At 56.2% G+C, this 61,543-nt stretch overlaps 1 protein-coding gene across 1 annotated transcript; it reads right to left on the bottom strand.

Moving 5' to 3' along the window:
• Positions 1 to 2,803: 2,803 nt before the first annotated feature.
• WSCD1 (WSC domain containing 1) lies at positions 2,804 to 49,519 on the bottom strand. The gene is given in 10 exon segments (XM_074297709.1): positions 2,804 to 13,242; positions 15,611 to 15,811; positions 17,970 to 18,134; positions 19,774 to 19,933; positions 25,370 to 25,491; positions 28,148 to 28,332; positions 28,748 to 28,862; positions 37,895 to 37,929; positions 37,931 to 38,355; positions 49,254 to 49,519. Coding segments are annotated over 9 exon segments (1,644 nt in total). The 5' UTR covers positions 38,236 to 38,355; positions 49,254 to 49,519; the 3' UTR covers positions 2,804 to 12,886.
• Between the last annotated feature and the right edge of the window lie 12,024 nt (positions 49,520 to 61,543).

Raw genomic sequence — 61,543 nt, 5'->3', positions numbered from 1 at the left:
GATGTGAGAGATTATATCTGAAGGAAAGAAGAATAGTTTTAATAATTTAAAACTAGAGCTTGTCCACTCAATGCATTTATAAAAATATACAGGGATGAGAAGAACTGGTCCCGCCAGAGGTAACTTCTTTCTTCTCACTCTTCCTCCCTCCCTCCTTTCCTTACCCCTCCCTTCCTTCCTTCTTTCTTCCCTTCCTCCTTTCCTTTCTTCCTTCCTTTTTTCCTTTCCTCCTTCCTCCCTCCCTCCCTCCCTCCCTCCCTCCCTCCCTTCCTTCCTTCCTTCCTTCCTTCCTTCCTTCCTTCCTTCCTTCCTTCCTTCCTTCCTTCCTTCCTTCCTTCCTTCCTTCCTTCCTTCCTTCCTTCCTTCCTTCCTCCCTTCCTTCCTTCCTCCCTTCCTTCCTTCCTCCCTTTCTCCCTTCCTCCCTTCCTCCCTTCCTTCCTTCCTCCCTTCCTCCCTTCCTCCCTTCCTCCCTTCCTCCTCTTCCCTCTTCCCTCTTCCCTCTTCCCTCTTCACTCCTCCTTCATTCATCCTTTCCTTCCTTCAGGGTTGGATGACTCAGCAGCAGCTCACAAATGATGCAGTGGAGACTCAGATGGTGTCCAAGCAGCCAGCCAGCCTCAGAATTAGCATCCTGACAGACCCCGGGAGTCCTGGGGCGGACAATAGAGCAGAGCCTCCTCTCCTGCTGGGGCAGAGGAGGGGGATCCAGTCCCCCGGCCTGATGAATAAGGCTTCAAGAAAAATGAGTGTGCAGAAGAGTTTCCTCTGGAGGCCGGCAATGACAAAGCAGTAATGAATTACAATGTTTCTTGGTTATGTGTTAGAAAATTAGCAACAAGCTCGCGTTAATTGAAATTCAGTTCCTTGTGTACATCAATTCCCTGTGATCCTTCTGGGCCTCACAGCAGCGAGAGAGACACCGAGCCACAGATTAATCCAAACCTTGGCAGCGGCGGAGATAAATTAAGGTTGGAGAGCCCACATGGAGATGAATTACTGTTACAGTCTGTCTCTCTCACCCACGGTTAGTGCACAGCCAGGAAGCAGGGGAGAAAGGGTGTTGTCACCCGTGGGGATAAAGCGAGGCCCTGGGGCCCAGGACCCCACCAGTCTGCAGCCAGAAAGAGACACGCCAGGGCCGGGGACCCCACCAGTCTGTAGGCAGAGGAAACTACCCCAGGCTGGGGACCTCACCAGCCTGCAGTCATAGGGAATTACCCGGGGCCTGGGGACCCCTCCAGTCTGCAGTCACAGGGAATTACCCGGGGCCGGGGACCCCTCCAGCCTGCAGTCACAGGGAATTACCCGGGGCCTGGGGACCCCTCCAGCCTGCAGTCACAGGGAATTACCCGGGGCCTGGGGACCCCACCAGCCTGCAGTCACAGGGAATTACCCGGGGCCTGGGGACCCCACCAGTCTGCAGTCACAGGGAATTACCCGGGGCCTGGGGACCCCTCCAGCCTGCAGTCACAGGGAATTACCCGGGGCCTGGGGACCCCACCAGCCTGCAGTCACAGGGAATTACCCGGGGCCTGGGGACCCCTCCAGCCTGCAGTCACAGGGAATTACCCGGGGCCTGGGGACCCCTCCAGCCTGCAGTCACAGGGAATTACCCGGGGCCAGGGACCCCTCCAGCCTGCAGTCACAGGGAATTACCCGGGGCCGGGGACCCCTCCAGTCTGAAGCTGGAAGGAGCCACGCTAAGGCCGCCCTGGGCTTGGAGCATTCTGACGTGCTCGGGGTGGGAGCATCCAGCATCGCTTCGTGAGCTTCCTCAGTATGTCCCAAGGGTAGGGAGACTTATGAATTCCTTGCCAGAGATCTGTAGCAAAGGAGAGCGGGAAAGCTGACAGGACGGATTAGCGCAGAAATGAGAGCATGGGAGCGGGCCGCACCCTCAGGCTCGTGTTCAGAGGTCCTGGCACCTTCCCACTGGCACCCGTGGCACCCACTCCATCCATCCCTCCGTCCCGCGCTCTACAATCTGCTTCCCTTCTGCTCTCGACCTCCTGAGAGGTGCCAGATGGGATTCTCATCTCCCCAGACACTGGCGCAGCAAGGCCTTCGTGGACCCCACAAGGGCTACGAGCCCCGAGCCTCGGAGGGAGCCAGGGCCACCCTCTGCAGGTCCTGCTCCCTGGCCTCCAGCAAGGAAGAGAAGCCCCTAGTTGGGCTGAGGACAGGAAAGCAAACCAGAGCTGAGCCATGGGAGGAAGCGTCTCTGACGGGGCGGCTTCCGGGCCCCCAGAGGGCCCCACGCCTCTCCTCACTGGCTTCTTGTTGGGTCCTAGGGGAGAGAAGACTGAAGAGGAAAGAAAGGCTGGGGCGGCCGGGACGGGGGACCAGGAGGACGCCAGCAGCTCCGAGCCAGGGAGCGCCCCCTCCCTGAGCTGGGATACCAACGGCTCCCGAAGAGAGCGCGCTTCCTGAGGCCTCCTCAGGAACAAACGCCGTCCCGTCAGACCTGGCTGGCTCTGCGGGGAGGTGAGGGCCTGGCCCCAGCTGCCTCCCACCAGGAGGGGCACGCCCCGAGCTTGGGGTCTGACAGCCTCCCTCTGGGAAGAGACCATGAGGGCTGGTGAGCTCAGCTATGAGATCGGTCCTCCCTGCTCTGGGAAATCCTGAGCGTGCTCCCCGAAGCCTCAGTCCTCGGGCAGTGACCACAGCCCAGGCTTGGATGCTCTCTGGGGACCCGCCTTCACACCCTCAGCATCATTTGGCTCCCCCATCCTCTCCCTAACCCCCCCCCGTGTGGGGCTCCCCAGTGTCCCCGCCTCCTCATCCCGCTTCTTTTCAGGGTTGCCCCCCACACACTTCAGCATCGTCAGGAAGCCACCGGCTGCGTCTGATGGCCGAGGGGCAGACCACAACCATCGTCCAAGGGCTGCTTTTGAGCTGCTCCCCGGCCAGTCTGGCTGAAACCCCACACACTTCCTGCCCCCTCTGAGCTCAGCCAGCGTTTGCCCTAAGGCCCGCTGATCCCTGGGAGGTAGCGCTGATTGTTCCATGATAAAGCCAGATAAACTAAGGTTTAAAAGTCAGGGTCAGAAGTCATCCCGACTCAGGGACCCTTTCCACCTCATCATGCCCATTGGCCCAAGGGACACGACCGGGACACTTAAACCCTCCCCACGTGAGAATCCTTTCCTGAGGCAGAAACCAGTTTGGGGATCTACAGTTTCATGGATTTGGAGTTTGAGGGAGACGAGGGGTGTTAGGCTGGGGTTCCGGGAGAAGTGGAGTCACTTTCCTGAGAGAATTTGTGCATTTGAAAATGCCTTCACTAACCTTAATTAAATGCTCATAAAGTAGGGGAGGCTAGCCAAGGGGCTTCTAAAGAGCAGCCGCCATGATCCCAAGAGCAGAAACCACGAAACACGCTGACTCCAAGCCCGGAGCCTGAACCTCAGCCCATTCTATCCCACCGAAAGACACAGATGATCCCAGAGAGGAGAACTGAATGCCAGCCTTCCTCCAGGAGATCCGGCCCTGAAGGGCAAAGTTGCCCCAGAGGAGAAGGGACTGGGCATTAATGGAGTAGTGGATCTCAATGGAGCCTGGCAGCTAAATCAAGAGCCATCATCATGGAAGGTGACAGGAAGAGCCAGTGGGAATGAGGAGACATCAAGGCTGGTTTGATTTTCCAGCTCAATGGGATGTGAAATCGTCGCCTGGAAAGTTGTAAACAGATTGACTGCGCCAGGCGTCAGCCTGCCCACAGGACAAGAGACGCATCCCACTGGGCTTTCCTGGGCTTGGGAAGAGATGTAGAAACAGGAAGGCCCTCCCTCTGCCCTGCCAGGAGGCATCCCTTCCTCTTCCTTCTTTCCTTTCTTCCATTTTGGCAAAAGTGAACCCAGTGGGAGCAATTGGGGAAGACACTGGTGAAGACTAGGAGGGGTTCCGACTGAGGGATAGGGGAGAGATAATGGGGCAGCATCCCTCCGGCCTGGGTCGGGTCATTAGGTCTGGCCAGGTGATGTGAAGGAGCCCAGGAGGGGCAGCTGCCCTTTTTCCGAAAAGGGAACAAAAGAGCCTCTGGCTCTCTGGCTCCCGCTCCCTCTCCTCTGTCTCTGTCTGTCTCTACTCTCCCCTAAATTTCTATGAAAATCCCAGTCTCCTTTCTTCCTTCCCACCAATATCAATAAAGTTGGCAGCAGTGGAGGTGCCAGAGCCAGATTCAATTGGGCAGGGCTGAGAAAGAGGAGGACTGAGCCCTATCACCAAGACTGAAGCCAGAAGCCACAGTCGCTGAGGCAGGGGGAGGGAACAAATGGCTGCTGGATTGGTCTTGTCCCGATGTCACCGGACATCTCCGCTGACCTAGCTAGTGCTCTAGCCCAACAAAGACTGGCTCAGGAAAGAGCAGGACAACAGTTGAATTTAGTCCCCATATCTGTCCTCTCAAAATCTGGAGGAGGGAATTCAACCAGGCATTTTCCAATCAAATTCTGTGTGGACACAGTCCCTTGGGAAGGAGAAAGGTTTGGGAGCCATGCTTTTCTAGTTCTTTAAAAACCAAATGGGATGAACCAGGTTTTCCATCCATGTACCCATCCCTCCATCCACCTCTTCTATAGCCATCCTTTATCACTCATTCATTTGTTTGTAAAACGTTCATTGAGTGTCAGGTCTGCTTAAGCCCCATACTTGGTGCTATTTCTTATGAATATATTTGACGTTCTTTTCTGGGATGGCCAAACCTGACACCTGGAGCCCTGACTTTGGCAAAGGGAAATACGAAATCATGAAGTCCACATGAAAGCACTTTACTGGTCTGGTGGGGGAACGAGCTTTCTTCATCCCCTGGTCCAATGGACCAGAACAAGTCCACGTAAGCTGCAATGTGAAGATCCAGGAAAGGCTTAGGGGCTCACGATTGGGTTCCTGGTCCAAGCTCCACCGTGCCATCCTTGCCTATAGGGTCTGAACAAGAGCATGGCTCCTATGCTTCCTGGTACTTGTGCAGAAAGAGAGATCTGAGCCAGGGTGCTTTAGGTAGTCCCTTCTAGCTGTAGAGTCATGCTGCTTATGAATCTCAGTGGAAGGAGAGGGAGGAAATAGGGAGGTGGCTGCAGAAATCCAGAATAGAGAAGTTGCAAATGATATAAAAGGTGCAGAGAAGGAAAGTGAGATTAAAAGTGGAGTTCTCGGGGGTTCCTCCAGAGGGGAATGATGAAATAAATAGGTCTCCAAATTTTTTGCTGAGGCAATTGGGGTTACATGACTTGCCTAGGGTCGCACAACTACAAAGTATTACGTGTCTGAGGCTGGATTTGAACTCGGGTTATCTTGACTTCAGGAGCGATGCTCTATCCAATGTGCCATCTTGCTGCCCCTAGCTCCCCACTTCTTTGGACACAGCTCTATTCCTGACCTCGATGACGTAGAATGTGGTCCCTTCTCCATGTTGTGACAACAATGTATAAATCGCTGAGTCCCTCGAGGTTCTGGGGCTGGTTTAAGATGTCACAACAGATTTGGTTACACAAAATCAAAGACTCTCCAGGTCTTCTCTAGACCAAAATGTCATGGCTGAATACTGATCCGGAATGAATGTCTGTAAGGAGGGCAACCTCTGCACCTTCTTTTCCCAGAATACTCTCTCCATCTCTCTTACCTTTTTGTCCATCTTTCTTTCTCTCACTTTCCACATCCCTCCACACCCCCCTGTTGTTCATGCTAATTTGTCGTCCCAGAGTCCAGCACAGACACCCGGCTGAAGCGTCCCTACGAATGATCCCAAGCCCCTTTTCTCCTGCAGAATGGACCGGGGCTAGGGATGGGGAGGACACGTTCCATTCCTGACTGCGCTTCTGGAACACTGGCAAAGAAAGTTGCTCTATTTCTGGGTTTGGGGCCTGCCTGTACATGAGGCAGCAGTGAAAAGCTGAGTGAAGAGGGGACGCTTTTGCTCGGCATGGTTTACAGGGACCACAGGCTCCAGTGACCCTGGAATCAAAATACCCTGATTTTCAGTGGATCCCAAGTGGCAATGAGATATGTGGATGTCCTCATGGGAATACATGGGGATATTAATCTGTACACATGCGTACGCACACATAGAACTGCCCTGCTTAAGGGGAAAGAGCATGGGTTGCTGAGGAGGAGCAGCTCTGTCCCCTGAGGTCTGGGAGAATCAAAGGGCAGGCATTTCCTGCGTCACTGGGAGGTCCCGGGCCTCCCCCTTCTACCAGTCAGTGCCCCACTTTCCATTTTCACTTCTTTTGATGATGCAGATCAGAAGTGTTCCAAAACCTGCCAGGTGGGGAGCTGGGAAGAGCCCAGGCACAGCAGACAGGCGCCCATGGAGAAGAGGACCAGAAGGTTAATCCGGCTGGTTCTCGTGGGTCACTTGTAAGTGGTCTTGAGTAATTAACACAGAAGCAGCAAAAGGCATTTTTGGCTGCAAATGCTAATAAAACTGATGATGCATCCTCAAAATGAAGTGAATCTCACACTTGGGAAGCTTCCATCACTGCCAGAAGAGACCACTCGGATGAAATATTGGCTCGTCGGGCTCCAGTGTCGCTCTTCCTTCCCACTCCTCTGTCCGCATTGACTTTGTGGTCCACACTTCCTCATGGGCAGGTGCCGGCAGAGGCAACCCTGGTGAAGTGACTAGAGAGTCGAACTCGGGGGCGGGAGACCCAGGGTGCAAATCCCTTCTCTGATGCAGGTGGGCCACGTGGCTCTGGCAAGCTACCTAACTTCTTGCTTTCCCAGAGTGGACGAGTGCCAGGGATTCGCTCTCCAGGCATTCCCCATGCTGATCCAGTTGCAGTGCCAGGCTGTCCCCGCCAACTCCCACCCAAAATTGCGAGACTAAAAACCGACCCGGAACTCATGTCCACAAGCAGGGGAAGATATTTGGATGATTTTTTTCACAGGGTGTAGGAAAGGCTCAAGGATTACAATTTTATGAGAAATAAGCACAGGATGAACGGTGAACTCTTGAGAATAAAATTTTGAAGGCACCAAAAAGAACCCTTCCAGTGAGAAGGGAAGAGCACAGTCATTAGAAGGGACACATGGGGAGACACAGGGAGCTCGTCATCCAGATGGATTTGGAAAAACCTTGCCAAACAGTGGTAACAAAGGATGGATGCACACACAAGAACCATGTCCCAGACACTCAATGCCGGACGAGCCGAGGCTGATGTTTTTATTATGATTTTATTGTGGGTTTTTAAGCTATCTTGGGGAGAAAGCATCATCAAAGAGACAGGATGCTAGCTTGGGGTCAATGGAATGACAAAAGTGACAAAAGAAAGGGGAATTTCTATTTTGCGTCTGTCTTCTCTGCTACGGACAATGCCATTTGACTTAGCTGATGTTGATGTGGAGTTCTTAGGGCCGGCAATGTGCTTCATGAAAAAAGGAAAAGAGGCCGTGTGACAGGGTAGAATGGGCTGTACTTGAAGTCAGGAAGCCCTGGGATACTTCCTATTTCTGCAATTGTCAATCTCTGACTGGCCACTTCCCCATCTGCAAAATGGGGATATGAAGAACTTCCCCTTCACCAGATGATCGCGAAGCTCTAATGAGAGTGCACATAGAGCATTCAGATAACACTGGAGCTTTTTATAAAGATGACCTGCTGTTTTTGCTATTACAATAACTGAAAGGAATAATCATTGCCCTCAGGGAGGTCAAGTCACCTGTCCAGAAGAACTGGGTCCCTTGGTGCTAAAAGAACTAGCAAATGTGACTTCTGAGCCCTTGTCAGTGATATTCAAAAGATCTCAAGGATGGATGAGGTAGCCACAATGGAGGAGGACAAATGTCCTGGTCTTTGGGGGGGAAAAAAAGTCTTCACACCACAGGCCAGAGAGTCTGTCTTTAATTCTGGGCAAAATTCTTGAATGCATCACAAAAGAGATGGTCAGTGAATCTATCCAAAAAAGGAAACAAAAGTCCCAAAGAGCTACCCAGAAAAGATCAGGGCAGACTAGCTTTGTTCTGGCTTCCTCCCCGCCCTTACTCCCAGGATAACTGCTCAGTGGAGGAAGTATTTTCGATCTTATTTATTATATATTATTCTTCCGTTAAGTATGAGACGTAAGCTCTTTCCTCTCCCTGTGGCCCATACAGAAAGTCGGAAGCTAGACCACAATGCAGTTAGGTGAATTCAGAAGAGTTGCAATGAACCCTAATTCTCTCCAGGCCCCCCAAAATAGTCAAGAATGGCCTGACAAAAAGCCTAGGAGGAGGAAGCTATCAAAGGGGGGAGCTGTCCTTGGTCCTGAGCCATTCAAAATGTTCATGGCTGGTATGAAGGCACAGATGGCATTGATTTAATTTGCTGAGAGGTATAGCTAACACCCCAAATGGCAGAGTCGGGACTCTGACAGCTAGAATGTGGGCTGAATCTAATAGGATGAAATGTAATGGAAAGTTCTAAATTAGAATTTCAAATCCAGCAAAAGCAGCTCAGTGAGCTATGGCTGGGCAGAAGCTCATCTGAAAACAACCTGGGGATTTAACCAATTCAACAGCCATCATGTTGGACTTCTGGACAAGACACTGATGCCCGACATAGGTCAATGGTGCCATATGGAAATCAGGGAGAAGGAGAGCTTTCCCGGGCTGCTTTAAGGAGCCACTGAGCCTCACTGCAGCCAGGGTACCCAGCCCTGAGGAGGACACATTTGGGTGCCATAGACTGGAATGCATCTTAGGAAAGACATTGATGAAGTGAAGTACATTCACAGAAAGGTAGCCAGGAGGGAGAACTTTCAGACCAGGCCACTCACGGACTGGCTGAATGGACTGGGCACGTGTAGCCTGAAGAGGAAAAGGCTTGGGGGGAGCCTGATAGCTCTTTTCAAATACTTGAAGAGTTGCCATGTGAGAGAGCAAGAGAGTTGTATTTGTATGGTTTGGTCTTGGACAGCAGAGAACAGTGGGAGAAGTTGCAAAGATGTCCATTTAGTCTTGATTTGTAGAAACACCAAGGCTCAAAGAGATGGGCAGGCTTAGAATCTGGATGGACATTTGTTGGGCAGATTGTGGAAATTTCGACTTAGGTGTAACAGATTGAACTAGACGTCCACTGAGGCTCTTCTGGGAAATTTCAGAATCCCTGAATATAGGAGCTCAGAGGGACCTTGCAGGCCACCAAATCCAATCCATATTTTATCTCGGACTCCTCCAGTTTGGGAGCCTGGGATTGATTCATTAGTCTGTTTTGATACTTCTAGTAACAATTGAAATCATTGTTTATGGAAGATCTATTTTCAAGCTCTAAAGGACCCTCATACAGAAGAGTGATTTAGGTTGCCCCCTTTGGCCCCACAGCAGGGCCAGGAGCTGGCGGTGGACAATCCAAAGAGCTCCTTAGACTCTGAGCTGTAGAGGGGAGTGGGCTGCCTTGGACAGTCAGGGACGCCTTCCTCCTACTTGTTGGATTGCCACGTTTGGGATTCCTTTGGGTTTGATCTGGATTAGAGGCTGCCGGGGTCTCTCTCAGCTTTAAGCCCACGGTTCCGTGACCAGAACATGCTGGCTGTATGGCAGCACCATTGCCAAGGTTGCCTTATTTTCCTACTTGACTTGCCTTCTTCCCAAAGCTGAGGCCATGTTGACTCTCCGCCTAAGTTCACTTCCCAGAGCCCATGGTAGCTAGTGAACATCAGTCTTGGCTCTGACCAGGCTGCACGAAGCCCAACACGATCCCTACATCTTCCATGTAACGGTCCCATAGCTATTAAAACAGTTGGTTCCACTTTTAGGGAGTCATTCCACGTTGATCAAGTCCAGCTCTAAAAGTAGACTCGGTAGACAAGTAAGACATTTTCGAGTCAGTCCCAGAAAAGTCTTTGGCCACTTTGGTCGCTCGCTTTTGAACCGAGCCTTACCCTGTGCCCGTGCTCACAGAGGCAACAGCAAACCAGGCTGATTGAGCTGAAGGGTCTTTGGGATCTCTTTGCAGAATCTGTGCTACGAAGCACACATCAGCAAAAGCTGAAACTAGCTTCCTGCTTGTCCACAGGCTCCTTCGTCACGAGCCCTTCAAGGCAAGGGGACACGTGTTCGGTGAGAGCGTAGTTCTGAAGCCTCGGAGCCGTGTCTGCCCGCTCCCCCGACCCCTGGAAGGAGGGTGGGCAAGCCTTTCTCCCACTTAGCTCTTGCACAGGTAGGTTTCTGTTGCTCCCGCTTCCATCTCATTGGTCATTGGCCAGTAATCTTGCTTGGAGGATCCCAGAAAACTACACACGATTTGCATATAGTTGGAGAGCTCTGCTTCCTAGAAAGGCCCTTCCCTCCCTCATGAGTGCAAACATGGAAAGGGTGGCCCAGCATGGGCCAAAACATCGTGAGGGATGATGCTGACTCAACCTGCTTTAGGAAGTGCTTCAATCCAAAAGACGGCAGGGGGGAGCATGGAAAAGCCAAAGGCTCTCGCCGATTCCCAGGTAAGTCCAACCGATGGACGAGCACTTTCCAAAATGAGGGCATTCAGACCCAAAGTTCCCTCGCTAGGATCTGCCTGACGAGTGCAGGGATGGGGTCACTAAGGGCCCGCTGGGGGAGGGCACCGGGCAGCTCTTGTCGGGTCTAAGGAGGATTCCCAGAAACAGCCACCTCAAAGGGGCTCCCATGCTGAGCCACAAGGAGAGCCGGGTCTTCCTTCAGGCACTGACGTGCTTCACTTGGACAGCAAAGCGTGTGTAGCTGTGCGGCTCTAAACTAAGATCACAGGGTCAGGGCTTGGCTCTGGTGCTAAATGGCATGGATTAAACCACGGGATGTCCCTGATCCTCAGGTTCCTCATCTTTAAAACCTCCTGCATCGGGGTTGCGATAGGAGGGACGGGCTTTGGAAGCCTTCGCCCACTACAGGAAGGTGAGTTAGCACAGCGGTGAGCAATTCTCCTCGACCACGAAGGGCTTCCAAGGAAGGAGCGAGGGGGACAGAGCTGGGAGGCTCCACACCTCCGGAGCTCACACGCGGCGAGCGCAAATACTCGTAACTGCACGGGCGGACAAGGGGCTTTCTCTGGACGCTTCACCGAGTCCTGGGGATGTTCAGAGACACTTAGAGAAGTGAGGGAGCCCCCAGGCGCGGAGGGCCCCCCACACTTCCCCACGTTGCGGCCTGCAGCCCCTTGGCTGTCCAGGCCACTCTGGGGCCACCCTTTTACCTAGGAAACGCTCCTGGCACGGGCGGGGCGGAGCTCTAAGGAAATTGGAGAACAGGGTGTGCCCCCAGCCATTACGCTGGGGACCTGCTGGGCAGGGGCTGCCTTTCTTTGTACCCTCAGGCTGGTAAATGCCTGTTGCCTACTGCCCGACTCAGGCCGCTTCTCTTGACCATCACGGACCCTACCCAGGCCATCTTCTCATGGTCCCAGCACCCAGAGAACCAAAAAGAGCGGAGAGGGAGGATGGGGGAAGAGCGTCGAGCCGGACAGACAGACACACACCAAGGACAGACCAGAAAGGCCAGGCTATTACAGGAGACAGAAGAACAGATCCAACCACTCCATTTCCCCAAGAAACTGCAGCCAGGTGCAGAGGAAGCCCCTATCGGTGCCCCCTGAGGTGCTGACCTAACCCCCCTCCTCCCCACTCCCCAGTCCAGGCTTCCTCGGGAAGCCATGAGCCTCCCAATGGGGGTCTCCCAGCTGAAGCCCGGCCACAGCCCAGGGGTCCTTCAGCAGGCTCTCTTCACCCCTGTCGGAGCGAGGGCTGCTGGCCCAGCTGCTGGATCCTGCTTCCTCCCCTCTTTGTTCGTCCCCCGAGGCCCAGAGGGAGGCACCTTGGCCATAGCTTCTGGGGAGCCTGAGATGGAGACGGGGGACTTAGAGAGGGTCTCTGAGGCCTGGCCGGGGCGTCGGTTTTGGCAAGGGCGACTCGTAGATTATGACAATCCCGTTCTGCAGATGTGCCGCCTGGGAGGCTCTCTCCGGACCCAGCAGCCCCTGGCAGTCCCTGCAGCTGCTCGGGGTCCTCAGCCTTTCAGAGGACTCCCCCAAAGCCGGTTTGGCTCAGTTTGTGCCCTCGTGTCCAGCCTCCAGCCTGTGGCACTGCCAGAGTCAGGGAGTGTCCCGGGAGCCTCCCAGAGTCAAAGAAAACTGCCTTCCCTGGCCGACCCCAGCAAGGCACTGGGGCTGTAAACCTGTGGGGCTGCTGAGAGCCAGTGTGGGAGAGAGTGTGGGAGAGTGAGTGTGAGTGTGTGTGTGAGTGTGTGTGAGTATGTGTGAGTGTGAGTGTGTGTGTGTGTGTGAGTGTGAGTGTGTGTATGTGTGTGTGAGTACATGTGTGGGAGAGTGTGAGTGTGTGTGTGAGTGTGTGTATGTGTGTGTGAGTACAGGTGTGCGAGAGTGTGTGTGTGTGAGTGTGTGTGTGAGTGTGAGTACATGTGAGTGTGTGTGTGTGAGTGTGTGTGTGAGTGTGAGTACATGTGAGTGTGTGTGTGTGTGTGAGTGTGTGTGTGTGTGTGTGAGTACATGTGAGTGTGTGTGAGTGTGTGTGTGTGTGAGTGTGTGTGAGTGTGTGTGTGTGGGAGTGAGTGTGTGTGTGTGAGTGTGTGTGTGTGGGAGTGAGTGTGTGTGTGAGTGTGTGTGTGTCTGTGTGTGTGAGTGTATGTGTGTGAGTGTGTGTGTGAGTGTGTGTGAGTGTGTGTGTGGGAGAGTGTGTGTGTGTATGTGTGAGTGTGTGCATGTGAGGGACGAGTGTAAATGTGTACAAGTGCATGTGTGGGAGGGAGGGTGTGGGAGCGAATGAGTATGTGCGGCTACATGTATGTGAGTAGGAGTGTGCGAGTGGGAGGATGTGAGCCTGTGAGTGTGTGCACAAGGGTGCCAGTGTGTGTACACAGGAGTGTGGGTGAGCGCGGTCAGGGGCACTGGGCAGTGCCCGGCCCACGTGCCAGGGCCCCATCATCTGGGCACGTACTCGCTGGGCAGGCCGGTCCAGTTCCTCTCCCGCAGGGCCCGGTCCACAGTCCGAATGTAGCCGTCGATGAGCTCCCTCATCTCGGCCGTGAAGGCTTGCTCGGGCTCTCGCGGCTGCCCGCCCAGCCTGCGGAAGCTCCCCTCCCTGTTGCTCTCCACGCACAGGAGCCGCTCCTCCGTCACCGACACGTTCAGGAAGGCCACCATCTCCCTGAGCTTGGGGAGGAGGCTCCGGCGCAGGTCCTCGTAGTGGACGACCAAGAGCCGCTTGCCGTACTTGAGCCAGTCCAGGACGTGGGACGACCACCAGGAGGCGTAGCTGTTGACGAAGTCGGGCCACTCTGGAGCAGGAGAGGGGAGCACAGAGGGAGGGAAAAGTCAAGGTCACTTTGGGCCCCACGAGTCCCTTAGAGCCAGCCAAGGACACGCCCCCCAGACCCACGAGAAGCCCCTCCGCCCTTCCCGGGGGACGTCCTGGACCGAACCTCTCTAGCCTGGCAGGCCTGGCCCCAGGTGGCTCCGGGGCCCCTGGCCACACAGCTCTGACGCCCCTTTGCCCTCGCCAGAGCCCCCCAGGCAGAGAACTCTGCCGCTGTGGCTTCAGCAGCCATGGCCCCTGAGCTTTGGGGTCTTTGTTGGGGAACGAGCGAGTCTGTTGCTTGCTGCCATCCAGGTCGTCGTGCCAGGGCTGCCAGTGGTTTTGTGACGACCTCCGCCCTCTCTTGCTTTAAGGATTACAGTCAGTGCATGTAGAGCTGGAAGGGCCAGCTATCCACACACACGCTCGGCCACGGGACTGGCTCCAGCCCAACAAAAGCAGGGGAGGCAGCACAGGCCAAGCAAGCTGAAGCACCACCGCGATCTCTCCTCGCCATCTCGGAAAAGACAGACTCCGAGTCCGAGAGTGTGGGCAAGCTGCTTTCCCTGGGAAGCGGCCCCTCGGGGATCGACCTGGGAACCGATCGCCCCCGTGGAGAGTCCCTGTCATCCAAACCCTTGGCCCGCCCAGTGACGCAACATCAGAAACCGAGGAATCTCTCCCGTGTCTCCTTCCCCATGAGAAGGAAAGTTCTCCGATGCCGCGACCGCCTGACTTCTCTCTGTGCCCCCCGCGCTGAGCAACATTTTACACAGTTAATGCTCGATAGATGACTCGTTTGTTTATGACAAGAAGCTCGTCTTTCTGGGCTGGTTTGCTCAGAACACAACGAGCATCTCCTCTGCCGCTCACGGGCAGCAGCCTTGGCGGTCAGGGCTCCCTTTGCTGGGGACCCTTAAGGCTTGGATTTTCTCCTTTGCTTAATGAGACAATATTTGGGGAATTCATTCAGTTCCAGACTTTTGCTTGAAACTTTTCCGAGTTGAAATCTCTTTTATTAGGCTTTTCCCAACGTTATTTTTAGTTTGCTAACAACACACCCCCTGCGCCAGCCTGGGAAGCTGCCACCTTCACATTTCCCGCATCCGTGCCATCCTCACGGCTGCTTCCCTTCCATCTCGCCTCTGGGCGCTTGCCTTCTTCACTCCGTAAGCTCGTGCTCTTGTCCAACTTCTCACAATGATTACTGGTCCAAAATTTGTATTAAGAGCAGGTCCACCATCAGTGGTCCCCGGTTCTTTGGCTAGACAGCCCCTGGTACTAGATGAGGTCTAGTCAGAGGTTCCGTTCCTGTGTTTTCTGATCCTGAATTAGCCTTGCACAGCCTGGCACAAACCCTCCCCGGTCGTGATGGATAATTTCCTGATCGTGAAATCCCAGAGAACAAGGAATGTCTAGATCATTCACCTATAGAGAATTATTGAACGTTGCCCAATGTCTCTGATCAGAAAAATGCCGTAGTAATTTGAAAATCAGGTTAAAATAACACACAAAATTGCACGCCCATCCCTAGTGAACACACAGAGCAGGAGAGAGCTCAAGTAAAGATGGGCCACGATCACTTCGGCCACTGGGCCACCTTGTCTCTGTCAGGGAAACTGCCGGGGTTTCTTGTGTTGGCGGCTCTCAAACACCTGGAGAGAACTCTGCCCTCCTCCTTCCTTTCTAAGTATCTTGGAACCCGGGTCTCAGCCCGGTCACGCAGCTGCCGTGGCTCTCTCCCCAGTCTCCAACCTTCTGATGCCAAATCCAAGGGCCGTTTTTAATCCTCTTCCTTCTGGACTTCTCCAGGGTCCTGAACAGTGTCCTCCGGGACATTTCCCCGCGTGGTTCCCACCAGTTGTGGGTGTTTCCTAAGAATACACCATACTCTTCTCTCCCTTTCTGTGCTCTCGCGTCCATTCGTGCGTCCGTCCACCATCCTCTCTGCAGACGATCCCCAGACCTCTCCACACATCCCGAATCCCTCGCCTGGCTTTTAGTCTCACTCCATAGTCCCCTGGCATATTGACCACATGTCCTGTCGATATCTCAAAATCAGCACGCCCAGAACTGACTCACGCTCCTTTCTCCGAACTCCTCCCTCTTCCAAACGCCCTCCTAACTGTGGAGGGCACCACCGCCTCCGTCCCCCCAAATCCCCCCACTCCAGAGTCAGTCTGTTGCTAAAACCTGTTGTTTCCAGAGGACTGAACGTTCATGAAAACTTTTCTGATATTCCCCCCATCTTGTTCTCCCCACTCACAGCTGGAGGAGACCCCGGAGACCCGGGCTCCTGCTCCCTCCCGTAATGATGGCCACCTGCCTCCTGCCATCCTGGTGCCCGTTACCTTGGCTCTTCCAGTTCCTGTCTGTGGCGTATCCCAAGTGGCCGGCACACTTCCGGTTGAACTCCGCCATGAGTGACCTGTACGGGTTCCGTATGAGCAGAATGGCGGCATCGAACATCTCGATCTCTCTCTTCCCGCTCTCGTGGGTCTTCACACAGATGGTCCTTCGACTCCTCCAGTGGTCTTTCTCCCCTTTAAAACCTTAAATTGAAAAAAGGAAACCAAGCTCAAGCATCCTACAGTCTGCTCCTCCTTCCCATGAGAACTGAGGGGGAGGTGGGAAGTCAGTGCTGCCATTTTGCTTTAACCCTGGCCCTTCCTTGACTCACACAGGAGTAGACCCCCCATCCCTGAGAGCATTTGCCTCCATTCTGCACTCACTCAGAGGGTGCTCAGCAAGCCCTCTGGAAGAAGGAGCACCCTGGGGTGGAAGACCCTGGGCCGACCAAGTCTGGCTTGGCCAAGGTCTCGGTCTCGCTTGGACAGGGGCCGTTTGCCATTTCTCCAACTGCGGAAGGTGCTAGATCTACATGGCTCTACTCTGGGGGCCGTCCTCATCTCAGAAAGGGCAAGAAATCTCTCTGGCCACCAGACTCTTCCAGACCGGGCCGTGTCTTCCGCCCACCAGAGACCGCGTGGCCACCGGCCGCCTCGCGCCCGGCAGGCTCAGGGATTGGGGAAGGTGTGGATGGTCTGGACCCTGGGCCACCTCTGATGAGGGACCCAGGCACTACTCCCCCACAGGCCAATCAATCAAATAATAAGCCATTATCAAGCACCTAGCACGGGCCAAGCCCGTGCTAAGGGCTGGGATGGAAGGTCAGCCTAAAATAATCAACAAATCAACATTCATCAACACCTACTGTGCACTGGGCCGGGGCAAGTTCTGGGGGTGAACAGGAAGCAAAAGGAAGTCCCTGACCGCAAGGGGCTTACAATCTAAGAGCTGACTGATTGACTGGGCACAAATCACAGGCCAACCAGGTGAAAACAAGCGGCTGCTCCGTACGAACACGGCCCGTGCAGGATCAGTCAGGACTAGGAGCGGCTGGGGGAGGCTTCCTGTAAGCTGGGATCTCAGTCAGGACGGGTGCCGGGAGGTCGGGGGGGGGGGGGGGGAAGGCCCGGGGATGGCCAGGGGAAATGCCCAGAGTCAAGACACCAAGGAGGAGAGACGTGGAGAGACGTGGTCAACGCAGGAAATGCAAGAACTGGCAAACTGGCTGGCTGGGTGTGGGGGAGAGTGAAGTGTCAAGCCCGGCTGACCCACGGCCACGCTTCCCCGGCCGGCCCACGGCCACGCTTTCCCCTGGCCGGCCCACGGCCACGCTTTCCCCCGGCCGGCCCACGGCCACGCTTTCCCCCGGCCGGCCCACAGCCACGCTTTCCCCTGGCCGGCCCACGGCCACGCTTCCCCGGCTGGCCCAGTCTGCCCACGACGGCTTCCACAGACTGTGAGCCTGGTGGGACAAGGCAGTACCCGTGGGAGCCATATTGGAGGCGCCCATTCAGGCTCGCCGAGGCAGCGTTGCTTCCTGTCTGTAGACCTCAGTTTCCTCACTTGTAAGTAAGTAAGCAGGGCCGTGGGGCTGAGTCTGACCAGGACCAAGTCAGGACTGAGCCAGACAAGGCTGAGCCAGACCAGGGCTGTGGGACTGAGTCCAACAAGGACCGAGCCAGACCAAGACCACGGACCTGGCCCTTCAGCCAGGCCCTTCGAGCTGTTTTCTAACATCCCCTCACGGCACGGAGGAATGACTGTGTGGCCACATGTGACCTTCAAGACATCCCCTCCCCCCGGGCCTAGGACAGGGCAGACAAGGCTCGGAGGACCGGGCAGGTCCTTCTAACAGCTCAGTGGCCTGTGTGGAAGCTGCCCCCCACAGCACACAGGGAAGGCGGGAGTCACTGTGAAGGCCCGAGTTCCCGGCCTCCCCTCCCTGAGGGGCTCAGTGCGAGCACTCCAAACTTCCTCTGTTCTCTTCCTCTCCTCTGCACAAAGAAGCCCCGAGCCCGGGCCTCTCCTGGATTTCCAGACGCTCTGTCCGGGCCCCCTGGGCTGACGGGGAACGACCGACTTTCCTCAGGATCCTGGCTGTTAAAGCCGTCGCCTACGACCGCCCGCCCTGCCGAGCCATGGAGATGGGGGGCCCGGAGGTTCAGAGGGACAAAGGTCGTGCACCTCAGTCTCTAGGCCCTCATGACCAGTGACCCCCAAGGGGTGAGGACCCCAGTGCTTGCTTCTCCGAGGACTGAGAGGGGGATGGGACATTGCTGGGACCCGCCCCTCCCGGAGGCCCCCCTACACCTGGCGCTCTCCCCCTCTGTGCCTCATGCCCCCAGGGCTGCCAGAACCCACCTTTGTTATAGAGCGCGCCATCAAAGTAGTAGCTGCCCGTGTAGAAGCCCGTGGCGTGCTCGATGAGGTGGCGCGCCCACGTGTTGCCGGCCCCCGGGAAGCTGGACAGCGCCACGAAGACCTTAGCTTTGCTGGGCAAGAAGCGCCTGTCAGTGCACCGAGTGTCTGCAAGGAAAAGGAGGAGGGGGGCGGCCGTCACTCAGCAGCGGCTGGGGGGGGGCAGAGCCCAGGGCCGACTCCAGCCTCGGGACCCCAGATCAGCGTGCCCAAGACCCTGGCAGCCTTCTCAGAGCTTTTGGCTGCAGGCGAGTCGGAGCGGGGGAGAGGGGCAGAGGACCACTGGCCTCCTGGTGCCCACCTGCTGGTGCCTCGGGGGGGACTCCCAGTGTGGAATCTCCCTCCGCTGGAGCACTCAGCAGCTTGACTGTGAAAGGAAAGCACCAGCCCAGGGCTGACCCAGCAGGAACCGGCCAGTCAGGGCCACTCCAGCGTGAAAGGAGCTGGTCTCTGCTCTCGCAGGCGCCGAATGAGCTGCAGAGTCCAGGGAGGGGACGGAGTAACAAGCAGGAGCCAGAGGGGTCTCTACCGCTGAAGGGATTGTGCCCTGCAGACCCCGCACGGTCTCGGAGCCCAGGGAGCAGGAGGCCCTGCGGACCCCAGCCTCGCTCCCACCAACGAAGGGAGTGACGGAGTCCTCACCCCAGCGACCCAGCACTCTGAGAGCGGGAGGGCCTGCAGACCCCAGCCTCGCTCCCACCTTAACCCCCACAGTCACCAAGAAGGGAAGCAGGGCGTCCCACCAGCCCCAGCGCCATTCATCCGAGAGCCCTGGGAATGGCGTCCTCGAAGCCGTCGCGGGGGCGGCTGGGATCATGGCCACAGCTACCAAAGCCCCGGGAAGGAAAGCCCCCGGCCCGGGCAGTGGTCCGAGATCGGACCCAGCGGACGGGGACCTTATCTGCGGAAATGCTTTTACGGAGGGGCCAGAGCACCCTTCGCTGCTCCCCCGAGGACCGGAGCCTTCTGCCTGACTCTCGGCTGAGACCGTCCACGCGTGGTCCTGGCGAGCGGGGCTGCCTCTGCCCGGTGGGCCGGCGTTAGTAAACGATTACGAGAGGCAGTGTCGGGTAGAAAAGGCCCGGGCCTGAGGCTGAGGCCGAGCCCTGCAGCCAGTCTGGGCCCTGCCCGGATTCCCTGAGGGGCCACGGCCTCCTCTGGAAGACTGGGGGGGCAGCCCTGGCCTGCGGGCCAAGCCCCACTTCCATGGGCAGGACACAGACACCTTGTCTTCCTGGGGCTCCCTTCAGGTTCCCAGATCCTGCTTGGGGGAGCACCCAAAAGGCAGGGAGGACGCCCTGGGGGGACAGGAACATCCACGAGCATGAAGGAGCAGCAAGCCCCGAACGCTCCCAGACGGCCACTGGCCGGCCCCTTTCGGACCCGCCCTCTGCCCAGGCCACCTTCTCTGCCAGCCAGCGTGGCGGGGCCACAGTGGTGAGACCATCAGCCTAGAGGGCTGAGGGAGGCTCAGGATCACTTCCACAGCCTCCCTGAGAGGCAGAGGGCACAGCCGTGCCCACCAGTGCTCCCTCCTGTTCCAGGTCAGTGCCCCTTTGGGGCCAAGGCCAGCTCGGGCCTCCTCGGAGCTGCCCTCTGGGCACTGAAGTACTTTCCCCACCTCTCCCCATATCCCAAATTCCCCAAAGTTCCAAACTCTCCCCCAGCGCCAGACTGTCCGCCTCAGGGCGCCCCGCCCTCGGAGATGGCACGGAGGCAGTGTCCCCTGCCGGGGCCCCAAACTCACCTTGGATGGGCGTCTGGTAGACCACACAGTAATCCCCCCAGCCCGGGGTCTCAGGGCCCCAGGAGCACAGAGAGCTGTCCACCGCATCATGCAGGCTGAACTTCGGGGTGGGGTAGCCACAAAAGCACTCGGGGCCCCTGATCACGGCCAGCGGGAACTCCTGTCAGAGCAAACGGACAAAGAGGGTGTGTGGACAGATGCAGAGATGGCGTCCCTGCCAGCTACCGGCTTCCCGCAGAGGCTGGCGCAGGAGGGCCAAAGCTGGAGCCACGATAACCGATTGTGTGTCTCCGGGCCGTCCACGGCACTTCTCGGGGCCTCAGGTTACCCATCTCTAAAATGGGTCTGATAACTTGTACCCCCCAAAGCCACTGCCCACCCAACAGAGACCACCTGGAGACACCAGCAGAGGTTGGTCTGGGGGGCAGAGGAAGCATTTCCCCCTTTTTGCATGGGGGCCTTTCCATTAGCCATGGCCAAGAGTAAGGGTGGGACAAGGGCCGCCACGGGCCTGAGCACTGGCGGGTCAGCACTACAATGGCCATACGTGGGGCAGGAAGGGTGAGGAGGCAACGGGAGGGCCAGCCTCCCACGGCCAGTTCTGACATCTTAGGGACTCCTGGGATCTTTTCACCGGGGGCCGCTAAGGGCGCGCCCGCAGGAGGCCGGGGCCGAGCAGCTGGGTGAGGCGCCCGCCGGGGCTGGGCACGGACTATTCCTGCGCAGCCTACAGAAGCCTGGGCCTTGCCCGGGACCCCTGCAGCAGAGCAGGGGGAGGAGGTCGCCCCCAAGGCACTCGCCTCCGGGAGCCCCCCGTGTCCCGGAGCACCCCCCGCCGCAGGAGGCTCCGACCAGCTCCAGGAGGGGCCGGCCTCGGTTTGTAAAAGGGAGAATGAAAGGTTTATAAATACGAGAGATTGCTTCAATTTGATTCCATCCCCAAAGACCCGCTGGTCATTTCTCAGGCAGGCAGGCGCTACGTGAGCGGAGCTTCAATCAGAAGCCTTGGATCAGCGGGCCGTCTGTGCGGAGAGAAATTCTCCCGCCATCCGAGGCCGTTGGGGGGAGCCCGCCGGCCCCCGTCTGCCGCATGGGTTCAGACGAGCCTTTGTGCTCGTTCGTTTGTCAGCCTCGACTGTCAAAGGCCAGAAGCGAGGGGTGGGTCCCTCAGGGGCCTGGCCCGGCGCCGAGGCTCAGGGGGCAGAATCAAGCCGCCTTTGAGAGGAACGGCGGTCTAGCAGAAGGAAGGCTAGGCTCCCCACGGCTGGCACTGTAATTAATATATATAAATCCTATTAATATACATTAATTCTATTAATATATATTCATATTAATATACTAATTAATATATAATATATTTACATGCATATGAATCCTATTAATATTATAGCCATCATTTACAGGACAGCCCTTTACATGAAAGGCAGGTGCTGTTGTTACCCCAGTTTTACAAATGGGGAAACTGAGGCACAGACCGTTTGACTGACTTGCTAAGCGTCACCACCAGGGAGTTATGAGGCAGGATTTGAACCCAGGCCTCCACGACTCAAAGTCTAGGCTCTATCCGCCAGGCCGCCTGGCTGCCTTGACTTGGAGTCAGCTCTAACACGGACACCTGCCGTGCAAGAGCCTCTTTGAGCTTCGGTTTCCTCATTTGTAAAATGGATAGCCTGCCCTCTGACAGCAACGGGTGTATGGAAAGTGCCTTGCAAACCCAGGCGCATCCAGAAAGAGTACCTGGGAGGTGGCCGGGCTTCCCTTCCCTCTGCCCCGGTCACACGTGGGGATGGCCATGCCCTAGGCCTGAGCATGGCCCAGAAGTGCTGCCCCATGAGCCAGACCTGCGAGCGTCCTCTCTCTGACCTCCTGTCTATCATTTCCCTTCTATCCAGCATCATCCCCCCCATCACTCCTCTTTTATCATGACCGCCGCTCCCTTCGTCTCTCTCTGTTCTCCAGGTCTGCCCTTATTTCTTTCCCTTCCCCCATACAGAAGTGGAAGAAAACAAAGAAAACTCCATTACCACCCTAAAAGCGAAGGCACGAATTTCTCCAACAAGAAAGAAAATCGAGGAATAAAGAAGAAAACAAAAACAAAGCCCTTCCGGCATACAACAAACCCAAAGACACACACATAGAATGAACACGAGGGGACGGAGCACGTTCTAGTACGCTTCATAGTACGCCAAAAAGTGCGCGTTGCAATGTGGGTCTCAGAGAAGGCAACAAACATTTGTAAAGTCCAAAAAGACAGACGAGGAAAGGGTGTTATGGTCAATAGCGGCACAACAGTGAGACCCGGAATGAGCATTTACAGAGGCCCGCTGTGCCCCAGCCTCTGGGAAAGCACTTTCCCCATATTAACTCAAAGGAAAGGAGGGAGTTCCTGCACTCAAGGGCCGTGAAGCCCACTAGGGTCGCCCAACGTCCTCAAGCAGATGGGCCCTGGAGAAGTGAGTTTTGGGGAGAGCACTCGGGGATTTTAGGGGAGGCACAGAAGGGTCAGTTCACTAACCCTAATTTCCAGTAATTGCTATAAGTAGGAGCTAGAAAGCTAGGCAAGAAGGGCTGTCAGTGGGGGCTGAGGGTGAGGAACTCATCCCTTTTGTATCAAAAGGCAGAAGATAAGATGAGATAAATAGCCCTGCTTTCCTGGGCTTCAGAGGGATCCCTGGTTGGGAAGCCTAGGGCACAGTTAAGGTTAGAGTTCAACCCGTGCTTGGAGAAAGCCGGCTCAGCCGCATGGAGTCTCACTGCCAGCCTCTAGTCCAGCGCACTAAATGACCGAGGCGGGGGCTCAGACCAAGGAGGGCTCATTATTCTGCTGTTCGGAGTCAAGTTTCCACTAGTGAAAGGTCCGCTCTTGCCCAGCCCAGCTCAAGCTTGCAGAGCCCTGAGCAAGAGGGAGGCACGAGAACCACGGAACCATCGACATGGATGGACAATGGTGAAGGACTAACGAGGGAAAAACTGCTGCCATTCACATCTGGGGAGAGGCCACGTGTGTCCCCTTGGATCCCCAACATCAACTAGGACGGCAAGGGGAGTCCATTTGGCCAGGACCTCAGAGTGCTTGGCTAACATCCCGATGGTCTTAAGAAAAAAATGCAAAAGGAAGGGAAGAAGAATCCACTGGGGCTGGAGAGGGGGAAGGGAAAAGAAAGTTACGGGACAATTATCTCACCTAGTCGGGGTCCAAAAGTAGACATCTATAGGGTCCAAAAGTAGACATCTATACAAAGGAGCATGGGGTGGGAGGAGCAGATTGTCTCTATGTCTCACGTCTGAACAGAAAGAAGGAAGAACACGGAGAGAGTGAGAGACAGGCAGACAGACAGAGATGGACAGAGACAGGCAGAGAGACAAAGAGAGACAGAGAGACAGACACAGAGACAGAGAGAGAGAGAAAACCAGAGACAGATAGACAGAAAAAGAGAGAGAGATGGACAGAGGCACAGAGAGAGAGAAAAACAGAGACAGAGATAGAAAAAGAGAGAGATGGAGAGAGACAGAGACAGAGACAGAGACAGACAGAGAGAGAAAACCAGAGACAGATAGACAGAAAAAGAGAGAGATGGAGAGAGACAGAGACAGAGAGAAAGAGAGAGAGAGAGAAGAGAGAGAGAGAGAGAGAGAGAGAGGGGGGGGGGAGGGAGAGAGAGAGAGAGAGAGAGAAAGAGAGAGAGAGAGAAAGAGAGAGAGAAAGAGAGAGAGAGAGAGAAAGATAGATAAAAAAAGAGACACAGAGAGACAGCCAGAGAGAGACAGAAAGACAGAAACAGACACAGAGGCAGACAAAGAGAGAGATATATGGGCAAATAGACAGACAGAAAGACAGAGAGACAGAAACAGAGACAGAAAGACAAACACAGACACCAAGAGAGACAGACAAAAAGAGAGAGAGGGGGAAAGAGACAGAGACAGAAAAAAGTGGGAGAAAGAGAGGAAGGGAAGAAGAAAGGGATGGAGAGAGAAAGAAGGGAAGAAAGAGAGAGAGACAAGACAGACAGAGAAGGAAAGAGGCAGAGAGATGACAGGAAATGATAATCACCAAAGTTGGAGGGGATGTGGGAAAACTGGGACACTGTTGGTGGAATTTTGAACGGTTCCAGCATTACTATGCTCAAAAAGTTATCAAACTATGCATACCCTTTGACCCAGCAGAGTTTCTACTGGACCTGCATCCCAAAAAGACTTAAAGGAGGGAAAGAGACCCAGATGTGCAAAAGTGTTTGTGGCAGCCCTTTTTGTAGTGGCAAGAAACTGGACACTGAGGAGATGCCCATCAGCTGGAGAATAAGTGAGGGGATATGAAGGCTATGGAATATTATTGTTCTGTAAGAAACGACCAGCAGGATGAAGACAGAGAGGCCTGGAGAGACTGACAGGAACTGATGCGGAGGGAAATGAGCAGAACCAGGAGCTCGCTGTACACAACAACATCAATATTATACGAAGATCAATTCTGACGGATGTGGCTCTTTTCAACAATGAGATGATTCAGACCAGTTCCAATGATCTTGTGATGGAGAGAGCCATCTGCACCCGGAGAGGACTGTGGGGACTGAGTGCGCACAACATAGCATTTTCACTCTTTTTGTTGTTGTTTGCTTGCACTTTTTCTCATTTTTTTTCTTCTTTCTTGATCTGATTTTTTTTGTGTGCAAGATAACTATATAGCTATGTATACATATATTGCATTTACCATGTGTTTTAACATATTTAACACGAATTGGACTACTTGTCAGCTGGGGGGAGGTGGGGGGGGGGAAGGTGGGGAAAATTTGGAACAAAAGATCTCCCAAGGGTCAATGTTGGAAAAATTACCCATGCATATGCTCTGTAGATAAAAGAAAAGGAAGACACAGAGAGAGTAGATACAAATATACATTTCACTCAACAGTGAAATAGGAGGCAAAAGGGGGGAAGGGGATTAGAAGAAAAGAAGATAAAGGGAGAGAAAAGTCCTAAACAAGTATTTATAGTTCATTTTTGAACCCCCCCCAAAGCACCACAAAGACAGTCCTTCCCAACCAAGAGACAGGGGGAGTCTTAAGACCCCGGCTCTGATGGGCCCAGCCAGCGGGGGGGGTTGTCCCAATCTTTGGATGTCTGTGGGATAGAAATCCCCCTGCTGCAGGATCACAGATTGTGAGCTCCGAGCCGAGGGGACAGCTCTGATCCATAGGGGTCGTTGAGAGGGTCGGAAAAAACCATCCGCGGAAGCAGAATCAGGTTAATTATAGGTCAGCTCTAACAGCCTTGGCCATCTGCTGCCCCACAAGCCAACATCTGAGCCCCTGTCCATGGGCTGCCCAGCCCAGCCCTCAGCTGGAAAGAAGCAGTTAAAACATGGATGCTGAGCCTAGAGGAGCTGGACACTCCCTGGGAGAGATGAGGATCTAGTGTGTCTACACAGCACTCCCAAGTGCCTCATTTCTTTTCCTTAAGCCCCTTCCTCAATGCTGAGAGTGGCTGCCCTCTCCCCTCTCTGTGCACTGGGAGTGTGGACGGCAGCAGCAGGAGGAGGAGGCAGAAGGGGAGGAGGAGAGGAGGAGGAGGGAGAGGAAGGCTGAGGAACATGGGATGCTCTTACTTTATTGGAGCAAAGCTGTGAGCACATCTCCACAGTCAGGTTGGGCTGGGTTAAGGAGTTGGCCAAGGTGTCAGTGAGGTTCCTGGGCACTCGGAAACATCCCCGGTAGGTGACCGTCCTTCCTGCGGGGACAGCAACAAGGTTTTCCTTAGAGCCGTGAGGGTGGTGCTGGGGTGGGGGAACGTGGAGGAGGAGAGGGAGCTGCCACAAAGAAGATCCCAGCCTGGCTCATTTCCCACCCAGATGAAACATCTGGATGGCCAGGATGGGGTGAGAGTGGGGAGGTGACCCCCAACACAGCTGGAGTCCCCAGGTGAGGAAAGAGAGAGCCGGGCCTGGAGGGCCCAAGGAGACGCCCAAGGAGACGTCCATGGCCAATGGTCCAGGTAGGAGGCGAGCCAAGAGAACGGGATTGAGAAAGTGGAGCCATATCTGCCATCCTGGCAGTACCTCTGCCCTGCTCCGGTGGGCTGTGCCACTGCCCCCCACGAGGCTGCATTTAGGGTGCCCTCCATGTTGTATTGGGTCAAATTAGTCAGCTGCGCCATCCTAGTTCCAGATCCATGGAAGGGGCGTCAGACCAGAACACCCAGCACCACAGGGTCCCTCCCTTTTTCCTTTTCCCATTTTCATTCTCTCTCCTCCTCCCTCCCTTTATCCTCCCTCTCCTTCTCTTCTCTCCTTCCCTCTTTCTCTCCTCTCTCTGCCCTCTTTCATTCCCTCCCTCCCTCCCTTTCTCCTTCTTTGTTTTCCTGTGTGTCTTATCTCTATGTCTCTCTCCTTTCTCTGTCTCTGTCTTCCCCCTTCCTTTACTATGCAGCTCAGGGGCCAGCCTTCCTCCTAAAGCCTTTGCTGATTCCCACACGGCTCCGGCTTCCTTGGATTTAATGACTGGCTGGATATCTGTGCTCCTGCTCATGCCAGGGCTGCAGGCAGCCCCTCGGGAGCCCCTTGGGTCTCTGTGCCACATCTCACTCAGCAGTTCTGTTCTGATCAGACCCCCCTGCTCGAGGCTGGGCAAGAGGGAGTCCTGGTGAAGGGCTAAACTGTCCCCCACAGCTGGATACCAGCAAAGCTGTGCTTGAAAGCCCATTGTTCTGGGGCAGGCTGGACAGCTCCCAGACCTCCGCTGGACAGCTCCCGGCCCCCCCACAGAACAGCTCCCGGGGCTTCACAGGACAGGCTGGATAGCTCCTAGACCTCCGCTGGACAGACTGGACAGCTCCCTGGCCTCCACAGGACAGGCTGGACAGCTCCCTGGCCTCCACAGGACAGGCTGGACAGCTCCCAAGCCCCCACAGGTTGGAAAGATCCTGGGCCCCCACAGAACAGATTGGACAGCTCCCTGGCCTCCACAGGAGAGGCTGGACAGCTCCCAAGCCCCCACAGGACAGGCTGGACAGCTCCCGGGCCTTCACAAGACAGGCTGGACAGCTCCCAAGGAAGGAGCCCTTCCCCCCCTTCTCCCCCCTGCAAACATGGGCTGCAGACCCCGATGGCCCAGGGGCAGCCATGCCTGTGGGACAAGGGTCCCTATGCTCAGGGATTCTGTTCTGGCCAGGAGGGACCTTCGAGCTACTGAGTCCAGCTGCCTCCTGTGTACCCATAAGAACAGAGATGAACAGTGTGGGCTCGGTCACGTGGCTAATAAGTGGCAGGACTAGGATTTAACTCCAGGTCCTCCCTGGCCCTGCTTCTCTGGAGCTTGACGGAGAGAACCCTGGAAGGAAGGGATGAGTAAGCGAGTGAATAGATGAATGGATGAGTGAGTTAGTGAGTGGATGATTGAGTGAGTGGATGAGTGAATTAATGAGTGAATGAATGCTTGGGTGAATGAATGAACGAGTGAACGAATATTTGCTAGCTGCTAACTCTGCCACGTGGGGACACGAAGAGGACCGTCCCCTTTCTCGGGCAGCTCTTGGTCCCTGCCTCGGTGGTTCCTCTCTGCTTTGGCCTGTGCTGCTCGCACACGGTGGTTGGCTGCAGTTAAAGTGGAAGCTCCTTGAGGGAGCCCTGTCATCCAGAGCCCGACGCCCAGCTGGCGTTTAATACGCGCCCGGCAGCTGCGGGTTCTAGGCCTTTATCTGCTGATCAAAGCTCGCCGGGGTGAGCGAGGGAGCCCACAGATCCGAAAGCAGGAGGGGCCGGCCGGCCCCCTTAACCGAGCTCAGGCTTTGCCTCTGAGGCCGCAGGGGCGGGATTCCGGCTCAGAGGGGGCACAGTCGGCCCTCCGGAGGGGATCGCCTTGCCGCCAGAGCCCAGCTTCCTGCTGTGCAGCCCACAAACGGAACACGGGCACCCTGGGCAAACTCCCACACGTGCCCTGGACGGGAGAGGCAGCGCCAGCCTTCCCCGGCCGTGTCTCGGACACAGGCCCCCGCTGGCTCATGTCCAGTCCAGTCCCCAGAACCCCTCAGGATGGAGGCTGAAGGATGAAGGGCTCACTGTTGAGGCCCAGGGAAGGACGGGAGGCAGGGAGGCAGGAGCCTCGGCAGCCACTTCCCTCTTTCTGAGGGGGCCAGCTTCTGGCCTGCCCCTCACACAAAGCCCAGCTTGGATCCCAGCCCCTGCATCAGGCCTCTCTGGCCATGACAGTCGTGGCACCTGGTCCAGGGCTAGACCGTGCCAGCTGAGATGGGGAGCAGACAGAGCTAGACCTCCTTCCTCTTCCTCCCTGACCTCCTCCTCCTCCTCCTCTTCCATCCCCTCACTGGCAGACCAGTTAGGGCTGGGCACACAAGAGGCTCTCTGGGCTCGACAGGCCCCTGCACTTACGTTTGGCGGAGCTGAGCGAGAGCCCCCCGACGTGGTAGATGGAGAGCCGGTTGAGCCCCCCGCAGATGGAGCCCTTCTCCCCGCGACACTCCCGGTTGCACTCCTCCGCCTTGGAGCTCCTCTTGGGGAGCCGGTTCCCACAGTAGCACTCGGTGCCGTACTGGAGGCCTGCGTAGATGTAGGACCTGGGGGACAGACGGGCCGGTCAGGGGGGCTTTGTGGAGCCGGGGGGACAGCCCCATAGACGATCATGGTGGGCCTTCTTGGAAAGGCTCCCAGCAGAGTCAGGGGCAGGGCTGGGGGGGATGCCGGGAGGCAGGGTCAGGCTGAACAGGAGAGGTCAGCCCTCAGAAGGAGACCCCTGGGGCACGCCCGGAGCTCAAGGCCTGGCCAGATGGCGTCCACTCACAGCCCCACGGACACATGCATGGACACTGAAGCCCAGGCACGTGCCTCATGCTGACCGACCCCTTCCTCCAGGCCATACTTGGGGCTACTGTTCCCTCTGACTCTCAGGCCCAGGAGAGATGGCCGGGGTGGGGGGACGGGGGGGGCGGCTCCTGCTGCCTGCACCTCTCCCTGGCAGCCCCCCCCACTCACCGCTCAGCACAGGCTTCCTGACAGTTAGCCACCGTCATCTTCCTCAAGTCATAGAACACAGCTCCCTTCAGAGTCCTGTCCTGGACACTGTCAACGAAGCAGCCCATGTAGGAGCCTGTGAGGAGGGGAGAGAGATCAGGGAGAGCCCCTCGGAGGAGGGGCGGGGGGGCCTACCTGGGGAGTGAGCCGAGTCTGCTGGGGGGGGCAGGAGAGACTGAGGAGGGGGTGGGAAGGGGGTGAGGCTGTGGGGAGGGGGCAGGAGGACAGGAGACACAGTGCCTGAGGTCAGGGCCTTTCTCTGGCCGTTGCCTCCTCACAGGCTCCCCCTTCCCAGCTCTGTCTGGCTTTGGGGGCTTCCTGGGGACACCATCCCTCTGCATTTTTCCAGGCTAGAGAGGCCAGGAGCCCACTCTGTGGAGTCTGCGCCCTGGCCCTGATACCTGCGCCCACTCTGGCCCCCAGCCCAGCTGCCCCAGAATCCTTAGCGTCCCGTCAGGCTGCCCGTCCCAGCACAGGGCTGGAAGGTGATGGCGCAGACCCTCAAGGGTCCCCAAACACCACAGGGATTGGCGAGAACCGTCCACGGTGTGTAATTACAGAATTCGAACCCGTGTCCCCCTGGGGTTCCCCAGCAAAGCGGCTCCTCCCAATAGGGCAGAAGTGGCTTGACTTCCACGGGGGTGGGAGCAGGCAGTGCCCGGGGTCCACCCCCCCCAGGCTGTCATTCTGCCATGGGCCCACTGCCAGGGAGCAGCCTGGGCCGCCGGGACTTGGGGAGATCACTTTCCCTCAGACTTGCTTCTTCTGAACTTTAAACTAAAGCCCTCAGGGCGAAGGGGGGGCTGCGGTGGAGACAAGCTGCCCCTGGGAAGTGAGCTCTCCCCTTTTTGAGGAAGTGAGTTCTCGCCTTTTTGAGGAAGGGCCCTTTTGGCACCCAGCCCATCTCTTGTTGTTTAGGGGGGGGGAGTCAAGCTGGAAAGCAGTCCCAGGGCACCTTGCCGCTCAGTCTCCCAGCCCTAATCCTCAGAATGCCCGCTTCCATCCCCCGAATGCCCGCTTCCATCCCCTGAATGCCCGCTTCCATCCCCCAGGGGCGGCCCCGGCTTTTCTAGGGGGCGTGGCCACCCGGAGCGCCCCGTTGGCGAGTGCTCCCCATGGGGTGGCTTCTGCTCAGGAGAGGAAAGGGAGGAAATGTTGGAAAACGTCTAGCCCTTAACAGCCCAAGAAGGAACTCCGGCGAGCAGCTGACGGATCCTGGAAATGGTTGCTTTAAAATAAATGGTTCCTCCAGGAAGCAACTATTTTGCTTGTTGAGACGACTCCCCAAAGATGGGCCGGGGTGTTTGGGGAAGCATCCGGGCGCCCGGCGGAAGTTTTCGCCAGCGACGGGACCTCAAAGGAGCCGGATTCCGGCCTCCCGGGGACAGGGCGAGTGCTCCGCTGGGAGGGGCAGTTCTGGCCACCCCCCTTCCTCGGGTCCACTCTGCCCACTTTGGGAAGGTTAAATCTCAGTGGGGGTGAATGGGACTGGGCGCTGGCCCGCACCCATGCTTTCCCATCATTTCTCCAGGGAAGCCTTTCTTCTTCCTCTCCTTGGGAGGTTGGGGCCGGCGGGAAGCGAGATGAAAGGGGATTTTCCTGGGAATCTGAGGGCTAGAGCCAGAGACCATCTACCGAGAGGGGCTGCCGCCCACAAGAGTCCTGCCGGGGAGCAGAGGGAGCTGGGAAATCTTGGCAGTCCCCCAAGCGTTCCCACAGCCACCGGCACAAATGGCCCGCTTGTCAAATGGGCCCTAGATCTGGAGAAGACTCCAGCTCCAGAGAGCGGGAAAGGGAGGAAGGTGACAGCCACAGCAAGTTCCGTGTCTCTTCTCCTAGACGTACGCCCCTTAAGGACAGGAACCGCCCTCCTCAGCACTCAGCTCGGTGCCTGGTACATATGTGGTGCTTAATAAAGGTAGATCAATTGGTCGACAGCTGAGGCGACTTTCAGAGAATCGTATGGCCCAGGAGTGGGGTTAGTTTACACCTGGAAAACCACATTACATTCAGAAAACTCCAAAACGTTGGGGAGGGCAGTGATGAGCTCCACGTGCACGGTGGGGGCTCTGGCCTGGGCGCTACATGGAGCACTGGAAGAACTAAAGGTCTCAGGCCAGGGAGGAGAAAAGGGGGAGAGGTGGGAAGGGGGAGGAGTTCTGTGGTCATGTGTCAAGGGTAGTCGCTGGGAGGAGATGGAACCGGTGCTGACCAGCCAGAAGCGGCAGAACCAGGAGACTGGAAGGGGTAACTGGGTGGGAAGGGCAGAGGGTCTGGCGCTCAGTCCCGTGAGGGCAGCCAGACTGGGCACGACACCCGTGGGCACGGAGGAGGCAGCTGTGTGCGCCGGCCTCCAAGGGACTCGGCCGCTGGAAAGCCAAAGTGGACAGACGTCCTCCAGGGCCAGCTAGCCATAGTTCAGGTGGCCACGGCTCAGCTTCTCGGCCAAGCGCTTGGACCGGCCAGCCTCGAAGGCCCCTCCAGCCTCCGGGATTCTGCCATCGCGCAGAACGACCGATCTCTGGCCGAGCTCCTCTTCTCGCAGGGGGCCCAACGGCTGCTGCTGGGGCAGGGCCCTGGTCCCAGGCCTTGGAAGGCTTCAGGCGGGCTGCCCGGAGGGAGTGCTGGGACTCAGCTGCCACGTGGGGCTGGACCTTCCCACAGATGGCTGGGGCAGCTCCTGGACCATCCAGATGGCCACGCAGGGACAAGGGCATTCCCCAGGAGGGAAACATCGGTGCGTCCCTGAAGACCTCTGTCATTAGGAAGTGCAGCTCTGTGGGAAGGGCCTCCCGGCCCGCAGTGGCCACCTTCCAGGGAGTCATGAAGCCGGCCTCCCCTCCGAGCCTCCCTTTCAGGAAGATGGCGGGCTGCCTGGCACTAGAGAAAGGCCAGCTTTGTCTGCACGCTCCTGCTCGGCTCCATCCTCGTCTGTGGGTCATCTCTGGGCGGCCGCCGGACTCCGGCTCTCGTCCGCTCCGGCGGATCAATCGGAGGTGAAGTCTCAGCGGGCGGCCCCACCCACAATCTGTCCAGCAGGCAGGCCCGAGTGTGCGGGGACGGAGACGTCCCCCAAGGCCACAGAAGGCTCCCGCGTGCCCCTGGGCAGGGGTCAGGAGGGCTGCTCTGCCAGTCAAGCCCCAGTGCGGAGAGCTGCCCCCCCCCAGGAGAAGGCCATCAGGGCCCCCCTGACTCCCTCGGAGAGAGAAGAATGAGCCCATCCTGACAGGGCGGAGAAGACACAGGCCGCAGCTGCCGTCGCCCGACCTGGGACAGACGTCGGGCCCCGGGGCCTCCCCCTTCCCACACACCCCGATGTGAGCCAGGCAGGCCGTCCCGAGCGCAGGGGTCAGAGCGTGGTCCTGGGGACGGTCAGCGTGGCGGCGGCGATGGGGCCGAGGGGAGGAAGGATGATGGCGGGAGAAGATGTGGGGAGGGGTGTGGGGGCTGGGGGCGAGGGGGGGGCGCTGAAGTCTAAGAGCAGCCAGGGTTAGAAGGCATCCGGCCGAGGGACAAGGGCAGCCAAAGAGCCGAGTGCGTGCAGCCCTGCCTTCGCCCCAAGAGCTCCCTCCACTCCCTCCGGCCTGTGAGGTCCCCGCCGTTATTGCTCCCAAGCTTGGTTTCAGGGAGGCCACCAGCCCACGAGGCTCCAGGGAGCCTGGAGCGTGTGTCCAGCGCGCTCTGTCGGGGCTGCGGGGGTGGAGTGCTCGGCCTGGAGTCCGGAGGACCTGAGTTCAAATCCAGACTCAGACACTTACTAGCTTGAAGAAGTCAGCTCAATTTGCCTCAGTTTCCTCCTTTGTGCGATCAGGCTGACCGTAGGACCTCCCTCCCAGAATCCAATGAGACCCTTACTGTGACACACTGAGAGCCACAGTGTCTGGCACACAGTAGGCGCTACATAAATGCTAACTAATAACTACCACAGCATCCGCTGGGCCCAGTTCCCTGTGTCCGGGTTGAAAAAGGCCCAGCGCACCACAAGCCGCCCGGCTTCCGCTGCCTTCGGTCCCACCTCCCGCCCACCCTGCAGGCCAGACAGACGCCCTTCCCCCCTCCCTCCCCCCCCCCCCCCCCCCGCACCTCCCCCCCCAAAGCGGCCTCAGCCTCGGTGTCCGGGACCTGAGACTCGCTGCTCTGGCCCGGCTTCCGCCCTCCCGGCCACTCCTGGCGCCTTCTCCTCCCTCCCCATCTGGCCCCCCGGGAGACCCGGCGTTCTCCCCCGCCAAGTTTCAGCCTCCCCCCCTCGGCTGAGCTCGAGTCCTCCCGCTGGCCCGGCTCCCGCCCGCTCCCGCCCTCCCAGGCCCTCCCCCTCCCTCCCAGGCCCTCCCCCTCCCCGCCGCTTTCCCGTAGGAGGGAGGGGGCTCCCAGAGACGCCCCAGTCTCTGCTGCTCCTAGCCTCCTGCCGCACCATCTCCTCGTCCCCCCCCCCTCCCCTAATCCCCTCGGACCCCTCCCCTCCTGGAGGGCCCGGGCCTTCTGTCCAGCACCTTGTCTCTGATTGGCTGGACGACTTGACCCGCCCCCATCTCGGGCAGCCCCAGCTCTCGCAGAAGGCCGCCGGCTTCCCCCCCTCTGTGGGGCCGGCTGCGACCTCCCGATCTCGGCCCTGATTGCTAAAATCCCCCCGGTGGAGGAGCCCTTCCCAGCCCTCCCACGTGCGTGCCGCCCCCGGACTCTGCCGGCTCAGTTTCCTCATCTGGGAAATGGAGTCAAGAGCCGCGTGGAGGAGGCAGGAGGCGGGCCGGGAAGCCATCTCTCCGGCCCCGGAATCCTGGGCGTCCGCTTACTCCGGCGCAGGCTTGAAGTCCCGAAGTCCGGCTGAGCTGCAGAGACCCGGCACCCCCTTCGTGCAGATGCGCGGACCCTGCTCGGGGAGCCGGCCCGTGCCATCATCCCATGCCATCCTGGGAGTGAGAGCCCTGGCCAGCTCCCCTCGCAGAGGACTCTGGACCTTGACTTGGCGCCTTCTGTCTTGTTTGAGGGCCGCTTCTGGAGGCCGGCAGGGGCGGCGGAGCCCAGCGGCTCCCCGCCAACGACAAGTCCCGAGTCAGCGGCCTCTCTCCTCCTGCTGTGTCCTGGCCTTCGAAGCCGGCCTCCGGGGTCCTCCAAGACCTTTCCAGACTCCCCGTCCTTCCGACCGTTCCTGGCGGCGACCCCAACGCCTCTCGCTTTCCCCTTTGCCTGTCACTAGCTCCGGCTCCCGAGCCCCCCTCCGGCTCCCAAGGCCCCCTCTGGCTCCCGAGGCCCCCTCGCTCCTGAGCCCCCCCTCGCTCCTGAGCCCCCTCTGGCTCCCAAGGCCCCCTCCGGCTCCCGAGGCCCCTCGCTCCTAAGCCCCCTCTGGCTCCCGAGCCCCCCTCCGGCTCCCGAGCCCCCCCCCAGCCCCCCTCGCTCCTGAGCCCCCTCCAGTTCCCAAGCCCCGCTCCATTCTGAAATTATTCTGTATTCACCCAATCCCTACCACAATGTAATGGCCCCTGCCCTCCAGTTCAGGGAGAGCCCTGCCCTCGGTGAGGTACCTCTTCCACCCTCCTGCCCTCACCCGGGCGGCCTCCACCAGGCTCCGGAGAGTCCCCGTCTCTGTCTGAGGGGGATCCTCGAGGAAGTCCTGGCCGGGGCTCATGCTCCCCCGGCACAGCCTGAGCTCTGGCGGATAAGATCAGTGGTCTGTAGCCAGACGGGGAGGGGCCCTCACAGGCATCCCACTCCCCAGGAGTTCCCGGACACTCAGAACGGGAAAGGGCTCCTGCTGTTCAATCATTTCTGTCATATCCCACTTTTCAGGATCCCATTTTGGAGTTTTCTTGGCAAAGATACTGAAGTGGTTTACCATTTCCTTCTCCAGGGCCCTTATTTGACAGAGGAGGAAACGGAAGCAAACAGGGTGAAGTGACTTGCCCAGGGTCACACTAGTCAGTGTGTGAGGCTGCATTTGAACCCCGATCTGAACTCTAGACCTGGCTTCCCGGGCACCCCCTAAGGGGCCATCCTATACACATAGCATAGTCCTGAAACATAGTGAGGACATACAAATGTCTCCTCCTTTCCCTGCCCTGCATCCTCTAGCTGGACAGCTCCTCCACAGCAGGCGCTGGGTTTTGCCTGTGAATCCCTAGCCTTTAGTTGCGGAAGTGCTTATGGGACAGATGGTGGCCATCCTGCTCCCAGCACCTCCTGGCCACGGCGGACATGTGCTCCATGAGGCCAGGGCGTCACTGCCCCAGCCCTGGGGGCTCTACTGCCCGTAGCCATGACAGAGACTCCAGCAGCAGCAGCAGCTCCCATCTAGATGGTGATTTGTGTGACCTTTAGGAAAGTCTGGCTGCCCTCCATTTTCCCTTGCTCTTTTCCTTCCTCATTTCTCCCCTTCCTCCCTCCCTTCCTCTCTTTCTTCCTTCTTTCCTTCCTCCCTTCCTTCCTTCTTTCCTTCCTCCCTCCCTTCCTTCCTTCTTTCCTTCCTCCCTTCCTTCCTTCTTTCCTTCCTCCCTCCCTCCCTCCCTTCCTTCCTTCTTTCCTCCCTCCTTCCCTTCCTTCCTTCTTTCCTTCCTCCCTTCTTCCTTCTTTCCTTCCTCCCTCCCTCCCTCCCTTCCTTCCTTCTTTCCTCCCTCCTTCCCTTCCTTCCTTCCTTCCTTCCTCTCTCCCTTCCTTTCTTATTTCCTTCCTCCCTCCCTTCTTCCTCCCTTCCTTCCTTCCTTCCTTCCTTCCTTCCTTCCTTCCTTCCTTCCTTCCTTCCTTCCTTCCTTCCTCCCTCCCTCCCTCCCTTCTTCCTTCCTTCCTTCCTTCCTCTCTCCCTCCCTCCCTTCTTCCTTCCTTCCTTCCCTCCCTTTTCCTTCTTTTCCTTCTTTTTCTCCTTCCTTTCCTTCCTCCTTGGCCTCTGCCAGAGGTGATGGGCCCTGACAGATGCTGCTAAGAATGACTTAGTCTTTGGGAACCTAGAAGAGGACGGATCCCAAGGAGAAGGCCGGCCTGCAGGGATGAGGAGCCCTCAGTCCCATGGGGAAGAAAGGGGTGGGGCTGACAAAGGGCTTCGATTTCAGAGGGGCAAGTGCAGCACACAAACCAAGGGCAGCTAAGGTGGGGGACATATTCCGCCACAATCTGGTGTCAGACAGAAGGGGGGAAACCAGAACCTCAGCAGGAACAAAATCTGACCTGGAAAACTGAGGATTTGGGGCTTAGAACCTTACTCATCTCCCTGAGTTCAACTCCAACCTCAGACACTAGCGGTGTAACCCCGGGCAAGACACTTAGCCATGCTTGCCTCAGTTTTCTCATCTGTCAGATGAGCTGGAGAAGGACATGGCCCACTGCTCCAGCTTCTCCCAGGGGAGAAACCTCTCCCCATTCAGGCTTGTTGGCCTGCCAGGGCTGAGGTGGAGGGAAAGTCCAGGGGTGTCTCCCGCTCCCCTGAAGTGCCAGTCCCCTCTGAGTCTCCCCCCCCCCAGGAGCCCTTTCCTCCTCTCTGACAGGGCCTGAAAGTCCGGGACCCCTGAGAATACGGCTGCCCGCCCCCACAGCTGACCAAGGGGCTCCGGGCCGGCTGCCTCATTTCCCCCGGCCGAAATAAAGCATGAAAAATGAGATGTAAATTCCTTTTCAAAGAGCCCCGGCCCCAGACAATGGGGCTCTCATGGGCGCTCGCTCTCTGGGGAGGGCCGTTCCCAGGCTGAGGCCGCTCCTCCCCACCTGCCTCACAGAGAATAAAGCTCTGGAAATTGCAGTCCGGCCTTGGGGCCCCCCGGGAGGGTCCCAGAGGGATGTGATCTGGCCTAAGTGGGCTTATTTCCCTGGTCTTGGGCCAGGACCCACACCCAGAGCCCCTGAATGCAGCGGGCCACCCTGAGCAGCCTGGCAGAGCAGGGGGAGCTCTGACCCCCCCCCAGGCCCAGGAGGACCCTCCCTGAGCCCCACACCCAGAGCCCCTGAATGCAGCGGGCCATCCTGAGCAGCCTGGCAGAGCAGGGGGAGCTCTGACCCCCCCCAGGCCCAGGCCCAGGAGGACCCTCCCTGAGCCCCACACCCAGAGCCCCTGAATGCAGCGGGCCATCCTGAGCAGCCTGGCAGAGCAGGGGGAGCTCTGACCCTCCCCCCAGGCCCAGGCCCAGGAGGACCCTCCCTGAGCCCCACACCCAGAGCCCCTGAATGCAGCGGGCCACCCTGAGCAGCCTGGCAGAGCAGGGGGAGCTCTGACCCTCCCCCCAGGCCCAGGCCCAGGAGGACCCTCCCTGAGCCCCACACCCAGAGCTCTGGGGCCAGAATACTCTGGAGCAGGGAGAGCTACCCCCGGCCTCCTCCCCCACGCCACGGCCACCCTGTCCTCCCTACCCATCTCATCACTGGACACAAGCCAAGATGGGCCAGACCACCCACAGCTGCAGCCTGGCCCCAAGAGGTCCTGGGTTCGTGACTCAGTGGCTCCCCTGTGTGGCCCCCACCAACATGGGCTCCCCCCCCAAGTGACCTTGCCATGGGACCCAGCGGGCCTGACTCTGGGGCCCGGGTGGTGGGAGGCTCTGCAAAAGGCCTCCTCCCTCCACCAGTCTCCGCCCTAAAATCCAGCTTCTGTGGAGCCTGCCGCAGACCCCCATGGGCCACATCCAGAAATGCACAAGGGAAGGAGGGGAATTCAGAGGGGCCCCCACCAGGGCAGCCTAAGGGCTTTCCTGGAGCCACAGGGAGAGGGCGAGGGAGGAAGGAAACGAGCACTTATTAAGCACCTACTGTGTGCCAGACACTGGGCTAACCGCTGTCCAGCTACTATCTCCCTGGGTCTTCACCACGGTCCTGCCAGGGAGGGAAGGGCGGCTACTGCCCCCGTTTTACAGATGAGGAAAGTGAGGCAAATGGTTGTCACTGCCTAGGGCTCCCCTCCCCACCCCCGCAGACAGGCGCTCCCTTCTGGGCCGCCGGGCCTGGGCCAGCCCTTCTCTGAGCCTGGAGAACCGAGCTGGGCACGAGGCGGGGCCCCCACGGTGGGAGCGGGGTCCCGAGAGCATCTGGAGTGGGGTGACTGGCCGCCCCGCCCCTCCCCAGGGGACTGGCCCGCGGGACGCTGGGAGCGGAGCTCTCCGGCAGGTGCGCAGACGCGCTGCCGCCTCCCCCACTTACCTTGGCTGTCGGCGGCCTCCTTCAGGGCCTTGGGGTGCGCCGGCCCCCGCGCCCCGGGCTCCTTCCCGGTCGCTGCCGAGGTGGCGGAACCTGCGGCGCCGGAGCTGCCGGAGCTCCGAGTTGCGGGCCGTGAGCCAGCGGGGCCCCGGGCCGGGCTCGGGCCCCCCCAGGAGCGGCCGGGGGCCGCCGTCCGCGGGGCCCGCGGCCGGGGCCGGGGCGGGCGGCCGGGATCGCTGCAGGAGCAGGAGGCTTCCCGCCATCAGGTAGGCGGCCGTGACGGCGAAGAGCAGGACCTGGGTGCGCCGGAGCAGCTTCTGCAGCCTGAAGAAGGGTTTGGCCATCCCCTCGCTGGGCCGCCTCCAGCCCCCGGCTCAGCCTCGCCTGGCCTCGTGGGCGCCCGCCGCCCTGGAGCCCGGCGTCGGGGACGGCTCCATCACCGGAGCCCGGAGCCAGGCGGAACCCTGGAGGGGCAGAGAGAGGGGCTCAGAGCCAGCGGGAGGGGGAGGGGGCGGCGCGGCCCGGGAGCCTCGGGCGCGCTATTTCCCGGGCTTCACTGGGCACCGAACTGGGGGGAGGGCCGGCCCCTCCTCCCTCCGGGCCTGCGCGGCCTCGCGGGCACCTGTATTCAAATGAAGAGGAGGACGGGGAGAGCCGGAGCTGGGCCCGGAGGCCGCGCTGGCAGAGGCCGCCTCAGCTGCCTTCCGCCTTGGCCGAGCCGGGAGGGAGGCCACTGGGCACAGGGCGGGGGATTGTCCCGGGAAGAAAAGCTCCTGTGAGCTGTGACTAACCTTCGGCCGGGAACTAACGAGAGCTGGGGCCGCGCCAGGGCCGGCCTCCCGGGGCGCCCCGCTCCCGTGGGGGTGAAGAGGCGGCTGGGGAGGCCAGGGCAGGGGCTGGGGGCGTCCCCCCCCATTTCCCTGTTAAACCTTTGGAGACTGTCACTTTAGAGGAGACTGCAGAGCCCTGGGCTGGGAAGGGAGGAGCAGAGGAAGGAAAGGGGCTGAGAGCAGCTGGGTCCCGGTCAGCTGGAGCCAAGGGCGGCTGTCCTTCCTGCCTGTCTCTCCCTCCCTCTCCTCCTCCTCCTTCTTCTCCCCCCTCCCCTCCCCTCCCCTTTCTTCTCTCCCCCCTCCCCTCCCCTCCCCTTTCTTCTCTCCCCCCTCCCCTCCCCTTTCTTCTCTCTCCCCCTCCCCTCCCCTTTCTTCTCTCTCCCCCTCCCCTCCCCTCCCCTTTCTTCTCTCTCCCCCTCCCCTCCCCTCCCCTTTCTTCTCTCCCCCCTCCCCTCCCCTTCTCTTCTCCCCCCTCCCCTCCCCTTCTCTTCTCCCCCCTCCCCTCCCCTTTCTTCTCTCTCCCCCTCCCCTCCCCTCCCCTTTCTTCTCTCTCCCCTCCCCTCCCCTTTCTTCTCTCTCCCCCTCCCCTCCCCTCCCCTCCCCTTTCTTCTCTCTCCCCCTCCCCTCCCCTTTCTTCTCTCCCCCCTCCCCTCCCCTCCTCTATCTTCTCTCCCCCCTCCCCTCCCCTTCTCTTCTCCCCCCTCCCCTCCCCTTCTCTTCTCCCCCCTCCCCTCCCCTTTCTTCTCTCTCCCCCTCCCCTCCCCTCCCCTTTCTTCTCTCCCCCCTCCCCTCCCCTCCCCTTTCTTCTCTCCCCCCTCCCCTCCCCTTTCTTCTCCCCCTTCCCCTCCCCTTTCTTCTCTCCCCCCTCCCCTCCCCTCCTCTCCGTCCCTCCATCCTCTTTGCTCTCCCTTTCCCTCCCTCTTCTCCCCCAGGGCTCTGGCCATCCTCTCTGGCCTAACACTTGGTGACATCAGCAGCTCCCACAGACTGCATGACCACCGCTAGTCTCAAACTCGAATCCCTTCAAGATGGAAGTCCAGTAGACGCATCCGAAAGAGAAGTAGTTCGCTTCCGCTCCCCCCAACACCAGCTGGAAGAGGGGGCGCCACCTCCCTCCAGAGCCTCGGGCTCCAAACCCAGGGCCCAGATCCAACATGGCGCCATCCCTTCTCTCCTGACCCTGTCCCGACAGTGCCGCAAGCTCCCCTCCCCTCTGGGCATTGCAACAGCTCCTGGGGGTCTGCCTGCTCTCCCCACCCCAGCCCAGGCAACCTCTGCAGGGGCCTGGTTAGGCCTTCTTCAGTAAACTCCTGGGTCTCCCGAGGGGCAAATACACAATGGCCTGCTGGGCATGCAGAGCCCCTCAGAAGCCAGTTCCTTCCTCCCTTTCCAGGCTTCTTACTTCCCACTTCTCCCCTCGGATCTGGAGCGACACTGGCCTCCGAGCGTTCCACACGCGAGACCCTCCAGGTGGCAGCACCAGTGGATGGGGCACCGGGCCCAATGCTGAGAAGACTTCCGAGTTCAGATCTGGCCTCCCCCACTTCCTAGCTCTGTGACTCTGGCCCAGTCACTTCACCCTGTTTGCCTCAGTTTCCTCATCTGTAAAATGAACTGGAGAAGACAATGGTTCGGCACCCCAGGATCTTTGCCAAGAAAACCCCAAATGGGCTCCTAGAGTCAGAACAACAAAAGTGTTCTCTGGCCATCCTCTGTGGCTGGGACAGTCTCCCTGCTTAGTTCCTCCTACTATAATTCCACCTTTTACCAGAACCTTCCCCAACCCCTCTCCATTCTCACATCTTCCCTCCCTTAAAGATTTCCCATTTGTTTGTAGGCTTCTGCACAGACTGTAAGCGTCCGGAGGGCGGGGACTGTCTCTGCCAATGTTTATTTGATTAAATTTATTCGAGAGAAATAAGGCTCCTTCCCCAGCCAAAAGGGAGCTAAGCTAGCTGAAGGTGCATGCAAGTCAATCTTCAGTTTCTGATTTGAAAAAGTGAAGGCCCCAGGGCCCAGTCAGAAGCCTAACCCTAAACGCAGGGGCTTGTGGGATGGGCCACGGTTGGTCGGGAGAGCTGCCGGTCACATTTTCAGTGAGAGTATTTTCACCTCAGAAACTGGCCAGTTACCAATTGGGACTTTGTTTTGTTTCATTGATTATCTAAAGCAAATGGTGGAGAAAATGTTAATATTTCAAATTAAACCTAAAATCGTGTTGTGTATACTTTTTTCTTTTTTTTCTGGAGCACCAGTTACTAGACATTTAAACATCGTTGCACAAGGGCAGAACACTGGGTCCTCTTAGACCAGGCATGGAGCCTGTCTGTCGAGGCTCAAGGGACACCCAAGTCTTTGGGACCTCCAGCCGTCCTGCTCGGGAGGCTCTTATTTCAAGAGAGATGATATAAGTCCTGGCACATCCAGTTAGTGGGGAATCAGGGCCCGTGCTTCAGGATAGAAGTGCTGCCTTTGGAGTTTCAAAGGTCCGTCTCCTGCCCTAGGCCCCCATTCTTGTAAGAATATAAAAGACATCTTTCCTGCATTCGAAAAAAGAGAGAGCTGCTATCTTGGGGCTACGAGTGTCCCTGCTTAGGATGGTCTCGGTCTAGCACCTGGCAGCTGTGTGACCCGCTGCGGTTACTCAGCGCCTCCGAGCTGATTTCATCATGACTAAAATGATCTGTTTGGAGCCAGAGGCAGCAGACTTGAAAAATCATTCCAGACTGGGAACATGTAACCTCAGGCTTTGTCTGGTTCTCTCGCCTCTCACCTCCTGGAAAGTTGCTGGCTCAGGAGTCCTATTGAATGGCAAAGCGACTGCTTGTCGCCCTTCTTCCCATGGGCCCCGGGGCCCACAGAGATGCTGCCAATACTCAGCAAAGCCCTGACCTGAACAGACCAGTCACTGGCTGGCCGGCTCACCCTGGCAGAGCTTAGGCTCAATCTGCACGGAGAGCGGCCCTTTTCTGGCTCATGACTTGTGCGAAGGACGGTCCGTCCGGCCCCTGGCCAGCAGGCCCCGCACTGAAACGAGGGAAGTTTTGTTGACGCAGTCGGAACCAAAGCAATCCCTGGGGGCTTGGACCTAAAGCTGGAGAGGGAGTCAGGGACCGCACCGCTAAGCCAAGGCAGCCCTTCTAAGTCTCCTTCCTGGGCACAGAGGCTGCCCCCTCCAAGGCCCCCGGTACCTCTTTGTTCTGGATGGGCTGTGAGACTAGTGTCTGGAAGAGCAGACACACACTTTGTGGATGAATGAATTAAACACATAAGGAACAGGGCAGACATGAGGTAATATCTGCTGATGCAAAACCATGCCCTTGTTGCCTGTTTAATTTATGTTGCTCCAAACTAATGAGATCAGCCAGAAGATTGGGCTAGGCCTCCCCTCCCCATGGCCAGAGCCCTTGCTGAATGCAAGGCTGGACTGCAGGGAGTGGGGCGGGAGGAGGGAAGGCCAGTGCCCCGGAACCAGGGCTGTGGGACTCCCGTCCCTTCCCTTTCCTTCTCTGGGAGCCGTTCTCCCATTTGAAGATCCACTATCTCCCTATCCCTCCCTCTCTATTTCTGTCTCTTCCTCCCTCCCTCTCCAGCCTCCCCCTGCCCGGGGAAAGGAAAAATGACACCACGAGAGACGCTGTCCAGAAGAGTAACTTTTCCACGGCCAAATTCTTGATCCCTCATAGGGTATCTATGGCAAGACCAGGAAAGTTGGGTCTCAGTGCTGGGCACAAGGCCAGCTCCCCTTCTTTGGCACTTGGGCTTCTCCCAGCTCCGGGCCGGGACTGGATGCAGAGTGCATCCATCAGCCATCGAGCTGGGAGAGTTCTTAGAAAGAAGCCCCCAGTCAGATCCCCTCCTCCTCCCAGGGGAAAGGCAAGAACAGAAGACTCAATCCCGTGTACTGTGCAGAGGGTCCCCTAAAGGCCACGGAGCCCGGCGGGTCAGCCCATCGGTCTCTGATTGCCCAGCACCCAGGACCTCATTCATGGTATGAGCAGGGAAGCAAAAGGAGAGGGGAGGGGGAGAAAAGGCGAGTTTTGAGTGTTTTCTGTCTGAATTCTCAACTTCTACCCAAGTCACCTTGGCCAAAGTCACCTAGAGGAAATCCAAGCAACCCGGGCACCCAGTTTGTGCCAGGATATTGAGACCTTTGGGATGCTGAGAAAAACAAAAACAATCCCATTTCCAAGCAGCTAACATTGGGGGTGGGCGACAATATACAGACACATGTGCTATACATGGGATAACAAAGTTATGAAAAAAAGAAAGCCATCCATCCCAAACGTGGGGGAATCAGGGAGGGCAGTCTGCAGGAGGTGGTCTACCAAGGCTCCAGAGACCATGAGGAGGAGAGGGAGGAGAAGGAGGTAAAAAGGAGCTTTTTAATCCCGGGCCAGGGCCTCTTCTCTAGCAAGCGCCTCAATGAATACGGTGGCTATTCCCTTGTTGGAACATCTGAATCTCTTTCAGGCCATCTGTAACTACTCCTGCCCTGGCAGAGAGGAAAGGAGTTCATGCATTGTCCTGTGCCAGGGCTATGTCCTCCTGCCCTCCTTCCACGTCTCTGGGTCCTCCTTCCACTCAGGGCCAGCAGGTTTCTAGAGGGAAAGGCCCATGAGACACCTTACCTGGGCTAAATCTAGAAAAAAGACCTTCCCTGCTACTCACTGCCTGAATCCAAGAGTTTCACAGCACAAGCCTGGGCACAGATCCCGGGGCACCACGGATGACCACTCTTCTGCTACAGCCGGTCCACCTACTCCGATGCTGTCCCGTCCTATCACCATTTGGTCCAGTTTCTACGCAAACAGCATCAATGTGTTTGTTGGCTACTTTGCTAAAATTTACGCAACTGACCTCAGTGGCGCCCCCTCCCCAATCTGCCAGGATGGCAACCGTGTCAGAAAAGGAGACCGGGAAGAACCCCCCCTGTTCCTGGAAAGGCTGAATGGGCTCTCGGTGCAGCCGAGGGAGCCACGGCCCCCGTGTCCAGAGCCGCCCCTGACTCCAAGAAGAGAAGCTTCCCACACAGGAAATGCCGATGACAACAATGGCAGGGGTGACGGCGACAATGACAGTGACAATGACAACAATGATGACAGCAACAATGGCAGTGATGACAGTGACAATGACAACAATGATGACAGCAATGGTGATAACATCAGACATGACAATGACAACAATGACAATGATAGCAATGACAACATCAGACATGACAGTGATGACAGTGACAATGACAACAATGATGACGACCGCCAAGATAGTGACCACAACAACCCACGCCCTGCTCCGAATTTGACAAAGGCGCTCTTCCTCTTCCTCGATGCTCTCGAAGAGCTTCGATGACCGTGAGATACTGTTTGTCAAAGCCCTCAGCCCTCAGCCTGGCGCGCAGCTAGACGGCGCCGCAGAAACACTTGTTTGCTTCCTTTCTCGGATGTAGCTCTACAAGTATTCTCATTCTCAATTCTAGAGCCGGACACTGAGGTCCATAGAGGCCAGGCGGCGGGCCCAAACTCCCACCTCGTTAATCCATGTAGGAGCCAGGACACGAGCTCTCCAACCCAAAGTCTGGTTCAATTCATATTACAGGACATTTATTACAAGAACAGTTGGGAAGTGAGGCTGGCCAAGCCTCGGAAAACTCCTGAACCACCATCGCCTCCCTGGAATCATGGCAAAGTGCTGCAGAGAAGCCCTGGATTCTAGTCCTGACTGTGATGTGACATGATCCTGAGCAGGTCTCTGAGCTTGGACTTCCTCTCCTGGACTAAAAAACATCTGGTGATCCTGCCAGCCCTGAATCTGACACTGATGCATTGTTGGTGGAGTTGTGAATGGATCCAGCCATTCTGGAGAGCAATCTGGAATTATGCCCAAAGAGTTGTCAAACTGTGCATCCCCTTTGATCCAGCAGTGCTACTCCTGGGCTTATATCCCAAAGAAATACTGAGGAGGGGAAAGGGATTGTATATGCACGAATGTTTGTGGCGCCCTCTTTTTGTAGTGGCCAGAAACTAGAAAATGAATGGATGCCCATCAATTGGAGAATGGCTGAATAAATTGTGGTACATGAATGTGATGGAATATTATTGTTCTGTAAGAAACGACCAGCAGGAGGATTTCAGAAAGACCTGGAGAGACTGACAGGAACTGATGCTGAGTGAAATGAGCAGGAGCAGGAGATCATGATACGCTTCCACAACAATACTGTACGGTGATCAGTTCTGATGGATGTGGCCATTTTCAAACATGAGATGAACCAAATCAGTTCCAGTAGAGCAGTGATGAACTGAACCAGCCACACCCAGGGAAAGAACTCTGGGAGACAACAATGAACCACTACAGAGAATTTCCAATCCCTCTGTTTTTGTCTGCCTGCATTTTGGATTTCCTTCACAGGCTAATTGAACACTTTCAAAGTCTGATTCTTTTTCTGCAGCAAAACAACTTATACTTTAACATATTTAACATGAATTGGTCAACCTGCCATCTGGGGTGGGAAAAATTAGAACAAAAGGTTTGGCAATTGTCACTGCTGTAAAATTACCCATGCATATGTCTGGAAAATAAAAACTATTAAAAAAAATGACGGCAAGTAGTCAGGCTAGCCCTCAGGGCCCGGGCCCAGCTCTGCCCTCCTATAACTTTCAAGTTCTAGGCAAGAGGAGCATGAGATTCGGGATTGGAGGGCTTGGGTCGCTTTGCTCTAAGATTTACTGCCCTCTCTGGCCCAATTTCTCCAGGGGAAGGGGCTGGGCCACAAGGACCCCTCTGATTCTCAGCCCCCATCCCATCCTGTGTCCCTTTCCTAGGACAAGGTTCACCAAATATTAGAGCTGGGACACTTTGTGCGCTCTGAGATGCGCCTGTGCATGCACGTGGGTATGTATGTATGTGTAACGTAGCACATCCACGCATGTCCATCTGAGCTGTCCCGGGCTCGCGAGCTTCATTAAGCCTCTGTAAGTGTCCATACAGTTCGCTGACATTGTTATAAGCAGCGCTCCCCCATGGGTGGGATGGCCACCCTGGTGCAGTGAGGTTGCCTTGGTCCCTCTTGACCACGAAGGGCAGCAAGCAGCCAATGCAAACCCCTCTTAGCATCTCCCAAGCTATTACAGAAAGAAAATCATGGAGACCGCTCCATGCAGTCAGTCTCTCAGGAGAAAAGTACCCTTGTCCTCCCCCTTGCCTCTCACACAGGGCTTCCTCTCAATTGACAGGCTCCTCTTGGATGACAGATACAGTGTAACTCCCCAAGCTCCTCTTCTCTCTTAGAGATGCAATAGCAAGTTCTATGGGACCATGGGAAAGCCTTCGAGAGCTAGTTACAGAGTCAGAGAAGGCTGGCAATCCTCTCCCTGCCTCAGCTAGCCAGACCTGGGACCGCTCCTGCCTGAGCAGGGCTAGGGAGCGTTGTGTTGGCTGTTCTGTCTCCAGCCTGCCCCTGGTCGCTATCAGCTTCTTTAGAACATTCCCTACTGGAGGATCCTGGGAGGCCCACAAGCACTCTTCCCACGGCATCCTCCCTACACTTGACTGTTTCTAATCACCAGCCATACAGAGATTGCCTCATCCATCCCGAACTCCCTGCAGGTGGGCAAGCAAATAACAGTACCTTCATTTTAAAGATGAGCCTACTGAGACCCAAAAAGGGAAAAAATGGTTTGCTCAGAAGCCATGTGGAATAGATCCCGCGCCGTGCCAAGTTTCCCCGATTCTCCACAGCTGATGGAGAGCTCCCACTGCCCCGGCCAAGCCCAGCTGCTGAACTCAGCTCTGTCTCTGGGCTCCTCCACCCTTCCCCCTTTCGGTTCCCCTGCTGGGAAGCTTGGCTAACTTCTCTCTTAAAGCATATTTCCTTGGCAACCCCTTCCTGGAGCAAGGATTTGTGAAGACAAGAGCAGAAGCAAAGAGACAGGGCTGCAGTGTCTCCCCTTGGGGCCCCCACTGCCAAACCATCAAGCTCATGCCTTTGCCACAAGGCCATACAGCCAGAAGTCTGACTCCGGGGAGGCAAGGGGAGAAGCTCAGGGGAGGAGAGCCGGCCTTCTGCTGTGCTGCGGCTCGTGTTCCTGACGCCCCGATCCCTTCAGGCCCAAGGAATTCCACCCAGGAGGCACCCCAGTGCCCGGCGAGTGGGACCTCAACTGTGGACTCTGACAGCAAGGGGGGCTCACTCGTATCTACTTCCAGACCTTCACGGCGATTCGAGAAAGGCGGGATGGCACCTGCCCACCCCCTGCTGGGGCGGACTCGTCACTAAGCCCTGCAAAGCTGCTCCAAACAAAGCTGGGGCAGGGGAAGGGGGGCATGGTGGCAAAGCAGCTTCCGCTGAGTGGATGCCCTGGAGGAACCCGCTCACTCTCAGAGCTGTTCGACGGGAAGCGCTGGGAAGTGTGAGCTGCAGGACTGGAAGCAGAGGCCGAGTGGGCCATGGCCATGGAGATTCAGTGGTACTAGGAAGCCTCTGAGGACCCAAACCTGGGATCCTCCCATAAGACAGCGGGAGCCTGGCAAATAAATCCCAGGCAGCTCTTTGTCCACACTGCAGGTGCTGCCTGAAACCTTTTTACTGTTCCCTGTGCTGGTCAACCAGGTAGCTGGGGGGAAGACAATTCCATCTTCTGAGAATCTCTCCTAGCAACAGCAAGCTTGGGGTCTCCTCTGGACACCTGCTTGTTTCTGGAGGAGCTGAGGATGCTTTGGGGAAATTATCACACAAAGTCTCCAGGAAGATCTGTGGCCTTGATTTCTTTTCTGAGGGTTGGGGGGAGGGATGAGATAGGGTACCCTGAAGCTGAACAAGGACAGAGACAGAGACAGAGACAGTGAGAGACAGGCAGAGAAACAGAGAGAGACAGAGAGACACACAGAGCAGAGTGGGGAAGCTTGTCCTTCACCCTCCGCCCCAGTTCTTCATATATCTGGGCTTTTTATGTAGCAGGGGCTTTTTAGTCCTCAGAGAACTGAAAATCTATCTGAAATCACGAGGGGGGGGGATAGCAGAGCTCAGGCTAGTTGGCGGTAGCCCGGAGCCACCAGGCCGTGCCCCTGGTTTGGAGGGTCTGTTCGGGGGTGCTTCTATCCACATCCCTCGGGGAGCCTGGGGGGCTTCTCGGAGCGTACTCAGCTCCTGACCAGCTCCCCATGGGAAGGGGCAGGGCCGAACCAGCCTCCACCCTCCTGTCTGCCACATGGCCTCGGGCAGAACGGGGACACTTGGGGATGGGTGGCGGGAGGCTGAGGGCCCTCCCCCTCCACCCAGGGCCCTCATCAGCCGGTCTGCCCGTGGCCTCCTGGCTCCTGAGGGCCGATGACCAGTAGGGCAGGAGCTCCAGCCGCACACACCAGTGAGGGGAGCCTCGGAGGCTGGCCCGTCAGCCCCGGGGAGGGCAGCTACAGCACAGGGCGCGCAGGGAGAGATAAAGGCCATTCTCCTCAGGCTGGGAGGGAGGGCCTCAGCCACCTGCGGCTCTCCCCAGAAGGGGGGCTCTCTCCAAGAAGCCTGGATTTGGGCCATTTCTTTGGAGGGAGTCAATCTGGGGGGCATTCGGGCGGAAGAATGAAAACACTGTTTCTGCTCCCCACCGCCATGGGGCAGCAACGGGCAGGGAAGACAAGCGGGTGGCAAAGAGCCCCAACTGCCTCCTGGGGTGGCTGGGGAGAGGGTGGCCCCCCAGGGGAGAGATTGCCCCGTTGCCCTCCCCATTCTCCTGCCCCCGTGACAGCTGGCCAGGAGCCCCTGCCGGGCTCCCCATACCTCTGTCGGGCTGGCGTTTATCTGGGCATGTGCCCAAACCCTCGGGAAGATGGCACCGTGCCCACAGTTCCGGGCAGGAACGACCCCGGCGAGGACTACCTCGGCCAGCGCCAGCCAACATCTGGGGAGATGCTTAGCTTGGCCCCGGCGATTTCCAAACCGCTCACGTCTGCCCTGGCGGCCCCGGCGGCCCCGGCCGGAGTTTACAGACGCAGAAGAGCAAGATGCGGGCGGGAGAGGGGGGAGGGAGATGGGGACAACGGGGGTGGGGGGGGGTTGGGGGTGGGGGGGGGAGAACGGCGGGGGGGGGGGGGGGGGGGCAGGGCCGGAGGGAGAGCGGGCACAGCGGGACCGCGAGGCAGGGCTTTCTGCAAACGGGCGTTTGTGCTGCTGGCCGGGCACGCCAGCGTGTGTGAAAGTGCCCCCCCAGCCACTCGGATGCCTCCCTCACCCTGGATTCTGCTCTCACTCACTCACACACACACTCACACACTCACACTCACACTCACACTCACACACTCACACACACACTCACACTCTTCCACGTTCCACAGGAACCAAGCCCCCAGCCCCGCTTCCAAATCTGCCCGGGGCCGCAGGGGGCTGCCCGGAGTGGGGCGCGCCGTCCACCTGGGACCCGGCTGGGGAAGAGGACGCAAAGTTCTGAGTGGGGGCTCCCTGGCGCCCAGCCCCCTCCCGAGAGAGCAGACGGAGGCCGGCGGCGGCGGCGGCCGCCCGGCTCGCTCCCGCCCGCCCCACTCACCTCGGAGCGCTGGTCCCGGAGCCGGGTCCGGGCCGCGGAGCGCGCTGCGTCAGGGCTCCGGAGGGCATCCTGGGGGGAGGGGGGCGCCGCCGCCGCCTCCCCCGCGCTCTCCCCGCCGCCCTCCCGACCTCCTCCGGTCCGGTCAGCAGACGCGGGTGTCGCCGCCGCCGCCGCGGGGGTCCCCGGAGCCTCCCCCTCCGCCTCCTCGCTCCGGCCCGGCCGGGAAGCCTTCGGAGGCGGCGGTCGGTCCGCGGCTCGCGCTCCGGCGTCAGTCGGCGGCCCCCGCTCCGCGCGGCTCGCCCCCGCCAGCCCCGCTCCGTCCTGCCCTGCCCCGCACAGCCCCGCTCCCCGGGCTGGGGCTCGGGCTGGGGCTCCGCCTCCCTCCGGCTCCTCCGCCTCCCCTCCATCCCATCCCCCGCCTTCCTGCTCTGCACATGCCCAGCATCCCGGCAGAGAGCGGCCCACTCGGGTCCTAGAGGCGGCGGCCGCCGGCGGCTCCTGGGCCCCGCCCCCCCTCCCGGCGCCCCCTCCTCCCTCCCCCCCCCTCCAAGGCCTCTACCTGGGAAGAGCCCGAGAGTCAGCGGGGCCCCCGCCACCCCCAGCATCCGGGCGGGAGCCCGCGCCGCCGAGCCACAGTGACCCCCGGCGACACGGCCACGCAGGGACACGCGGGGCCGCGCAGGCCACGGAAATCAAGGGGACTCCCGGGCCCCGCTCGCGGCCGGTCACACAGCGAGGCGGGGAGGCGGCTGCAGGGATCACACACCGCCAGCGGGGTGCACACGCTCACACACACACTCACACACTCACACTCACACACACTCACACACTCACACTCACTCACACACACACTCACACACACACTCACACACACACTCACACACTCACACACACACACCACATTCACTCACACTCATACACACACTCACACACAACACACTCACTCACACACACTCACACACACAACACACACACACTCACTCACACTCTCACACACAACACACTCACTCATACACACACTCACACTCTCACACAACACACTCACTCACACACATACACACACACTCACACACACACTCACACACACACTCACACACACACTCACACACACTCACTCACACACACACTCACTCACACACACACTCACACACACACTCACACACACACTCACACACACACTCACACACACACTCACACACACTCACTCACACACACACACTCACTCACACACACACTCACTCACACACACACTCACTCACACACACACTCACACACACACTCACTAACACACTCACACACTCACACACACTCACTCACACTCACACTCACTCACACACTCACTCACACTCACTCACACACACACACACACTCACTCACACACACTCACTCACACACACACTCACTCACACACACACACTCACTCACACACACACTCACTCACACACTCACACACTCACACACACTCACACACTCACTCACACACTCACTCACACTCACACACACTCACACACACTCACTCACACACACACTCACTCACACACACTCACACTCATTCACACAACACACTCACACACACTCACACACTCTCACACACACACTCACACATTCACTCACACACACTCTCATACTCACACACACTCACACACACACTCACACACCCTGTGATACAGCTCACGTGTGCTCACACAATACAGTCATACAAACCCGGCAATATAACTAGTCATACATATACATACAATATGCACATATACACATTAGTCATATGTACACACATCCTGCAATACCGCTACAACTTCCCACGTGTGCTCACACCATAGTCATGCATATACATACCACACACATACACAATAGTCATATATAAACACATGCTCACATGTATACACATAGCACATAACGCACCTGCACCCATGCAACACACCATACAGCTATATACACACACTTTTTTTTTTTTTTTTTTTTTTTTGAGGCTGGGGTTAAGTGACTTGCCCAGGGTCACACAGCTAGGAAGTGTTAAGTGTCTGAGACCAGATTTGAACTCGGGTCCTCCTGAATTCAAGGCTGATGCTCTATCCACTGCGCCACCTAGCTGCCCCCTATATACACACACTCAAAAATACACATACCGTGTAAAGCACTCACACCGTACAGTTATATACACAAGTATACACCTACACGTATCACATAATACACAAGAGAGATAGAGACAGAGACAGAAACAGACATGGAGGCAGAGATAGAGACAGAGTCAGAGAAAGCAAGAGAGACAGAGACAGACAGAGACAGAGAGAGAAACAGAGACAGTGACAGAGGAAGACAGAGATATAGAGACAGAGACAAAGAGAGACAGAGACAGACAGACACATAGACAGAGACTCAGAGACAGAGATAGACAGAGAGACAGAAACAGAGACAAACTCAGACACAGACACAGACAGAGAAGGGAATCCTGGAACTCAGAGAGAGGAGGGGATCATGGAGGAGGGGTTCCGCTGCAGAGAGGGGTGAGGGAGAACGAGGATGGGGAAAAGGCCACTGGCTTTAGCATTTGGTGATTTTGATCGGAGAATTTTCAGTGGAACGACAAGTAGCCAGATGGCGAGGGGTTAAGAAGGGAGCGGGAGGCTCCTGGTGTAGACAAGCTTTTATGAATTTAGCCACAAAGGGCAGGAGAGATAGAGGATGGGAGGCTTAAGCCAGGGATGTTTTTTCAGGATGGGAGAGATATAATCATGTTTATAGACAGTAGGAAATGAGCCAGTGGACAGGGATTGATTAAAAATAAGAGAAAGCAGGGACGACAGAGGGGCAGTGTGCTGGAGGAACTGGCATGGAAGAGGACCATTGGGCAGGGGGGGCTTGGTCAGCAGGGAGACGGCTTCCTCGTGCGGGATGGAAGGATGGGAGGGAGAGGAGATGGAGCAGAAAGGGGCTGAGTGATGGGAGATGGTCAAGAAGGGACAAGGGAGAGCTCCCGGTGAATGGCTTCAGCTTTTTCTGTAAACTAGGAGGCAGAACATCCACCCACAAGGCTTTGGCGCACCCTCCCATTAGCATCTAGAGTCTCAAGGAAGGTGGACTCATGCTTAGGAGCTTAGGTGAAAAGGGGGACAAACAGCTCCTGGACATCTTTTTGCAGAAGCCCTGAAGATGTGTCCTGAAGGGTCGTGTTGTTCAGTTGCTTCAGTCACGTCCAGTTCTCTCCGGGGCCGCTGGGGAGCAAAGCAGATAGAGCAGGAGGACTGAGCATAAACCCATTCTCAGACACTATGAAGCTGGACAAGTCAAAAAGTCTTGTTTGCCTCAGTTTCCCAGTCTATCAAGTGAGATGGAGAAGAAAATGAAAAATTACTTCAGTATTTTTACCAGGAAAACACAAAAGAGGTCAGGAAGTGTTGAACATGACCAAAACAACTAAACGACCACAATCACAACAACACAACTCCTGACCCAAGGCCAGCCCTCTCCCCCCTGCGCCACCAGCTGCATGTCCTCCTTGGGGGGCGTGTAGCTTTGCTGACGGTTCTCTTCTTTTTCAAAAAGAGTTTTATTTACCCCCGATTACATGTAAAAAGAGTTTTTAACATTCTTTTAAAAACAAAACAAAAAGACCTCTGAGTCCTGTCCCTTCCTCCCTAGCCCCTCACTGAGAAGGCGAGCAGTTTTATACAGGCTCTACACGTGTAGGTAGTCCCAGAAAATGTATTTCCAGATTAGTCATGTTGTGAAAGAAAACACAGACTCCTCCTCAAGGAAAATAAAGTAAGCCGGCATGCTTCAATCTCTATTCAGACGTGATGGGTTCCATGAACTTTGACCACGTGCTCAGACTACTGACACAGGCCCAATGCCCTCGGCCACTATTGTGCTAAAGATGGGCAGGTCACCTGTCTCCTTCACTCTTGGCGTTCCCAGGACCCACTTCTGTCCAAAGGGAAGGAAAATAATGGCAATGCCCAGCTTCTCGCCCCTGCTCCCACACGCCAACGTCCTTCCGATTCTCCAGGGGCTTGCCTGGAGTTTTTAATCTTCTGGCTCACTCAACTTTGATTCCAGTGAGCCGCATAATATCATTAAAGTCCTCCAGGGCAATCCGAGTCTCTCAGTCTACCCTCCCTGGGCATCTTCTGCTCTGCCTGGGTCAGCCCCGCAGAGCAAGTTACCCCTGTCGGGTTAAGCTCCTCGTTCTATCCTCACCATCCAGCTAATTCAGGCCATGGCTGACACAGCTCCCTCAGCCTCCTCTCCCCTCCGATTGCACGGCTGGAGGGTGGCTACCAAATTCCCCCTAAAGCCTTCCTTTACAGCAAGCAGAAACTGAACTGCTTTGCATGGCCTCAACACCAGGACCAAGATGCTCTAGTTTCCACCCTGATTCCAGCCTCTTCTTGTCTTCTGTCCCCCCTCCCCACCAAGAAATACAAGTCCCTTGAGAGCAACTTGCTCCAACAGCCATGAAGGTGGTTGAAGCAAGTCCTGTGGAGTCTTAGAGAGCGGTGAGACAGCAAAGTTGTCATTCATTGTCATCAGCGTCACCATCACCAGTCATCCTGTCATCACCATCACCATCACCAGACTGTCCTGCCACGTGACAGCTCTGGAACAGAGAGTAAGGCTGATGACTCTGCACAGTCTGGACTCATTTCAATCCAATTCACACAAGAATTAAGACATCTCCCCACGATAACATTGGTTCTTTTCAAAGCAAGGACAAACAATTCTGGCTTCGGCCAGAGTCACATCCATAGTAGGGGCTTATTCAGAGTTTATTAGCTTGAGCTGGAACCTGAACGGACTTTCTGTCGGGCTTAGGAGGGTCCATACCTGCTGAAAAATCCACCGATCCGTGTGTCGTGGCTGACCGGCTGGAATGGTTCCCACCGATCCGTGTGTCGTGGCTGACCGGCTGGAATGGTTCCCACCGATCCGTGTGTCGTGGCTGACCGGCTGGAATGGTTCCCACCGCCCCTTCCGTACGTGCATGTGCTTGGTGATGTCGGCAAAGGGAGCCATGCTCTGCCCCCACTTTCCTTGGTCCTGCCTGCTCCCACGAGCCAGACTGGGGGTTGAAGGAAGGAGTTTTTGCTCCATGTTCACTTCCACAAAGGCTCTATTTCTTCCATCCAAATGACTGCAAGCTCCTCGAGGGCAGGGGCTGCTTGCCTTTTGGACTTCAGGACCCTCAGTGCCCAGGTAGGCTGTGGACACAGTAGGTGCTCAATAAGTGTCTTTTGACTCAGAAGATGCCCAGACACACTCGAGAACAGACATCTTGAGAATCGGGGCTAGATCAGTCAGGGTCACTGCCGCATCACGGCCCTTTCAGAGAAGCCTGCTGACAGGGAGACGAGAGTGCTCCATCGCTCAAGCGCTGACCGTGGGCAAAGCCCCGGCTGGGAGTGCGGCGGGGGGGGGGCACGATGGCTAAACCAGACCCTGGGCTTCCTGGGGCTCACAGGACTGCCCAGCCAGTGCCGGATGTGTGCCTGTGGGCAGTGAGAACACCTGCCGGCAAGAGAAGGAGAGATCTCCGGGATGGGGGGACCTGAAAGGATAAGGGCGCCCGCGCAAGAGCAGGGGGCCGGGGAGAATCCTGGGCTTGGGAACAGCAAAAATGCCTAGGGACGTGGCCAAGACCTCGGGGAGGGCAGCGTGGAGACCAGGTCCCGCAGTGCAGAGGCTGTGGAAGGGGGAACCCGAGAGCTCAGGTGGAGTAGTCTAGCCCCAGAGGGGAGGATGAGGCCGGTGACTTCCACAGCCCCGGCTCACTTACAGCCCATTCACTGGCAAGTCAAAGCGTCCTCCTCCTGATGTCGTGGTGCTCCTAGGACAAAGGGCAAAATTAACAGAGACGGCTGGCAAACCGGGTGGGGAGCCGCTGAGAGCTCTTCCTCCGGGGAGTGGGGAAGGGCTTTGGGGGTTATTTGATGGAAACCCCAGTGAGGGAGAACCTGAGGGCGAGGAAGTTAGGGATTCGTTTATTTCGCTGGAGGGGGGGATTCACTGGGGGGCAGTTCTATCAGCTCCGCCTCTTCCTCTCTGTCCCTTTGCATCCGGCTCCGAAGCCGATCTGCGGGTCAAACAGGGGCATCCTCAGGGATTCAATGGGATGTCCCTCTTCAGCTTTAGGTCCTCTGCAGCTTTGCTAAGTGCAGTACCTTGGGGAAGTTCAAGAGGACCCAGGCCGGTGGTCCTGAGGCAGGATACATTAAAAGGAAATTTAGACCATAAATCAAAGTTAAGATTTTGTGGCAGCAAAAGGGAAAAAAATCAAGACGGACTTCATCCCACTGGAAGGCTTCTGTTGGCTTTTGCTGGCCGCCCGTCTGGATGTGGTGGCAAGCCCCCCCACATGGCAACACCGAGCAGAGCTTCCTCCCTGCACGGAGAACCCGTAACCACATCTGCTGCCACAAGAAGCACTGACTAAGCACCTACTGTGTGCCAGACACGTAGGCTGGGCTAAACGGTGGAAAGCATCCAAAGGGTCCAAAGAAACTGCATAAATTTGCGCTGAAGAACAGAAGGTAGCAGAAACAGCGAGGAAGAGGCCCGGCAGAAAGCAGGCGAGAGCTGCTGAGAGGCGACATCCATCAGAAAGCTCGTAGTAGGAAGACAACAGCAGAGGGCTCTGCCCAAGGCAGCTCAGCAGCCTTGCAGATGGAACACCTGCCTCAGCGTCCTCCACTCCAAAATGGGACCACAGGAGCCCCTGCCTCACAGGACTGTTGGGCTGAAATTTGTGAAAGTGCTTGCACCGCGCCGGGCACCCAGTAGGTGCTTTAAAATGCTTCCTCTCCCCCTTCCGGACTAAACTTCTTGAGGAGGACATCTGCATCCAAGGCTTCCAGTTCCCTTGGAACTCTCCTTAATTCTCTGAGGTCTGGCTTCCAGCCTCATCGTTCAGGGGACACCGCTCTCTCCAGGGGTACCAGTGACCTCCTGACTGCCAGACCTCAGTGTCTTTTCCCATGCTTCTCGGAAGCCCTCGGAAGGTGCTGCCGTTTAGCTTCTTGCTGGCCTCCCTCCGGATCTCACGATACGTCCCCTCCTAGTTCTTTTCCTCGGTTCCCTGTCCGTTCCCTTTGCTCCTCCGCATCACCCCCACTGACTCGGTCTCCTTCTGAAGTTTCACTTGATCATCTCTTCGGCGATCAGCCTCAGATCCACCCGCCCAGCCCTGATCTCAGTCTAGCATCTCCAAGTTTCTACAGGCCATACACTCACCAAGCCCCAAACTTCCTTCACTATCTTCCGCTTCTGAATCCCTCCCCGCTTCCTACTTTTGCTGTTGAGTCCTCCCTGGGCAGACAGTCTCGGGGGCGTCTCCAGCTCCTTGCTTTTTCTCCCTCCCCAGTCCCAGTGTTTTGTTTTATTAGCTCCCTCTCCTCCTCCGACACCACAGGCTCTCATCACATCGGGACAGAACTACTACCGTAGCCAGCTGGAGGGGTTCCTGCTTCAGCTCTGTCCTCATCGCCGTCCAGTCGTCAGTCATGCTTCCACTTGGGGTTTTCTGGGGAAATATAGGGGGGTGATTTACCATCTTCTCCAGTTTTAGCGGATGAGGAACTGAGGCACAATGACTTGTCCAGGGCCACACAAGGCCAGCTCTGAAGTTGTCTTCCTGACTTCCTGACTGCTGCAGCTGCCCTCCTCCCTGTTACTAGCTGCCCAAGAGACCTTCCTAAAGCGCTCGTGGATCTGACAAGATTCGTGTCCTCCTCATTCAATCCACTCCCCCGCTGCCTGCGATCTCTAGGGTCAAATACCAAAGTCTCTGGCTTTTTAAGCCCTTCAAAAGCTTCTCGGCTTTCTTATACCTGACTCCTCCATGCTCCAGCAACGCCCCACACCTCCTCACACAGCACCCTCTGCTTCCCAAGTCGGGGCCTTCTCACTGGCTGTTCACATGCCTCCAAGACGCCCAACATCTCCTCCAGGGTCTCTGGCTTCTGCGGGAAGCCTTTCCCAGCCCTCCTCCACATCAGTGTCTCCCCTCTGAGAGGAACACCAGTCTTTCTCAACCTTATTTATCATTGTCTTGCTTTTCCCCCATTAGAATGTGTCCCCCCAAATGGATGGAACGAGCATCTTGCTGCTGGGACTGATTTTTTTTCTATTCCCACCGTTTAGCACAGGTCTTGCCAAATAGTAGGTGCTTAATATAGCCTAGTTAACTGATTGACTTATCAGGCAAATCAAAGTAAAAATCCATAATATCTGGAGAGATTCGATGCTTAAAGTGACAGTAGATTGAAAAAAACATATTTAAATGAAGTTTTAATCTCGGCAGTTTGGGAGGTCTCTCCAGTGGTTCAAGAGAAGTCAAATAAAAACTAGGCTATTGTGTACTAGGCACTGGGGAAAGGGAAAAGCCAGTGCCTGCTCTCAAGGAGCTCCCAGTCTGATGGGGAGAGACAACGAGCAAATACTCAGGCTAATTAAGCCACAGACGATGTAAATTGGAGATAATTAGCAGGGAAAAGGCACTGGTGTTAAGGAGGACTGGAAAAGGTTTCCTGTAGCTGGGAAGCCAAGAAGCATATTAGCAACCCTCCACATCTGTCTATCCCGAAGTCTTCTTGTTGTTGTGCATGGGGAGTCCCTCCTACATGCTGGAGTCCTTCCCAGATTGCTCCTGACGGTGCCATTGGCACCCTTGAGCTTCTACCTGTCTTTCACTCCCAGAAAAATTCTGGGTGATGTCTTTTACTTAGATCTGTCTAAGTTTGATTAGTTCTATGCTCAGATCCACCAGACTTCCCTATTACCTTCTGTGCAATTTTAATTTTGAATCCTTTGGAGACTATTGTCTTCCATCTCTCACTATCAAACACACTTATTGGTAGAATATTGGTATGGAATAGATGGGAAACAGGAAAAAATATCACTACTTAATATAGATACAGTAAAAAAAATCATATATAGAAACACAATAATTGCAGGAAATTTTAATGTTCTTCTTTCCGAGTTGTAGAACGCTAACAGAAAGGTAAATGGAAATTATAGAACTGAACAAACTGTTGAAATTGGAAAGACTTATGGTGTCTTCCAAATAGAAAGATATATTTCTCAACCTCACAAGTTACCTTAACAAAAATAGACCATACACTAGCATGTAGAGAAATTATAGATGCAAAAAGGAAGAAACCTGTTCCTCAAAGTTACCAGAAATGACTTATTTGCAAAATCAAATGGCCTTTAAAAAAAGTCTTAGTTCTTCCAGGCTTCTCTGCAGAATCAGACATTATTGACTGACTTCTCTTCTTGCGGATTTTTTCATCTATGTTTTTGTGATATCCCTTTCTCTCAGTTTTCCTTTCTTTTGTGAAATCATCGTTAATTTTTCACATTCTAACTTGGGAAAAGACATAAGATTTTTTCCTGAGTCCTCTTCTCTTCCTTCTCTCTGTCTCCTGGCAGCTTCATAAGCTTCCATGGGGCTAAATATCTTCTCTGCAGATGATGTCCCAAATCTCTATATCCAGCCACAGTCTCTCTCCCGGGTCCTGGCCTGTACCACTAACCCTAATCCTAAATCCAGCCTATTGCCTATTAAAAAAAACAACAAAACCTTCTTCTGAGACTCAACATGTCCAAAAGAATCATCTTTCCCCCCACACTTAGCTCTCTTCTAAATTTTTCTAGTTTTGAAATGCACCCCAGTTCACAAACTCTGAGCCATCCCTAATTCCTCCTTCTTCCTTGCCCCACATCGTAGAGGGCTGAAACTCCCAAAAGTTGAGTCAGACAACTAATTACCTATTCGATGGGAGACAATGACTCTATTAGCATATATTTGGACAAATGGCTCTTCTCACTGTTGGTACTTGCTGAGTGTTTGTTGCTAAGATAATCATAGGCAAAGATTGGAGGGCGGAGGGAGGGAGGCAGAGTCACTTGGTGGCAGGATGAGGAGGAGAGAGGCTGGTGACTCTGGACTCCAGGATCCAGGATTTGGCAAGCCTCATGGCTGTTTGCCTGCCTCCTTCACTTCTCCCCCTTAAGACCAAGGATTTTAATTTATCCTGACTCTGGCTGACCCTGAGGCCCTCCAGGGAGCTAGCCCGTACTCTGCACCACACATTTAACCCATCACCACACAGCTTCTCGATACACTCCCTTCTCTCTACTCCCATAGCCATCACCCTAATTCAGCCCTCATCACCACTCACGACAACTCTTGAAATAGCCTAACCTCTAGTTCAATTATCTCCCCCTTTTAAACCTTCCATGGTGATGTTACAGTCCTAAAGCCCAGGAGGGAACATGCATGTCCCCTTCTCAAACACTCCCTATTACCTCTAGGATCAAAACATGCATTTTTCTATGGGCTGTTCAGAGTTTTTCACAGCCCAGGACCAATATCCCTTTCCAGCCTTCTCTTACATTTCTCCCCCTTAGGAGACGTATGATACAGCCAAATTGTTCTTCTTTCTGTTGTTAACACTCAGCGTTTCATCCAGGGGCCCCATGCTTCTGCCCACAATTCCCAGAATACATTCCTTCCTCACCATTACATGTTCACTGACTAGTTTTCTTTGATTCCACTTTTCCCAATTTTTCCCAAATCACCTTATGTTTTTTTTTTCTTTTTAACAAACTCTTACAGAATATGTTGTCTGTCTTGTTAGAGTAAGTCTCCTGGAGGAGACACTCATGTTTTGTACTTGTTATTGCAACCCTAAAATCTAGCAGCTGCCTGGCCCATAAGAAAGACTTAATAAATGTTTATTGGTCGATTGATGAATGACTTTGAGCGAGTCATTCAAATTCTCCAGGCCGAAGCTTTTTCACATGTAAAGTCAGAAGGTCAGGCGACATGACTGTCACATCCCTCCCTAAGGACTCATCTCTATAGAGAAAAAACCAAACCAAAAGCCGGTTCTTGGAAAAGATGAACAAAATCAATAACCCTTGAGCTGGTCTGATTAAAACAAGAGAGAGGAAAATCAAATTACTCCCAATAAAAAATGAACAGGCCTGTTCATAATGAGCAGAACAAAAATGAAAAGAAGGAGCAGAGACTGCCGCACACAATTAGGTGCTGCCAAAAGGGAGATTTAAAAGAAATGAATGATTTCCTGCAAAAAATAGAAAACACCCCAAATTAACACAAGAGAGATATTAACCGAGGCAACTTTTAAGAGAGAATGGAAAACTCCATGAAAAAATTACAAAAGGAAAGGGGGGAAATCAAATCCAGGCTAATTTCCAAGTGTACACAAACAATCAACCAGCGTTTATGAAGCCTACTATGCGCCAGACAAGACCAGGCACTGACATACAGACTGAGAAAGCTCTGAGCGTGGCAATTGCCTGCTTACAGAGAAGTAAATATGGAGGTCTGCACAAAACAAATGTACTGTGAACAGAGGGAGGGAGGGAGGGGCATGAGCTACTGGGAGAATCCGGAGAGAGAGGAGAGGGAGGCAGTGACACAAGGCGTCCTTCCTTCTCTGACCTCTTCAGTGGATTCTATGCCTGCTCTCCCTGGTATCGCTGGGGCAAAGGATACAGTCAATTTAGTGATTAGCATAATTTAGTATAACGCCATGCTTTTTCCAGAGCTCCTTTGTATTATTCCAAAAGCTCCCTTCTAACAAGTCGATAATCCTAGCCCACATTTAGGTCGCACCAGGAGGTTTACAAAATGCTTCACAAATATGATCTCATTTGGTTCCCTTGGGAGATGGTGCTGTGACTATCTCCATTTTACAGATCAGGAACATCTGTAATGTCCCAAAGGATTGATTTATTTGGCCTTTCCCCAATGTACAGGGTCCCCTTTGTCTCCAGGTCTTGGACACATCAGGAAGTCAAGTTGGAAGATGTTTTCTTCCGCAAGACCTTCCCTCTTTCTCTGTTCTCTTTGATCTCTTAGGTAATCTGGCTGGGTCAGAGCATATGCACTGTTTAGCACTTCCACATGGCTCTCCAGAATGGCTGGACCAATTGTTTGCCCAAAGCATGTCATCTGGAGAAGGGCCTGCCTTCATTCTGCTAGATCCTTTAGGGAAGAACCTTCCTGGTGGTCTGCAGGAAAGAATCTGGACTTCAGGGACCTCCTATGTAAAATGACAGGATGGGTGGACTTGGTCTTGGAGGTCTCTTGCAGCTCTGACATGCTCTGAGCTAATGAGAGTGTTAGAGGAAATAAAAGACAAGACATAGAATCCTCAAGGAGCCTCTACCTAAGGCTGTCACTTTAGATTTGGAAACACTTTGGTGAGGAGGAAGATGAAGAGGAGGAAGGAAGTCTTAGTTTTAGGTTTCTGAGTTCAAGGCAG

This window comes from Sminthopsis crassicaudata, chromosome 3 (genome assembly GCF_048593235.1).
Source record: "Sminthopsis crassicaudata isolate SCR6 chromosome 3, ASM4859323v1, whole genome shotgun sequence".
Classification (NCBI taxonomy): domain Eukaryota; kingdom Metazoa; phylum Chordata; class Mammalia; order Dasyuromorphia; family Dasyuridae; genus Sminthopsis; species Sminthopsis crassicaudata.
The sequence above is the reverse complement of the archived record's forward strand: the minus strand, read 5'-3'. Positions and strand labels throughout refer to the sequence as shown.